The sequence below is a fragment of the Crotalus tigris genome, unplaced genomic scaffold (assembly GCF_016545835.1).
Source record: "Crotalus tigris isolate CLP2741 ecotype Arizona unplaced genomic scaffold, ASM1654583v1 scf7180000024434.2432810, whole genome shotgun sequence".
Classification (NCBI taxonomy): Eukaryota; Metazoa; Chordata; class Lepidosauria; order Squamata; family Viperidae; genus Crotalus; species Crotalus tigris.
In genome coordinates, this window is record NW_024100603.1 from 614,558 (window position 1) to 681,593 (window position 67,036).

At 39.7% G+C, this 67,036-nt stretch overlaps 1 protein-coding gene and 1 long non-coding RNA gene across 4 annotated transcripts; one reads left to right on the forward strand and one right to left on the reverse strand.

The window, feature by feature from the left end:
* Window positions 1–7,276: 7,276 nt before the first annotated feature.
* Window positions 7,277–34,314, reverse strand: TLX1 (T cell leukemia homeobox 1). 3 transcript variants are annotated; one of them, XM_039331191.1, is made up of 4 exons: window positions 33,749–34,314; window positions 28,737–28,974; window positions 9,430–9,644; window positions 7,277–8,979 (listed from the first exon to the last, which is right to left on the reverse strand). In XM_039331191.1, exons 1-4 carry the CDS (start codon window positions 34,230–34,232, stop codon window positions 8,891–8,893), a joined length of 1,026 nt encoding a protein of 341 aa, XP_039187125.1. In that variant the 5' UTR covers window positions 34,233–34,314; the 3' UTR covers window positions 7,277–8,890. The 3 variants fall into 3 exon arrangements, with proteins under 3 accessions (XP_039187125.1, XP_039187126.1, XP_039187127.1); XM_039331192.1 differs by having other exon boundaries at window positions 7,278–9,644; window positions 33,749–34,312; XM_039331193.1 differs by having other exon boundaries at window positions 7,279–9,644; window positions 28,737–28,938; window positions 33,749–34,309.
* Window positions 28,753–33,738, forward strand: LOC120302582. The gene is made up of 3 exons (XR_005555170.1): window positions 28,753–28,889; window positions 30,858–30,941; window positions 31,024–33,738. It is a non-coding gene; the product is annotated as an uncharacterized LOC120302582 (long non-coding RNA).
* Window positions 34,315–67,036: the final 32,722 nt, after the last annotated feature.

Here is a 67,036-nt window from a genome sequence, read left to right on the forward strand (position 1 = left end):
CAAAGCTAGGAGGCTTCTCAGCAGGAAACATAAGGAAAAATGACTGGCTGTAAATAAGATATATGGTAAAAAGACAGAAGGCAGATTTCAATTTTGAAAACTTTTTAACACTTCCTGCATGAAATAGCTATGGACCGCTTCGTTCTGGATTAACTGTTTCCAAGGAAATATTAAAGATAGCTCTAGATACATTTCAGTAATCCTTCTGGATGGTAATGAGGTTGTGAGTCACTATAGACAGGTCCTCCTGCACCAGGTAAGGGCATAATTTGTGCACCAGTTGGGCAAAGGTCTCTATAGCCCCAGCCTCTAGCTGGGGCTGGAACAGAACTGAGAGTCCCGACAGATCCCTAAATCACAAACTTAGTGCTTGCCCATCCATAGAACAGATATTGGTATAGTACAGCAATAAACAAATAGCACCACTATCTTTCTTACTAAGCTGAACTTCAGCCTATTCTATCCCATAAGACTAGGAGAAGACCCAGGAAAAGACTGGGATGACAGCATCCTCCTGCAACTCAGGTTATGATATGTAGATGGGTATCACCAGCACATTGATGATACTGCGGTGCAGGCTGTCAGATGACCTCCCAGAGGGTATGTTTAAATATCCAGCTGTGCCCTATGATTCTTGGCCATTTATCTGGCCTAATGGTTTGGGCTGTGCTGTCTCCACAAAATGGATCCCTCTTTTCTGTTGCTTATCTTTGCAATGTATTGGGCAGTGTTGTTGGTAGGTGCTTGTGGACTGAGAGATGTAGCTTCAGAAAAGTTGACACATATTTTGTTTATAGATGTGTCCCAGTTGTTGACTAATTAGATTATTGTGTTGCATAATTGCAGAATGAGTTAATGAAACCCGATCGTATCTATGACCATAAGCAGGCTGTTGGATCAAGACAGTGTCTCATTTAGCCCAGCATCCATTTGCCAGCAGTGGGCAGATTCAAGTGTGTGAAGGCAGGCACTCCTTCAGCGACTGAAACTCAATTCACCATGACCCACCTTTTGCAGTGGGCCCAAGTGACTCTTCTGTTTATAATTCTGCCATATTTCTTCTTCCCCTCTTTCCTTTGTCTTTCCTGTTGCCCCAAAATGTTCATTAAACCAGAAAAGTTGGAACAATTCCAGAATGATTGTTTGCATAGAAAAACTCAGCATTCAGAAGCCCAGTAAGCTCTGACCCTGGGCAATTTGCATAATGACTGATTCTCGTGTGTGTTGACCTGCCCTCTATGAATTTGTCTAATCTCCTTTTAAAACCAGGAGTCATTGCTATCCCATTGCTCAAGGAAGTAATTAATAAATTAGTATCCCTTAGTCATATCTTTACAAAGTCTGTGGGTGTCTTCAAAGTATGGCCATTTTTTTGCATGTGAGGCATGTAAAAAACAAGCAGAGCTTCAGTCACACATTGTAGCCGCCAACTAAATTTTTTAAAGAAAGAAAGAAAGAAACCTTGTGGACATCCCCAACAGAATTTCTAGATGTTCTTTACAGCTTGCTTAAAAAGTAAGGATCAACGTACAGCATAGAAAAAAAAAAATAAAGCAAGAGAACAGATATACTAACTCACAGGTAAATAAAAACAGCAAATGGAGGAGAAAGGAATCAAGGGAAAAAGAAATGACAAAATTGGCATCGACATAAACAGAAATAAAAACCAAGGATATTCATTATTCTTTTGCTTTTATTAGGTAGGATGTCAGCATACTTTGTGATAACTGTCCTAGCAGGCACTCCCACAGTAATGTTGAATAAATGACTGACAGCATCCCTATAAATGCCGCAATGTGCTACCATTTATCTGATGAGTTTAGCATTGTTTATGTGTAAACTTTATATCCTGTCTTTCCTTTGGGAGCTGGAAACAGCATTCTTTCAATCTCTCCTTACAATCCTGCAAGGTAAGCTAGACTTAACCCACTTAAAATGGTCTTGCATAGGACTCCCTGATCTTATTCCTATACCTTTACCACCACAACATAATGAGAGAATGAAATGAGAGGGACAGTGTGCGTTAGTTTAACTGTGATCTCAAGAATGGCCACTAGAGGGTGCAATAAGCTTACCTGTTTTCTTGCAAGTTTTTCTCAGAGCCGGGACTCTTCTTTCTCTCTTTTGGTTGGCAATCGCCTGGAGAAAACTGTCACTTACAATACAAGGTATAAACATGAACGGCTTCCCTTCAACTCTCTGTAAATAAAATACGGATGAAGAATGGGGGATATTACGGAATGAGCTTTTTCTGCTTGCCTTATTTGTAATGCACCAATGCCTTCCCAAAGACAAGGCCACAACTGAGGATTGGCAGGTAATTCGGGGGCTCCACTCAGCCTTCCATTCTGAACAGATAGACAGCCTGTGTATATTGGCACATACACACAAGCACGAGACCATGAAGAAAACAAATCAAAGAAAGTCATTTTATACTCTAAACCAGTGTTTCCCAAACTTGACAATTTTAAGGCATGAGGACTTCAACTCCCAGAATTCCACAGCCAGCAACGCTGGCTGTGGAATTCTGGGAGTTGAAGTCCTCATGCCTTAAAATTGTCAAGTTTGGGAAACACTGCAACAATGCGAATACTTTGCACAATTGTATTTTCTTGCATTACTGGAAGAAGAAAAGAGAGCAAATTAATGTGTTTTCCATGGCACATACTCAAATACAAAAGTAAACAAATAGAAAAGTTTTAGTCCTCCCTTAAGTATGAAAGCCAGCTAGGTGATTTTGGGTCAGTCACTTTCTCTCAGTCCAACCCATCTCACAGGGTTGCTAAACATAGGAGATTCACCGGCCTAGTTGAATATTTCATTAAGCCATTATTTGATCATAATTACTGATTAAACCAAAACTAAACTAAATCAGAATTAGATGGTTTCATATGATGCCCTAAAAGCCAACATCAAGCACATACTCTGACTCAGTGAGATTTATTAACTCAACGGCCATCTCTAAAAGTGATATCCGCATAGGATGGAAAAAGGGAAGGAAAGAAATGTTACTCCTGCAATTGCAAATGTAGTCGAAAACCTTTCAGTCAAAACCTTGGCCAATCTCTATCTCTTTGCTTCACCTATCTCAGTTGCCAGTTCTGTTTCCTTCTTGTCCTTTCCTCTAAATTTTTTTTGATGCTGTGACATTCCTGAAAGTGTTGCCTTACTGTACTTCTTGCAACATCTCCTCAACATTGGCACATTCACCTTTCTGTGCCCCCCCCCCCCGCTCTCAGCTGCATTCTAACATGGGCAGGGGATAATGTGCTCAAAACAGAACTGGAACTATGTTCGCTGCATGCAACATAATGCAATTGGAAGTTTGGTAGATAAAAAAAAAAGCAGCTACCCCAGGATGTTTTAGTCCAGTGGTTCTCAACCTGTGGGTTGGGACCCCATTTGGGGTCGAACGACCATTTCACAGGGGTCGCCAAACAACGCAGTCCGCCATTTTTTTCCCCCTTTTCCTTAGCTGTGCTACTCCCTTTTATTCTATTGGCTTTTGAAAGCCAATAGAATAGACTCTCTTGAATAGAGTCTAATTCCATTGGCTTTCAAAAGACAATAGGAATTGTCCAGGCTGTCTCTGCCCTGCTGAGCCCACCAAAAGTCCCATTCTGCAAACGGTGCTGCACAGTTGAATAGTCCTCAACTTTCGACCGGTTGAGTAGTCCTCGACTTACGACTGGTTGGGAGTCGCGGCATTAAAAAGGTTGAGAACCACTGTTTTAGTCAATCAATTAGACTGAATGGAAGTTCCCTACATTGCTCACATGCCGGGTTCCATATGCCATGTAAGGATCAACTTTAGAAGTAGATTCTATAGATTCATTTCATGCATATTAATTCTAATTTTAGCCAAATTGCATGCATGACGCATTTAATTACAAATTGGTTTTTCAATTCCTTGAAAAATCTCACCAGTCAAAACCACTCATCTTCTTCCAAACTAAATTTATTTTTGTGTAGCATTACCAAAATCAATAGCAGTTTCCCTTACCAGAAGAATGTTTGTTCTTCATAACAGGATTGGAAAGAACGTGTTATTTTAAATAATAAAAGAAATATGGGTTCAAGGAAATGACAGCTGTTTTTTTTTCATCTGGGCAGAAGACTTTGAGTGCTAAATCTAGAGCTGAATACCTGTATAGCTTTTTCTGAGCAAATCCTATTTAAAACAAAAAAACAAAAACAATAGAAAGATGTCATAGCACTATCCAGGTCGAGAGTCACGGTATCTATTGATTTAGCTGGTGTCAAATGTTAGTCAGCTCACCTAAATAAAAAGCAATCAATAGTTGAAAACGGGTTTGATGTAGTAGTTGAGGGACCAGGCTAGAAACCAGGAAACTGTGAGTTTTAATCCTGCCTTAGGCACAAAGCCAGCTGGGTGACCTTGGCCCAGTCACTCTCTGCCTGAGGAAGCAGGCAGTGGCAAACCACTTCTGGAAATCTTGCCAAGAAAACTTCAAGGATTAGTCTAGGCATTCACCTGGAGTCAACACTGACTCAAAAGGTACCAAACCAAAAAAAAAAAAAATCAACACTGTAGCATAATGTTCACTAATTAGTGAATGGGTGAGAAAATAAAAATCAGTTGATTTGTGCAATCTTATGCTATCGCTTCTATAATTATGCTCCTTCAACTTATCAAACTGCAAATACAGTATTTGTTAGAGCAGTGGTTCTCAACCTTTTTAATGCCGCGACCCCCCAACCGGTCGTAAGTCGAGGACTACTCAACTGGTGCAGCACCGTTTGCAGAATGGGACTTTTGGCGGGCTCAGCAGGGCAGAGACAGCCTGGACAATTCCTATTGGCTTTTGAAAGCCAATAGAATTAGACTCTATTCAAGAGAGTCTATTCTATTGGCTTTCAAAAGCCAATAGAATAAAAGGGAGTAGCACAGCTAAGGAAAAGGGGGAAAAAATGGCGGACTGTGTTGTTTGGCGACCCCCGTGAAATGGTCGTTCGACCCCAAATGGGGTCCTGACCCACAGGTTGAGAACCACTGTGTTAGAGGATCCTATATTGTCATTGCTATCCCCAATTTATACCTTGTCTATAATTTTCTGCACTTTTCCCTGATTTGCTTCCAAAGTGTTGCTACTTTTACTACAAATGAAAAATAAAATATGACAGAGCAGGTTTTCTTGTGTGTACGCACGGGCATCCATTTCTGCATTGATGAAGGTATATGCATAGGAAATTATGTGTATGACAAAAGGTTGGTTTTAATAACTGCATTAAATTAAATTAAATTATTACATGGAAATTAATTTCTTTCATTCAATTAATGCCCATTCCTAATTTATTCCAAATTTGGGAATCAGGGTTCATTGTATGTGTACGTTTTTCTGTTAAATGTTATAGATTATTAAATGAAGTAATCAGTCACTACTTGCCTTCTAAAATCTTTTTTGCCCCACCCTCTTTTACAATCTCTCTCTCTCTCTCTCTCTCTCTCTCACACACACACACACACACACACACACCACACACATTTTTCAGCCTGCCCCCACACCATTTAAGAAGGCTACAGCAATCTAGTTCTCAGCCTGAGGAAACTGCCCTTGAGACACCCAGTGACAAGGATGATCTGCTTACTGAAAGCCTTCACCATAATGGAGGCAAGTCTAAAGGATATATGAAAAACTCACTGTATGATATCCATAAAAAGAAGCACTTTTTAGAAACTCTCGAAATTGTTTACCCTGAGGATATTGCTGCCTTCCCTCTATTTTGACGAATGTCTCTCTTTGACACCATGTGTTTTCACATCTTCAGTCCCATCTTCCTTTCTCCCTCCCTCTCTCGGTCTTTGAAATATTTTGATTCTTATTGTTTTCCATCTGGAACAGCCTCAGAGAGGCAGGCAGAGAAAGCAGCAAAGGTGCTCTGGTGACAAGGAACTGACACATTCTTGGGAGGCCAGTTAGAGCAAGTTGTCTCAAGCTTCAGCTGTTACCTGAGCAAAGCCCAAGCGCTGTGAAGCCTGTGAGATGGAGCTGGCTTTGTCCTCGCTTTTTCATCCTTGGTAGCTTCTCAAAAAGGAGGCTTATATTGAGGCACATCTTCTGAATGGAGATAGGGGTCTCCACAGGGCGTAGCCAAAAAAGTCAAGATGCATTTGCACTGATAAAACAAAGAGAGCCTTAGTCACACTGTTGTGGCACCACTTGACTTTTCTGACCATATCCTCTGGACATCCCTGGGATAATTATACTGTAAACCAAAATATTAAGTGGCAAAGAATAAATCAAGTCACAAAGATAAAATAAATGTCTACAGATCCTGAAAATTTTAGTGCAGGAACTTACCAGCACATCCTATCTTCTCCCAGTAAGGGACTCTTTGGAAGAGGCACTTGGGACCGATGGAGCTTTGCACCCGATGCAGGCTTGTGTTCTTCTTTCTGCTCACAGAATAACAGCACAGCAGCTTGGCCACGTATATAGAAACCGTGGTACTTTAGGTGAACAATGAAAATTCTCTTTCTCTCTTTGCCACAGGGCATACATTGCAAGAGATTACATTGGAGCTGGCACTTTATTAAGGGCAGTTCAAGTTCAAACTAGCCCACTCTGCTTCAGAACATTGAAAATTAAGTTGAAATTATACTCCTTCATCTCAAAATCTGGGATTTAGCCAAATCTGTTGCACATTCTGAATGAAAGAAACAAATGCTGGCTTCTTGAAATATCTTCCTGTCTTATATATTATCACCCTGTTGTACGGTATATACTGTACAAGGCTGGCTGATAACTAAGAATTCATCATTAATCTTCCAAAATTGAGCAATGCCATCCTCTCAAAGCTCTGTCCTCACAACTTTATGAACTGCATTCATATGAATCTAAAACGAGAAATATAACACTGCAGCATTCTGAAGAAGAGCAAAGAAATGACCACAGCCGCCATACATCAGGATGATAATTTTCCCTATTGAGTTAAAGAGCATTCTTGGCTAAATCTAACATAATTTTCCATTATCCTAACTCAATAGAAGAGAATATATGTAACTCAGGGTTGAACTGTAGAGTTGTTGGTGCTCTCTGAGCTTGGTTGTTTGTTTGAAGACATTTCATTACCCAAGTAGGTAACATCATCAGTGTCAATGTGGGGAGCAAACAACTGTAAGCAAAGAACAAAGCTCAGAGAGCACCAATGACTCCACCATTATCTTAATCATTGGACAAGTCTTGTAAGAATCAGTTTAAGATTTTTTCAAAGGACAAAACTGTATTCTTTTTATTCTATGTACATAAATGAACTGGCAGGTATGGGGGGGGAGAGGAAACAAGGCACAAAATTTAAAATGTGATTAATTTTCAAAACAATGTAAGGTATAATACCAGGAAAACAAAAATAATTTAATATGCAGGCAGGAAGCTTATATAAAAACAATACATTTTGGAAATTGATGAGCCTCCCTCTAGGCTTAATTTGCCTGTCACTCATGGGGATAGTTCTTGGAGCATTTTGAGCTGCTGAAATTAGTGCTGTGGTAAATTTTTCAGCTTCTTCATTTATTTACATTAATTTTGTTCATTGTTTATGTGAACACAACAGAATCATCATTCTGTTTCGTGTAAGATTACCTTTTCATTACAAACAACATAAACCACAGTTCTTAAAAATTAGATGTAAAAAGACCAGAGCGTTTAGCATTTAAAGTTTACCTAGTATTTAATATTTAAATATATTTTATAATTCAATTTAGCCAAAACTGAAAATCTCCAAATGTGCTAGAAAAGAGATGATAGTTATAGTTTAGCACTTCTTAAAAGTCCCAGAGTGGGAAAAACTGGTTGGATGGACCATGTGTGTTTATAGCCTTGGTTAATTTTCAAGTTTAATGCTTGAAATTAAGAACATGCTTAAATTCATGGCTGTTAGGGTACAAAATTTAAGTAAACTAAAAAAAGTAGAGATTCCCTCTCTATCATAACTCAAAATAAGTCTTTCGGGCAATGATTGTTTTATCTTTGAAACCACATTCCTCTAGAAAAATCCACACAAAAGTCAGGTGTAGAAATGCCATTTTAAAAAAGTTATTTCTAATAATTGAGACTAATACTTTGCCCCTTTTATTCATTTTTCCACATAAATTACACAAACACTTTAGAAAATGATTACACAAATAAGTGCATAACTTAAAAACAAACCAAAGAATGCATTTCAGAAACTCACTAAAATATTTGTTTTTGATAAATTGGTTGTGTGCACCATCTCATTTTAAATATAAATGATGCATAGGTTAAAAAGTAACTAAAAAAAACCCCTATATATTTTAGATATTTTGTATCATCTTGGAATTTACTGTAAGAAGTGCTTAAATTAATCACAAGCTTTTTCTCAATACAATAAAAAGAAAACTGTAAAATTACTTTTCAAGAAATGGAAAGAGAAGGATGTTCTGTTTGGTTCTCATCCCATTTTGTGGAGCTGACGTCTTGAGCAAAAGTAAATAAAATATTGAAGAATATCATCAACAATACCAAAATAATCTATCAAGTAAAACTGCATTACCCCTGCAAAATGCCACAGATGCCTCAGAGTTATTAAAATATAAGTTGATCAATGCAGAGTCTGTAGGTAGCTGTGATACTGATTTCAGCCTTCACACGAGAGTTTATGAGGCAAGGTTTGCATTCCTCAGTAATTCTGGTATCAACATTCCTTCAGCAGAAAGAAAAAAAATAAATCAAGGAAAACCCAAAGAGTTCATCTTGGAAAAGACAAAAGGAAAAGGAGCGAGATTTTATTTATTTGTAAAATCTAAAATGTCTTTTAAGAAAAGGGCTCCAAGAGGAGATGCAGGAGTTGTTAAAAAAAAGTTCTTATTCTTCATTCAGAACCGCAATTGTGTTTTTTCTTGAAATGATCAGCACGAAATACTTACATGCAGTGGTGGGAAATACATGAACAACCGGTTCTCAGTGTGGATGCCGCTTCTGGAAGTCCGTTCTGGGCCTGGGAAACAAAAAATTAGCTATCGGTTCTGCCGAAGTGGTGTGAACCGGCTGAAACCCACCACTGCTTGCATGGGAGAACAACTCCTGTGCTCTCAGCAGATAAAATGATATAGCAGTTGTGTCTTGAAAGTGGCTCCAAGGAAGAACCTTGGGTTGTTTTCTCTCTGCAAGAGTTTTCGAAGGTTCCAATATCACCCTTTCAAAGAAGGCGGTGATAGTGATGGTGATGACGGTGAAGAAGAAAGAAGGGAAGCGTTGCCTTTGATTAGAACTCCACTAGACCAGCAATGTATGACCTCTGGGAGCCTTAGCTTGCAAGGGGACACTGTCTGGTTGCTGCCACTGGCTCATTCACAGGTAACCGTGTCTTCTGCGGGTGATGCTGAATAAGGCCAGCCACTCTGTAATACAAGAGTCCATGCATAGGCAAAGTTAAGATTTCACTCACAGGAAGAGGCCACAGAAGTAACGCTGGTGATCTTGGAAGAATCATCTGACCATGGCTGAAGGTTCTGCAGGGCAAACAGGGAGGAATTGTGAACACAGATTGGGTCTGCTTGGATGGGCTGATTGATGGTTTTCTGGAAGGCCTCTTGCTGGAGCTGCATGAGGATGCGATTGGCTTGCTGCCGCTCTGCCTCCCGTTCTTCTGCAGTTTGCCGCCTGAGAGAAATGCACAGAGTATGTCATGTTTCAGCAGGAAAACAGATCCCAGCTGAAAGCAGAAATGCCCCTTGTAAAAGTCGACTCCCATTCCATTTCATCACAACATCTTCCCATCTTTTGGAACATTCTTATGCTCAAGGATTTTTTCTTCCGTAATAGCCAAAATGAAAAGTCACATTTCAGGCAATCTGCTGCCCAGTTATATTAAACATATAACTGAGCATAGAGAATACATGGAATAATCAAAGGGAAAACCTCTTGAAAGACCTAGCCCTTCTGTGAAACCATATAAATCAATGACCATCTTAGTGGCAGCCAATGTTAACCATGGGTTGTCTGAAGCAGCACATTCTGTTCTACCTGCATCTATCCATTAACTATTAATGTCATTGGCTGAATTGCTAGATTTTAGGATTATGAGTGATCAGCTGTATATGAATGTGTGGTTGTGTGTATCTGACTACTCTGTCCTTACACATTCGTATGAGTGGAAAATGTAAAAATAAAAAAACAAGCTACAGATTCTAAACATTGCTCCATCTAGTGCAGTGGTTCTCAACCTTTTTAATGCCGTGACCCCCAACCGGTTGTAAGTCGAGGACTACTCAACTGGTGCAGCACCATTTGCAGAATGGGACTTTTGGTGGGCTCAGCAGGGCAGAGACAGCCTGGACAATTCCTATTGGCTTTTGAAAGCCAATAGAATTAGACTCTATTCAAGAGAATCTATTCTATTGGCTTTCAAAAGCCAATAGAATAAAAAGGAGTAGCACAACTAAGGAAAAGGGGGAAAAAAATGGCGGACTGCGTTGTTTGGCGACCCCCGTGAAATGGTCGTTTGACCCCAAATGGGTTGAGAACCACTGATCTAGTGAATGTTTTGCTTCGTATTTATAAAAAGAATGCCTCTTGTTTTAAAACTGCACCACTATTTCACAGAACAAGTATTTCAAATCTTTCTTCCTTTGAAAATTCATACACTAATCTAGTCCACATCCACCACTCATATGCATCACTCATATGCAGAAAAAACAGATTGGTGCAGTAGATAAAAGACAAACATGCTGGGTACCAACCTGGCTTCCTGTGGTTTGAAAGTTTCAAAATTTAGCTATTGTTAAAATAAAGTCCTGTTTTGTTTTCTCTGCTATAGTTTCACACAAATCTGAGAGACAGATAAAGGCTGGTATAGCAGAATGCAAACCTTAAGGTACACTAAACCTTTAAAGCTTTATACATCATTAAGAATACTTGGAATTTTGCATAAAAACAAACTGCTGAATAAAATTAATTTATTTTCGAATTGTTAAACTGATATTCTTCTTTGAAAGTAAATTCAGTTTAATTTTTATACCATACAGTTCAAAACCAAAAAACTGTTTTTAGTAGCAGGAATGGAAAATGAACACCAACAATAAATTGTGAATGTGTAGTATAGCTCACATTTTCTCTCATGGCACTTCAGGTTATAAACAGGCAAGCAACTCTAGCATCTTGTTTTCTCTTTCTTAAAAACTTTCAGCACTGAAGCCCAAGTTTCATTAAGTTAGAAAAATAAGAAGCAATATGCCTTCTGAATGAAGATTCATGCCAGCAAAATACAGATCAAGTCACTTTTGTATGCTCTAGTCTAGTTGGATATGACATGAAATATCTATAAAACAAATGAAAGGAGTTTCAAATTGCACACCAGAAATCAGCCCTGTATATTAGAGGGAAGTTGGTAGTGGTTTGGTCAAGAAAGTAACTGTGTTTAATGAGGGCTTGCTTTTTCCTAAGTAGCCATGGAACTATAATTGTTGTTATTACTAGAAATTCAGTTCAGTCTATCAAATATTCCCCACGAATGTAGTTTTGTATAGAAAAAAAATCCCAACAATTACATATTCCCTCTATATGCACAAACGTAATAATAGTTTATTGATCTGACAATCATCAGAAATTATCATCATTTCTGACAATTGGGCTGTAACAAATTACTTTGTTTCCAAGGGAGATTTTCTACATGGAAAGCTCAAGTGGATTCTGATATGAACCTGGGAATAAGTAGAAAAAGCAAGCATAACCATGTATAAAAGAATATGAAACATTTGCCAACAATGTGTGTTCACCACTATTCTATTTAAATTGTTGGCAAATGTTTCATATTCTTTTATGGTTATGCTTGCTTTTTCTACTTATTCCCAGGTTCATATCAGAATCCACTTGAGCTTTCCATGTAGAAAATTGGTGAAATCAAAAATTCCAAAATGCTGGTCCCAAACACAAATTTCAATGGAATTTATTTTCAATACATATATTGAGACCTGCATTACAAACTGAAGTTATGCAGGCTTACATAGAAATAGGTTCCATAGAATTAAATGAGATTTCAGACTTAAGCTGTATGCACAAGAAGACCCTTACCAGATAAGGACAAAGGTTCACTGGTCCAGTATACTGTGGCTGATCAGATTTATCTGGCAAGTTTGGATACAGAACATGATGGCAATTACCCTCTTAAACTTTGCTATTCAAAAACAGTATGTACTGTACATGCTGCCTTGAATTCTGAAAATGCTGTCTACCCAGGAACACTGATAGCCACTAATAGACTTATCCACAATTGTATCTATCTCCAGTGAAAAACTTCCTTATTGGTGGCCACCATTATATTTGGTGGTAGCAAATAAATAGATATAAAATATGTGCTTTGGAATACTTTTAAATGTTTCATTGCCTTCTAATACAGGTAGTCCTCAACTTACGACCACAACTGAGCCCAAAATGTATGTTGTTAAGTGAGAAATTTGTTAAGTGAGTTTTGCCCCGTTTTAAGATTTTTCTTTCCACGTTTGGTAAGTGAATCACTGCAGTTATAAAATTAGTAACACGATTGTTAAGTGAATCTGGTTTCCCCCCACTGACTTTGCTTATTAGATGGTCGGAAAAGGCGATCACATGACCCCGGGACACTGCAACCGTCATAAATGTGAGTCAGTTGTCAAGCATCTGAATGTAAATCACACGACCATGGGGATGCTACAATAGTCATAAGTATGGAAAATGGTCATAAGTCACGTTTTTCAATACCACTGTAACTTCAAACGGTCACTAAACAAACTGTTGTAAGTTGAGGACTACATGTATCAATAAGTTCTAGGGCACAGGTGTCAAACTCAAACTCAACCCCTGTTCCATGGTATTCCAGAGATCCAGTATCTATACTGAGCATAATATAACTTACTAATAAGAGTATTTCAGTGAATACAATTTGGGATTTCTTTAAATAACGAAAAATGCAAACTTTTGGCAGTATATGTATATCATAATGCGTAATAACCACCTGATGTAAATTTTATGAAGTATCTCATAATCATCAAACTATGAATATCAACAACCTACATCAACTATCTAAGGAGAAGAAAAATAGATTTGCAATAACAACATTGGAAGGTGGAAGTACTGTAAGGTGGCATCCTCTATAAACTAATTCTTTGAAGCAATCAAACTTTATAGAATCTTGTTATTTTTGAATGCAGACAAGGTTGACTTAGAGTAATAGTGATGATCATGGAGGCAGTTAAAACCATGTTTCAAAGGATTTATGCTAGAGTTGTGCAGAACTAAATGAAGGCTGCACTATTATTGTCAAATGAAACACCTTCAATGAGTCCTTAGCCAAACCAGTTTACTTGTGCCAACAGATTCCCAAGTATTATAATAAGGATAATAGGCTAAGTGGTCCCAGTGCTCCAGATGGGTTGAACTACACACCCCATCTTTACTCACTATATGACCATTGGCTGTGGGTGAGAATACAGGTGGTGGGAACCAGACCAAAAGACTCTATCATACAAATACAAGATAATATTTGTCTCTAGGGATTGAACTGTGGGGTTCTGGGTGCTCTCTGAGCTTGGTTGTTGACATTTCATTACTCAAGTAGGTGACATCATGAAAGTCTGCAATAAAACAATCAAGCTCAGAGGGCATCAAAGAACCCACAGAGTCCATTATGAACTAATGTTGGTGGCACTCAGTTCACAAGAACATACAGAAACTCATGCCACTGTATGGCGCCCAAAGAGATACATAACACCTTTCATCTATTTTGCTCCAAATAACTTCCCTTAATTCTAATTTATTTAAGGACTAGGGAAATAATCAAAAGGAGCAAAGAAGTCCGTAAGATGATGGGAGGAGGGGGGGGGCAAGAGAAAAGAAAAGAAGGGACCAAGAAAAAAAAACTGAAAGAGGCAAAAAAATAAACGGGTTTATAAGAAAACGGTCAGAATAGGAAGAAATATGAAAGGTGTTAGCAGTTCTCTTTCCAGCTCTGTCACTTAATATTATGGTCTGGCATGTGCCAGATCCTGCTTTTCTACCAGAAGAATGAACTGAGGTTCCTTTTCAGACAAGTAAGAAATTATTTGCATTCATCTCTCTCACTTCTTTCTTTCACAATCATTTTATCTTAAATCTGATTCATAAGGAATAGATTCTGGATTTTAGAAATTATTTAAGTAGCAACCTTCAAGCAAGATAGGGAAGACTTCAGGCTTGTTGAAAGCTACTGTCATCAGATGTATCAAGTATTCTGCTTTGACAAGCTTACAATAAAACTGTAGTATCTTAAAATTAATCCTACAATACTCTTAGCTGCCTTTTAAAAACAGAAATCCAGAAAAAAATATTATAGATTACCTGTTTATATTAATTATGTGCCATCAAATTGTTGTTGACTCTTAGTGACCATATAGTTCCTTAAAAATAAATACATTTGATATGTTATTTTAAAGTCTGAAAAGTTCACCAAATTTTATAAATTGTTCGTGTTTCTATCTGAAATGCTTTTGAGATTTTGGACAACAATGCCAAATCTCACAAAATTTCAGATGAGAATGTTAACATCAGGAAAGATTTGACTTTTCTCTCTCTTTCATACCATCATCTGTAGTGATACCATATCACACAGTTATCACCACCCCCACCCCCCAATTTCCATAAAACATTTTTGCTTTGACTTAGGCTTAGAAATTTGAGAAGTGAAACAATACACAAAGAAATGAATCAGCATGTCTATTTCTCCCAACATGGTGAGCTAGGCCAGAAACCAGTAATCCAGGGTTTATATTATGTATCAAAGCTGAAGCCAACAAGCTAACTAATAAGACCATTCTTAGAAAAGCATTCCATTGTTCAAATTTCTGGTGAAATTCCCCGAAATGTTAATGTTTCCAAGAATCTAGCCTTTTTTAAAACATAAAAAGTCATTCTGATTGGAATTAGGAGGAAACTGATTTACTGTCCATCAAACTATTAATTTCCTCTTTTCTTTTACTTGATAATAAACTGTTTTGAAAAGCATTTTATAATGAAACTCTAAGAGATTCCTTTTTATTATCTTTATTGATACTGATCTCCTTTCATTGCTGCAGTTCACAAACCATCAGACTTTGGTAATAATATAAAACAATTTCTGCCTCGGATATTGGTTCAGTTGGATTCTGTTGGATCTAGGATGATTACTGAAACCATTATCAAAAAGGAGAGTAGTGAAATGTGGTACATAATGCTGGTTTAACTTCTTAAAGCACAAGGAAATTATAAATCTAAAAACCTCAATACTTTTCAAGAGTGGAGATGGGAGAAAGAAACAGTATTTACTATGTCTTACTCAACTTACAGCAATGCATTTAATGACCATTTGAAGTTACAATGGCACTTTAAAAAGTGACTTATGACCAGTTTTCACACTTACCACCACTGTAGCATTCTCATGGTTGTGTGATTAAAATTTGGCACATGGCAACTGGCACGTATTTGTAACAGTTGTACTGTCCTGAGGTCATATGTGATCACCCTCTGTAACTTTCCCAGCTGGCTTCCAACAAGCAAAATCATGAATAGGGGAAGCCAGATCTGCTTAACAACTACTGGATTCACTTAACATCTGCAGTGATCCACTTACTAAAAAGGACGTAAAATGGAGTGCAACTCACTTGAAAACTTCCTTGCTTAGCAATGGAAATTTTGGGCTTAATTGTGGTTTTAAATCAAGGACCACCTATATTTGAGAAGTTTATTTCTATCTTTCTGAGAATGACTTATGTTTAGATATAAACTGTGCTCCATTTTGCGCAAAAAAAATGCCCTATTAATACCACTGCATCTTACTGGAGATTTAACCTAAGAGGAAATACAGAAAAATATGCAAGGCCTGGACACAAACAGCTTTAATACGGTACAGCATTTAAATCAATCTGATTTCAAGGCAGATATGTAACCTGATCTTATGAATTCATTGTGACCTCAAATACTTGACCTTTGCTAGGTTGTGACCAACATTTCTGTATTAACGGTGGAACCATCAATTGCCTATTAAAAATATTTCAGATCTCATTGGCAGATTTGAAATTGCAATTGAGTTAATGGTACTCAATCTCCCCAAGGCACTGCAGCAGCCAAAATGTGAGAGGAAGAATATACCTACCTCCATGGCTAAGGAAGTACTAGCACTAAAAAAGACTACACACTCAAATAAATGTGCAACAGCTTGGGAACAGATGAGCAATTAGATGCTAAAGATGTGGAATTTTACACACACACACACGTAACTGTAAAAGACTCCTTAGAGTTGATAAACACAAAACTGAAGACATGTGTATTGTGAAAGACTGTACCCTAGGACATAATGTAGGGGGTTTTTTTGTTTTGATTTCTCCTAGGTGCTGAATAGGCATAACTACAGTCATGCTCTAAAAATACCCCATCTTAATGCAATAAAGTGAAAAAACTGCCTATAGATAGATAGATAGATAGATAGATAGATAGATAGATAGATAGATAGATAGATAGATAGATAGTAGCATGCATTTATGCCTTTTTCATCCTATCTGGTACAGTTCTCAGCAGTTGCAATGACTGAGAAGGATGGGACGCTTGATCTAATATTTCTTGAAGGGGATGTTTAGAATAAATACTTTAAATGCTTGTTAATTTTTTATATAAAGCAACATCTTTTAAATTTTTGTATATGTGTGTGTCTACAAATGCACTATGTGAGGGTCTGTGTGTGTACCGGGGAAAGGATTCTAAAGCCATATTCTGCTCATCCTCTAACAAAAAAAAAAGTGCATGAATAAAATACCATTTTCTTTCCACTACAAATTTACTCCTGATGCATATTTAATATTGTTTTGACTCAGAGAAATGTAACCCGCCCTCTTCTGTGGCTGTTTAGCTGTGTTTGTAATTAGTAAAAGCAGATTATTAATTTCAGTATGGAATATTTTTCTCAGTTAGCCAAGTTGTTCGCTTGGCAGAGAAAAGCAGTAATTTGTTAAAAAAACAAAAAACAAAGCCCAGACTTGGGGGGTGGTCGGAGGACGGGGAATAAAGTAAGCACCGTGTCCCACCTTAATTTGTTTCAAGACTGAAACAGAAAACAGCTTAGTTACAGCTCTTCGGCCAGACCTTCATTGCCTTAATTGCAAATATGCAAATTCAAGTAAAGCTTTCCTGGCACTGAGAAGAAATGTCTCATGGGAGACGTTCCATCCAGACTGCACTGGGACCTTGGAAACAATTGTCATAAAAAGAAATATTTGCTTCTGAGTACTATCCGGCATATATTAATTACAAAAGGAATGAAATCCTGTGCACACCTACTCTGAAGTAAACCCCGGTGCGTTAGAATACAGGTAGTCCTTGCTTGGTGGCACTTTATTTCCCATTCAGTTGTTAAGTGAGTCACCACAGTCTTTAAGTAAAACATCATATAACCACAACTTATGATTTTACTTCCGCATTGTCCATTAACTCTGTTTGACACAAGCCGATTGGGAAGCATGCAAATGGCAATCATGTGATCACGGATGCTGTAATGGTCCTAAATGCATGCCAGCTACAAAATGCCTGAATGACAATAATGCAACTACAGGATGCTGAAATAGTCATACATAGATAGATCGATCACAAATCTGAGTTTTTTATATTGGTGTAACTTCAAATGGTTGCTAAACAAGGCAGTCATAAGTGAGGACTACTTGTACTCAACTGATGAGACCCAGCTTCATGTCCTCACTGGACCAATAAGGTCACTGGGTAACTTGGGCCAATCACTCTTTCTCAATCCAACCTGCCTCACTAAGTTATTTTTTTAAAGATAAAATTAGTGTTGCACTTTGAACTCTTCTGATGTCCTGTTATTTCTGTTAACCATGAGCCTTCCCGAGTTTTGCATTTCTAAAGGAGAGTTCACAAGTATCTGAAAAGCTTAAGGCATCCGTTTTATCCCTTAAAATCATCACAAAACCACAAACTGCAAAGAAAAGAACCAAACATTCTAGATCAGGGGTGTCAAACTGCCAGCCCGCGAGCCGGATACATCATAGCAAAACTGCGCCACCCCATTGCCAGCAATGGAAAAAAAGTTGCAATACATCGCAACACGTCACATGGTGTTGCAAGTTTGACCTTCCTGTTCTAGATTACCTGGCAGTCATAGAAGGCATTCTGGTGAGCTGTCTCTGGATCATACTTGTTGTATGCCTGATATCTTTACAAGATAAACACGGTTTGAGAATTGTAAATATATATATTTTCCCAAGTAAATATGGAGGGGGCATTAATTTTCCTAGCATTTGTTGCAATTAACTACAGAGTCTGCTTGTTTTGCACTGTATTCACCTAGTTCTCACAACAAAATTTATCGAAGAGTTTTGTGTATCACCTAACTTGTTGTAAAACCTGACAGTGATAAGAGGAAGAGATTGGCTCCAGCTGCACTCCATGACTAAGATTAGGCTAGAAGTTGAGTTTTCTTGCTCCTAGCCCAACACCTTAACCACTACAACACACTGACTGTCCAAGTAAGTATGAAAAGGGCTGCTCCCCTGAAATGTACACAGAAGTCAGTTGGTTGGTTGGTTGGTTGGTTGGTTGTTATTTATTTACTTGGAAGGCTCTGTTATGGCCAACTCTGAATTGCTCACAATAATAATAAAAACCAAATATTGTAAAACCTGGTGCCTAGCCAACATCTAATCCGTTGAATGGAACAATCTTCAGACACTAATCTTACCTTTTCCAATGCCTTGGGGAGCAGCCAACCCTTTACACTTTTCTGGAAAGATAAAAGGGTGAGGGATGCCAAATCTTCAGGGGAAAGTATTCCATTAGACAGGGGCTGCTATGGAAAAGGCATGCTTCCAAAGTCCCACTAGATGACACCATTTAAGGCAGGGATGTCAAACTCAATTTCATTGAGGGCCACATCAGCATTGAGGTTGCCCTTGGGGGGGCCGGTCTGTGTGGCTAGGGTGGGTGTGGCCTACTGGGTGGGTGTGGATGGAGTGGGTGTGGCCTACTAGGTGGGCATGGCCAGCTCTACATCATTTGCGTCAAGGGGGCCTGTGGGGGTCTGGGCAGGAGTGAGACAGATCTGAGGGTCTCTGGCAGAAGGAGGTGGGACAGGGGCAAGTGCTAAGGCATGGTCCATTTCTTCATTCCTCACAAAGGGTGATACCTCCTCAGCATGCACCCAGGGGGTGGGGTCGACACAGCAGGGGCTGGTTCCTTGCTGTTTCTAGAGGGCCTTATGGAGCTAAGACTGAATGCATTTCAGCGTAGATGGCCACCACAAAATTGTACATTGGCTCCCGGCTGGCCTGGGCCAGGACCAAGGCAGCGGGGGCCATTCCCTGTTTCAGGATGGCTTCATGGGCCACATCTGGCCCCCGGGACTTGTGTTTGACATGTCTGATTTAAGGGAAGGGACCTGGAACATGCCCATCTTATCTAACCTGATGGGCCAGGCAGGTACCTCATGAAGAGGCAATTCCACAAATAACATACCCTTGTGTAAGGTTGAGCCCCACTGGAAAGAAAGAGGGAGGGAATAGCTGCTCATGCAACAGCAGGATGATATGGGCAAACCAAGAGGTGTCCAATACTGCGCATGCAGTGTTAAAGATGTGTTACTCTACAACACATGCAATCCTATCTGAGATTAAAGTCTTTCAAGTTCCGTGTAGCAATTTCTGCAATAATAATTCTGTCTTTCATATAGTACTAATCCACTGACAAAAGTGAATTTATAACCAGAGCTCAAGTAATGCATTCCTGCAGATTCCTATTCTTGGTCTCTGCAGAGCTGCACTGATTATTTAAACCAACCGCGTCCATTGTCTCTTTCCTTGCAATAATTTTCCTGGCATTCTTTTCATTTATCTTGGTTGTGTACAATTTAGGCTTTGCTCTGGTGGCAAGTGTGCAAAGTAAGTTCTTTTTTCTTGCCAGCTTTCAGACAGGCTTTTTGGATGATTCTGTATGGCAAGATATTAGTGGTGACTGACATTTAGCAAGGTCAAGAACAGTTCTAGGCCTATATCTCTTTTAAATGTGGATTACAAGATATTTGTAAAAATCTTAGTAAATAGGCTTATGAGGGTTGTGCACCACCTTGTGCATAAAGATCAATCTGGGTTCATAACTGGAAGGTATATGAAAAATAATGTCAGACAAATTATTAATTTATTAGAATATTTAGACAAAAACAACCAAGTTCCTGAAGGGCTGATATTTTTAGATGCTGAAAAAGCTTTTGATCAATTGAATTGGTATTTTATGTTAAGAGTAATGGAAGAGATGAATTTTGGTGAAAAGATATTGCAAGCTCTTATGGTAATATATCAAAAACAAACGGCACAACTTATCGTTAATGGAGGTTTGTCAGAGGTTTTTACAATAGAGAAAGGTACTAGACAGGGTTGCCCATTATCACCGTTGCTGTTTGTCTTAACACTGGAAATACTGTTGATCAAAATTCGAGAGTCGCAGGAAATTAAAGGAATAGAAGTTAATAAAAAAGAGTATAAGTTAAGAGCTTTTGCGGATGACTTGGTTATCACTTTGTCGCAACCTACTTATTCTGTAGTAAAATTATTACAGTTGATTCATAATTATGGTTTGGTTTCGGGTTTTAAGATTAATGTTAATAAGACAAAAATTTTACCTAAAAATATGACTAGTCGGGAGAAGCAGACTTTGGTTAATTTGACGGGTTTTGAAATTGTTAATAAGGTAAAATATTTGGGGGTGATGCTATCTGTTTCTAATGCAAAATTATTTAAAAATAATTATGAAAGGTTGTGGATTAGGGTACAGAGAGACTTGAAGAATTGGGAAAAGTTGCAATTATCCCTCATGGGAAGAATTGCAGTGATAAAAATGAATATTCTACCCAAGTTTCTCTTTTTGTTCCAAATGATACCGATTTTGAAGAATGAGATCAATTTAACTGAGTGGCAGAAAGGCCTTAATAAATTTATTTGGGCAGGGAAAAAGCCAAGGGTTAAATTTAAAATTATGCAAGATTTCCGTGAGAGGGGAGGACTCAAGGTGCCGAATTTGAAATTATATTATGATGCGGTGGTTTTAACATTAGTTAGTGACTGGGTAAATTTGACAAATTCTGATATACTTCACTTAGAGGGATGGAATTTACTTTTTGGCTGGCATGCCTATTTAATATTTAATAAAAAAATGGATTGGGCTTTTAAATCTCATATCTTAAGAATTTCTTTACTTAGGGTTTGGAGAAAATATTACAAAAGTGATTTCAAAGTACCATTATGGGCCGTACCTTGGCATGCAATAGAAGGAATAAAAAGAGGGGTTAAAATGGATATGGTGTCCTATAGACAGTTACTTAAATGGGATGGACAAAACTGGCAGTTAAAATTACGGGAAGAGTTAGCACAAGAAAATATTATTTATTCTTGGTTCCAATATAGGCAATTATTAGATAGATGGAAGATGGACTGTAAGGTGGGTTTTCACAGAGAAGATGAAAATCTTATTAAGCAAGTGAAGGATCAAAGACAAACCCACATTAAGAGGATCTATGGGGTTTTAGTTGAATTGGATTCAGAAACGGAACTAATTAAAGATTGTATGATTAGATGGGCGCAGAATTTTGGTGAGCCAGTTCCATTGGACACCTGGGAAATTATTTGGGTGAGAAATGTCAAATTTACACAAGCACAGAACTTAAGGGAGAATTTTTATAAAATGTTTTATAGATGGCACCTTGATCCACAAAAAATGTCTTTTATGTACCCTGACTTACAACCTAAATGTTGGAGATGTGGTTGTATGGATGCTACTTATTATCATATTTGGTGGTCGTGCAGAGAGATAAAAGCATTCTGGATTAAGATATGGTGGAATATCCAGAGAATTTTTAAAAGGAGGGTAAAATTTACTCCACAATTATTTTTGTTAGGTATAGTTACTGATTGTGACACAAAGGAGGTTATATTGATGTTAAACTTGATAACAGCTGCGAGGCTGTTAGTAGGACAATATTGGAAGAAGGAATCTTTGCCTACATTGCAGGAATGGTTTCTTAAAGTATCTCATTTGGCGGAAATGGCAAAGATTTCGGCTTTCTTAAAGGGACAAACGCAAGAGAAATTTCTTGCTGTTTGGGATAAATGGATAAAATTCATACAATTTAAATTTGATATAAAAAAATATTATATAGTTTTTTCATAATTTTTAACTTTATATATATATATATTTTCTATTTTATATTCTTTTTTTATAAATTTTTTTAACTTTTTCTTTAATTAAGCCTATATTCTGCTCTGGGAGGTCCTGGGGGGGGGAAGGGGGGGTTTGGGTAGGGGCGGGGGAAGGGGGGTTTTGTTGGGTAATGTTTGTTTTTTATTTGTATATGTTGTTTTTTGTTTTTGTATTGTTTTTTATTTTTTGTAAAATTTATAAAACTCTTTAATTAAAAAAAAAAAAAAAGAACAGTTCCGCTCGGTGACATCATAACACAGAAAGCCAGGAAGCCTTCATAGGTAAAGGCTATGCCCTCTTTCATCATTTCAAAAGGAAGTTTCCAAGACCTACCATTTACATCATCTTTCTCTAATCTAGGTGTTAGAAAATTCCCAGAATTCTCAGCAGTAAACGTGCTATTTGGGGAATTCCGGGAACGGAAACCCACATATAAGGAAGGTATTGGATTCTTGGGCTGAGAAAAAAAAAATGCCTCTGGGGCCTGAATGCCTATTTCAAGTGTTATGAGAAGGCACACTTCAACTCCTATCTCTAAAATTGAGATATAATATAGAGCAGGGGTAGTCAATCTTGGCTCTTTTATGACTCGTGGACTTCAATTCCCAGAATTCCTGGCTCAGGAATTCTGGGAGTTGAAGTCCACGAGTCATAAAAGAGCCAAGGTTGACTACCCCTGATATAGAGAATAAAACCCTGTGAGCCTACAAAACTCAATACCAATTCTGCCCCGAATCTCTACTTACAATAATTAATTTAATTGTTTTATATCCAATTCTGCTTTTCCTCCATCAGTTTACATTCCCGTCTTCCTATTTTCCCAAGAACAGACCAGTGGAGACAGTTGGAATGATGGGCAATAAATGACACAAAGTCATTCAGCGAGCTTTCACACCTGGAGTCAGGCACAAGCCTGGGCCTCTTCTTACTTTAACACCTTTCTTGGCTCTGTTACAATATGCACTTCTCTGTATATATAATTTAAGCTAATTATTATGTTATACATGTTTATTTAGAAATAGGTGTTACTTATTCAGTAGGGCTTATTCCCATGTGCATTGGCATAGGATTGCAGCCTTAATAGCTTTTCAGGACATATTTATACTCTAAGACCAGCGGATCTCAACCTGTGGGTCGCGACCCCATTTGGGGTCGAACGACCATTTCACGGAGGTTGCCAAACAACGCAGTCTGCCATTTTTTCCCCCTTTTCCTTAGCTGTGCTACTCCCTTTTTTTCTATTGGCTTTTGAAAGCCAATAGAATAGACTCTCTTGAATAGAGTCTAATTCTATTGGCTTTCAAAAGCCAATAGGAATTGTCCAGGCTGTCTCTGCCCTGCTGAGCCCACCAAAAGCCCCAGTCTGCAAACAGTGCTGCAAGTTGTCTGCAGCGAAGGCGAGCTGTCTGGAAGCTTCCATCCCTCCCTGCTGAGAAACTACTAAAAATGTAAATAAAAGAGGGCCAGGGGTGGGAGGTGGGAGGCCGGCAGGCGCATGGAGCGTTGCTGGCATGCGTGGGGCCCGGCAGGTGCCTTACCTCCCTTGGGCTGGGCCAGCTGGTGGCCCACCCGGTGGTTGCCCTGCGCCATCGCTGCCCCTTGCCAGCTACGCCTCGGCCGGCGCAGGGGGTGGCACCATGCATGCGTGGGGCTCCCGGGCAGGGAAAGTCCTTGACTTATGACCAGTTGGGTAGTCCTCGACTTACGACCGGTTGGGGTCGCGGCATTAAAAAGGTTGAGAACCACTGGTCTAAGATAGCTTGTAATAAAATTACACATGGACACATCAAATTAAAAGAAAAAACAGAAATGTATTCTTCATTCATGATTGAATGTCAATAACACAGATGCCCCGTTTGTAATGTTCCATTGCTCTTACAAAAACAAATAATGTACCCAGAGAGAGAGAAAAGATTCAATATGTTCTAACTATTAATAAGTCTTCTAACTAAATAGGGGCCAAGAAGTGTAACCCCAGATATCCTATGAAACACTGATTAATAGAAAAGTTTAAAATGCTGTATTTCAAACAGAATTATAACATCTATCTGAGGCCATGAATTCTGCCAATGATCAATTATGGGCATAAATATATTATAATGTCAACCACGAATCCTATCTAAATATTCTCTGTTTTAGACAAATCATCAACTCTCCTTTACACTTCACATTCTTTATTGTAGTATTGGCTGTATTACAGCACAAGGCAGCAGTGCATAGGACATGGCTGAGCTGTGAAAGTTGAATGTCTTTCTGCTGAAAATGGAAAAAAATGAACAGATGATTTATGGATTTGATAATTAGAAAGAGAAAAATATGGGAAGAAGGAAATTATTATATAACTGTAAAGGGGGAGGATAGATAAAAAATTGGTAACCGCTATAAAGAAAGTTGGAAGCCAAACTTTGATGTTTTTTTCCTTTTCTTTCCTCTATTTATGTCTTGTATTCACTTGCTCTGCTTTCTTTATTCTTTTTCTTTTCATTTATAATGTGTCTTGATTTTCATTAGTGTATAAAATCTCTTAATAAAAAAAAGGTATTGTTTCAGTTTGGAATGCATTTTCAAATAGAGTATATATTTTAAAATGCACTGTGTGTGTTTGTTTTCAGTTTGGTGGGTTGTAGCTTTTTTTAAAAAAAGATTCAATTTGTTAATATTTGCATCCCTAGATAACTGATATCCATTTGCATTGACAATATTACAAGCCTTGCCTTAATATGTTAGTGTATAATCACTAGCATTATAGACATAATAATGGCTTCCTACAGGTAGTCCTCTACATACAACCACAATTGACCCCAAAATTTATGTTGCTAAGTAAGAAATTTGTTAAATGAGTTTTGCCCCATTTTACAACTTTTCTTTTCACATTAAGTGAATCACTCCAGTTATTAAATTAGTAACATGGTTGTTAAGTGAATCTAGTTTCTCCATTGACCTTGCTTGTCAGAAGGTTGCAAAAGGTGATCACATGACCCCAGGACATTGCAACCATCATAAAGTCAGTGAGTCAGTTGTTAAGCATCTGAATGTAAATCATGTGACCATGGGGATGCTGCAATGGTCATAAGTGTGAAAAGTTGTGAACGGTCACTAAGCAAACTGTTGTAAGTTGAGGACTACCTGTATTCAGGATATTAGTATTTTATTTATTTTTATTGAACTTCAATATCTCTAGCCCCTCTCAATCCATATCCCTATTCTGAGAAAATATTTCATATTTGTTGACTTTTTGTTCAAAGGTGAAACTGTTTATTTTCCATTCTAATGCCTAGGCCCTAGGCAGATGTAAGAACCAAAATGGTCAGGACTGTAAAAAGTCAGAATTGAGTAATATACTGTATGTCTGTTATAGCATATAACTTTCTTGTGAAATGATTATCCCCTTCTTATGCTGAAAAAAGACCAAGTATACTGCCTATGTTGCTTCCTTAAGACCAGGTAAAGACAAACTATCTACTTAAAATTTTAGATGGATGAGTAGCTTGTTTTGCCTCCCAGAACTGTAGTCATTCTCAAGCAGGATATTAATATCTGGCTTCCTGGTAGGTGTCTGGAAGACTTTTTATAATAAAACCATTAGGAACTTTATAAATTTCAAGGGTATATATTTATGATAGCGTACATGGACAATTGAGTTGTTCAGATTACATTAAAAATTATTGAAATTATTGGCCATATTTGCAAATTCAAACAAGATACAAAAAAGATGCAAAGACAACGGGATTTTATAAAGAACAGATAGAATTTGATCAAATATTGTTAAAAACAGATGAAAACCTGATTAAGAAACTTTACAGATTTCTACTAAACTTGAAGATGGAAGAAGAACAAATAAAAGAAACAATGATAATATGGGCAAAAAACTTTGGATACTCTATAGATTTAGAAGATTGGCAAAAGTTATGGGATAGAAATATTAAATTGACTAAAGCAGTTTCATATAAAGAAAATTTGTATAAAATGTTTTATAGATGGCATGTGACACTAGGAAGATTAGCGAAAATGTTTAAAAATATCTCGAATAATTGTTGGAAATGTAAACAAAGGCCAGGTACTTACTACCATATCAGGTGGGTATGCCCTAAAGCGAAATTTTTTTAGCTTAAGATACATACATGGCTGGAAAAGATGACTAAAATACAGATAAAATTTAAACCAGAACTGTTTTTGTTAGGAATATTAGGAGACAAATATGAGAAGGAGAATGAGTATTTAATATTGCATGTGTTGGCAGCAGCGAGAATAGCATTTGCCCAATACTGGAAAAATGAAGACTTACCAACTGAAGAGATTTTAATTAAGAAAATTTTAGAATGTGCAGAAATGGATAGACTAACCTTAGAGATTAAAGAGAAAGAAGATTCAGTTTACTTTAAAACATGGGATAATTTTTACCAATAGTTGGGAAAACGAACTAGTGAGAAATGAATGTGATATGTTATTCTGAATATATATTAGTAAGAACAATGATATGTATTGACCAACTCATACTGTTTATGATTATCATTTATCATATTCATTACAGCTATTTACTATATTAATTAGTGTTACTGAACATATGTACCCAGACAATAGTCTGTTTGCTAAAGCTTGAAAATGTTACTGGGGGCAACCCCAATGCTGTTCCCAATCCTGATCCCAACCCCACCCCAAACCTTAATACCCATCCTGATCCTATCCTTTCCCCAACCTTATAAAACTCAATAAAACCTTTATTTTAAAAAAATTATTAAAACTGGACTTTCAAGGGAATCTATACAGTCCTACCTAGTTCATCTATCCAAGAAGCTGCTTTAATAAAAGTTAACTCCTAGGCACCTCTAGCTGCCATGAAAATTCTCTCTCTTCTGCTGCCCACATACTTTGTATCAGTCCTAGCAAAAGAAAGCAAGCTCACCTCACTAGTTCTAGATCAGTCCTAAAAATGAAATTTTGCTCTCAATACCTGTGGGCTGCTCGGTACAAACCCTCTTCTATTACTTAAATCCAGGAACAATATTTTAAGCAAGGATAACACAACTTAAAGATCAGAAATAGAACAAAGAACAAAAAATGTAGGAGCAGCTTATCTGATATTTTAAACACAACATTTCTAGAAGTAGAGAACATTTATGGGTTAAGCCACTTCTAGCAAGCTTCCTCCAATCTGTTGCAGAGTCATAGGATAGCAAAGGAAATGGCTTGGGATTCTCCTGAGGGTGATAGTAGCCCCACCTCTATTCTGCTGAGTTCTGGCCTATGAAGATGAGGGAAGAGTCTCCGAGAATGAGAGATGGTACATATAGTAGGGCATCTGAATTTCCTTGCTTATTTCTGAAGACCAAAGACCGGATGCATCAGACCTCACCATGCAAATGTTTTTCTTGGTTTGTTTCTCCTGTAACTCTAGCAATGGAAACTGTCCTTCCACAACAAACCTGGCTGTCTTGATTTTGAATGGCAACTCACAGGAACCAGTCCTTCCCTCCCATTTCCAGTCCATCAGCCAATAAACCAAGACTCAGCTATAACCAATCAGTTTTCAAATCATCTGTTCCAAGCTTTAAATAGATCAGAAGGATTACTGGCTTCCAAAGCAAAACAAATGGGAGAAGCAGCCAATATATGATGACTGAAATATTTCCCACCACAGACAAAAGTCACATGATGGACAGGAAGCTTGTTCTGTACATGTATATCAGTGGTTAAAGAAGATGGACTCCATTCCCAACTGTGTTGTCTAGGAATTATGGGAGTTTATATCTAACCCTGGGCATGTTTTGGGAAAAGATGGCGTAAATAAGACACAGAGATTCCTAATTTAAACATTAGAACAATCTTGACCAATCAGAGATCTCGAGGCAAAGAGCCTTCTTTATCCAGAAATAAGAATGTGCTAACTTGAGGTAGATAACATACATTAATTGGAGGAGAAGAAGCAGGTGAGGCAGGTATATGTAGTAAAAATATCTATGTATTACATATAAAGGGACACATTCAAAAAGAAGTTATGAATACTCAGTGATATATATGAAAATAGATATTAGATATCACATTGGGTGGTAGGATCACAGAAACAGTCAAATACAAAAAATCTGCATTCTGACACAACTCTCAATCCCTTTGACATTAAAACTGCACACCATTCATCAATTTTCCTTCAGATATGCTAAAATTGCAAGACACGTATTTACCACAAACTTCACTACTCCATTGTTAAGTACTTGGAGGGAACATACAAAGAACTTTTAAGCAGGAACCAAACAAGCTCTTTGATTCCTGAATGACTCCCAGTAGGAGCAACCTCTTCCAAGAATGACTGGATCTGTGCCCAGCAGACCAGGTCTAATCATGCTCACCCCAGGAAATCACTCCTGTTCCTGATCAACTCCCACTGAGACATTTGGGGGGAAAAAAACTACTGGATGTTTGTAGAGAGTCTGGCCTTGATGGCCCAGCAGGTGACCCAGCCCAGTGGTGAAAAACATGTTCCAGCACAGCAGCAACAGCTCATTTGCTTGGTGTGCTTACCTCCATTTTGTTCTCCGGTTCTGGAACCAGGTCTTGACTTGGGCATCAGTCATTTTCAGAGCCTTGGCTAAAGCCGCCCTCTCGGCTGAGGCCAGGTACTTCTGTCGGTGGAAGCGTTTTTCCAGTTCACAGATCTGCAGACGGGTGAAAGAGGTGCGTGGTTTCTTCTTCTTGGGGGGCGTCCGGTTCTGATAGGGGTGACCTATACGGCGTGTTACAGTGAACGGTGAGAGGGCCACTGGAGGGGGAGACAGGGCGGGCGGGGGGGGGGCAAAGAAGCAAGCGGTGACATGATCAGGAAGGACTGCACAGAGCAGCAGCAGAGGAGAGACAGAAAGACACACACCAAGAGTCAAACAGAGAAATAGGAAGGCACAGAGAAGGCTTGGTCACAGGGCTCACAATCTCCTCCTTGCTTTTTCAAGAACAAATCTCTGTTTTGGAACCCACCAATATTTCCTTATTCATGTGCTGCTGCGGAGGAGCTTTCCCATACCCCAGGTGGATCCCAATATGGAGGCACCAGACTCTCTGCAAGAAGCAAGTTCTCTGGCAGAGGAGCACATGAAGGGTATATATGAAGCAGGCAGGGGGCCGGAATGGGGAGGGGAGAAATCCTTGTTTGGAGGACCAAATCTACCTTGCAAGCTAGAAGCAGGGTGACCGAAACTGTGTACATTTATAGCCCAATCTCCTTAATGTTATCTGGGAGAAACTATGTAAAAAGAAAGCTTCAGACTGCTGCAGCCTCAATAAGAGCATTACTGAACTACTGTTATTTAAGACTTTGGAACAAAAGAGAGCTTGAAACCCTCCCCTATAAAAATCCAAATCTGGGATTCCAACTCACCCCACTTTTTGTTGTTTTGACAACCTTTTTAAAATTATGAATTTTCATTTCCATGGGTAGTTATGTAACCATCAAAGTACATTTTGATTTTTCATTTTTATGGTTTTTTATTTTTTGAAGATTGTTTTTACTGAAGTCCATAACCCTGGTTAAAGTTAATACTCTCAGAAAAATTGACAGGAGTTAATTCAAAATAAATCTAACTAAACAGGCAGTTCTTTCTGAAGTTTAAGCCATTCTCTCTCTAGATAAAAATATGTGTATTATTTAGCCTGTAAATCACAATACACTTCATATGAGCGAAAACTGCTTTTTAAATATTGGGATTATGTCTAAGTAAATATGCATTGGACTGACTCCGATGTCAAAGATGAGTCCAGTTTGTTCAGAATTAAGTGCTACTGAACTCAGTGGAATTGTACGTCACATAACTCGGCTTGCAATTACAGTGGGCACAGTTATTTGTAAATGTGGAACTGGATGAATCTCTCCCTCTCTCATTAAAATCTGCTTTTGGTATTTGATTTATTCATAAATGTCCACGCAATTACCAATTGAAATAATGCTTATGGAAATATATATTTTGCTATTTGTTTATAACCTTAAATATATTTCCCTCCCAACCTCACTCACTGGAACACATTCCCAAGAAATGTCAAGAGAAAATCCTAAAGCTAAGGAAAATATTTTAACTCATAAAGCTAAAGAAAATGTTAATGAGGGAAGGAGGTAAAAGAACCAGCACAGGAATGCTTTCCAAGAATTATTCTAGGCATAATTGCTCTGAGTTACTTTCACATTCTTTGGAAATCCTTCATTTATGGCTTTAATTTTAAATCTAGGAAATCTGACCTGTTATAAATGTTGTACCATTGTTGGACTGAAACTATCAGGATAATTATAGTGTACACAATTGTAGTGTTTTGTTTTAGTTAGATCGCTTTACATAATGATTCTGCACATGAGGAAATTATTTTTACAATATTAGGTCCTTTGGGCCTTAGATAAATTTCCCCCTCTTGCAATTAAAGAAGGCTCCTTTTAAATTTTTCTAAGAATATGCTGCATGTTATATTTCATTTGTGACAGCTATGATTAACCTATTTTCCAAAATCTTCCTAGCTTAAGTAGATGTTTACAGTTCTATTATGGACACAAAAGTCACCAACAACAGCAACAGAAAGAAATCTGATCTAAGACTCTCTTACGGTCATTTTATTTTGATCCGATGTATTTTGTCTAATGGTATCTACCTGTACCTTCTCTCTAAGGCTGAGCATTTGCTGGAAAGAGGCTAACCTGGTGCCAGAGAGGCATAGAAAAGTTTAGCTGGGAAGCGGCGGAAGAAATAGAAGGTGAGAATACTGTTTAAAATGGAATCACTTCAATCTATCTCCAACTCTCCTGGATACCTGATTTTGTTTATATCTCGTTTAGTGGCAGCAGATCTATTTAAGAACACAGCAAATAATCCCAAAACTGAAATTGGCGACTTTTGATTAATTTATCGGCAACACCCCGTTATCTCACCTGAGATCCCTCTGAGCTCGCCTGATCTGGGTACTGTGCTTCCCGTAATGTTCAGCAGTCTCCCAAACCGAACAAGGAACGGAGGGACATTCTATGAACCTTGTTCGGCGGTGCCGAGGCTGATTTTGCCACAAAGAGCCCTAGCAACTCCGCGCAGCCTTCGCTCTCCACGCCAATATGGCTCGCGTTTTCCCAGCGTAGGCCCTCGGCGGAAGGACGGCGGGAAAGAAAAAAAAAAAGGCCAAGATTAGGCCTCTGTACCAAGAACAAAATCTGTTCTTTCCGAAGAACGAATTGCGACTCGGGATAAAAATTCTCTTATATATATAAAAAATATCTAAAGCCCGATGAGAACGGGCCGGAAGATGATTTGTTCCGAACTAAAACGAGCCAGCCTCTTTTGCGGCAGCCCCCTCGGCAGGGAGGAGAACCAGGAGAGGCCTTTTCGGGCGGCAAGGCCTTAGCCGCATCTGCGCCATTGCGAGTGGAAATGTCGGAAGGCAAAAAATAATCCGGCCTTGCTAATTGGCGGCGAAGGCGATGCAATCCAGCAGGTCTAGAGACCTTCTCCAATCTGGCGGCGGCCAGGCAAAATAAATAAAGCGGCCGCCTGGGTCGTCGCGTCTTCGGGTTAAACTGCTTCAGACATTGCCCGCGATGCCGAAAATCGCTGGTATCCCTTCTCCCCAGCTTCGGTTGCTGTTTACGATTTCTCTCCGCCATTCAAGTAAAAGTAACCAACTCCCATAGAAACTGAGGCGTGGCGGGCAATTCAAAACTCAGTGCAACCAGGATTACAAGCCTCTATGCGCGGACCGGGGCGCGGATGCCTACAACTGAAGGGAAATTTTCCTCCTTCCTGGCCGCGTCTAGTCCGAAATTGGCTCCACTCGTTCAGGGGTAATGACTCTCGGTTGGATCTACAATTACAGGCCGGGAGTTGCTGCCATTGAACTCCGCGGAGCTCCCTTCAGAGCAGAGCGTCAAAGAGCAAGATCGCGCCGCTACAGCCTTGATCTGCCCATCCGTCTTGCTGGGGACATCGCAGCAACCATTACTCTAATCTGCATGTAATAATCTCCCGCCCCGGCTGGAAGCCGGGTAAAGGGCTAGCCCTGGGGAGGTCGTATTCTGCTCCGAAGCAGCAGGTAATGGGACCTTTATTGATGAAGGTCGGGGCTCGCTGTTTAAATTAAAATTGAAATATAATTACCATTATTGTTTGTGGCATCCTGGTTGGGGGGGGGGGATGAGCGTAAATCTGGGCGATTCGGAAAGAACATTGGCTTGCTAAAATTTATCTTCCAATAGATCTGCCATTAAACGATGAATTGACATTTTGCTCTCTTCTCTCCCTCCCCTGCTCTTTTTAAGGCACGTGGAATAATGTAGGTGCCAATTTATGGGTCACACATGCCCCATACTTCTAGGAAAAGATGAACCTGGGGGGGGGAGGCATGAGTTTCTTGGATTCAACTATAGATCATCTTGTGGCACTTTCCCTTTCAGAGCTACCAGTATTAATGTCATTTCTGTACTGCTTGTCTGAAAGATACATTTCTTCTAAATGCTTATTTTTATCCGTATTCCCACGCTCCATCATTTATAACAATAATTGTGAGGGATGCACACAAGTACGCTGAATAAACTTGATCAGGAAACATGTAGATAGAAGCATTATTTGTTCAGTTTATGATTCATAAGTTTTGAAAATTCTAGTTATGGTACATTTTTAAAACCTAGTTATTTTTCAACTATATATTTATATACTACAAAAGTTGGTGAACTATATATATGAAATCGTTTGATAACTCCATGTGTACATAAGTATATGTATACCTACATACACATAAAAATATACAGAGATAATGATGTCGATGATAGTGGTGGCTATAGGGTTATTATAGTATTTATAGTATAGATTCTAGCCATATCTGTAATGTTCCTAAGAGATGCGTTACCATAGGCGGACGCGTTTTACTCGCGGAATTGAGGTGGGCAAACTGTATCAATTCTTGAACGAAGTATAGAAAATTGGAAAAGAACCTACAATGCGGGGAAACTGGTTGAAATAACATTTAATTTTAAAATGTTGAAAGAACCTGCTTAACCCAAGAATGCAAAATTGAACGTTTAAGTGTTTTAAAAGGTTGCCTAAAGGCTAAGGCGACGAAACGATTTGCTCGCCGTTGGAGCTTCTGAGAGAAGCGGTGAGAGTTTCAGAAGATATCTCTTCCGTGGAAGTTTTAATCAAGGTGAAAACTCGTTGCTAGCTACGCTATTAAAATACCGTTAATTTAATAAGGTTAATCAAGCCGCCATGAAAATTACTAGGAAACGCTTGCTACTTGACGTTTCGCCTTCTGAATTTCTGGCATCGCTGCACTTTCGGGCCAAACCGCTAAGGCAAACATCCGTCAAGGCTGTTTATAAATCAAACCCAATCGATTCAATTAAAGCGGTTGCAAATCGAATCGGAGCACGCCCGGGATTCTCTCGCTGGAGGGCAGGAGAGGGAGGCTACGCAGCGGACCGACTTGCGGAGGCGGGAGCGGGGAAGGCAGCGGGGGCAGCGCTGGCAGGCGCCGGCGACTCGCGCGGGGCGGAAAGAGCCCCGGAGCCTCTCACTCACCCGTGAAGCGGTCCTTGGTGTAGCGCCTGTTGCTCTCCATCCAGGGGAAGGTCAGCCCCGTCAGGTTGTTCACGTTGGGCACGGCCGTGGGGAGAGGCTGGGGGACGCCGCCGGCCACGGGCCGGTGTGCCGGCACCCGGATCACGCCCCCGGCCGCGTTGAGGTTATTTCCGTTCATGGCCCCGACCCCGACGTTGAGGTTGTAGGAGCCCGCCAGCGAAGCCATGCTGCAGGCGCCGCCGTTACCGTAGCCCCCGGCGGAGGAGGACCCTCCGCCGCCGGGGGCCGAGCCGTAGTGGCCGCTCATGGGGTTGTAGGTGCTGCTCACCACGCATCCTCCCAGGCCGTAGTCCGCCGCCTCCTGCAGCCGCGCGTTGGAGATCATGCAGCTGCCTTGGTCCGGGTTGTTCAGGATCTGGTCGATTCCAAAGCTAATGGGCTCGGCGTGGCTCGGGTGGAGGTGGTGCGCCCCTAAGTGATCCATGCTGGGCCGAGAGCCACCCCAAAGAGGGTGACTTCCCCCCCCCTCCTCCTCCTCCTCCTCCGCCTCCTCCGCCACCGCCGCCACCACCTCCTCTTCCTCCTCCTGATTCAAAGCTAGAGATTTTTTAAAAATACGCGCAGCTTTTCTGGTCTCGCTTCACTTGCTCCCGAAGAGGTAAAAAAGACGGCCGGAAGCGGAGGAAGGAAAAGCGGGGAGAGGGGGAGGAGGAGGAGGAGGAGGAGGAGGAGGAGGAGAGAGGGTGGGGAGGGGGAACGTGCGCGCCCGTGGGCTCCCTCTCTCGCCTCCTTCCGAGGGCATCAATCATGTTGGCCCAAAGCCTGGCGCTGCTAGGCCCCGCTCCCCCATTGGTGGAGCCCCGGGAAGCGAGGAGGGAGAGAAAGAGACGGAAGCCAAGCAGCTTCTCCCTGCAAAAAAAAAAAACTAACCGGGGAGCCCGGCGGTAGCAAATCAGCCGACCACGCGCGGAGAGAAAGGGGCGGGTGGGCAGTGAAAGTGCAAGGCTCCCGGTCCTCTCCTCTAATTCCCCGCGGAAACTGTTGCCTCCGAAGCGTTTGCTCCTCCGCTGTTTTGAACCTTTGAGCGCCACGTGTGTTCGCTCCTATTAAAATAAAAAATAAAAAAAGAATTCTCTCGTCATAGCTGTCGCCTTGTATCTTCCCTCTTTACCCTCTCTCCGCCCTTTCCTCTGCTTTCCTTTTCTTTTTTTATCTTTTCGACCCGCACAAAGTAGGGGAAACCCTCCAGTCTAAAAGATCATAATCGCCGTCCCTGAACTTAATTTGGGCCAGAACCTCTTATCATTAAGTGTCCTCATATTGTGCAAGAGTAGTGTGTATCCCTCAGGTGAGCTTTCAAGTTACTGTTGACTCCTGGCTGCTGCCTAGACTAGTCCCTGCAGAGTGGAGAACCATTTTCTTTTAATTGATTCTTTCCAAAGCATATATTTTCGGAAAGTTTTCGGGATAAATTTCTGTAGGAATCAGTATGCTTTAAACATCTCAGCACTTTTTGCCCTAACCTCATTCATTAAAGCCCCACTTTTAGATAAAAGAAAAAAGGGGGAAATGCCCACTTAATATTTTGGCTCTTTGGAAGGGAGGAAATAGAAATATAAAAATATTAAGGATGCGTGTTGGAAGAAATTTCACAACGTTGTGCTGACCATGAAAAGTAACATATTGAATGGTTTTTACGTACAAAAGTGTAATGGGCCAAAGATGACTACTACTACTTATAATCCCCATCCTCATCCGCAAGATTGCTGGGGTGGGGAACAAAGAAAGAAGAGGAAAGCAAATTCGTTAGCGATCTCCTATTTACATAATTCTACCAATCTTTTCTGATCTGATTGGGAAAAGTTTGTGTGTCTGTCTACTCAGAGGCACAGAATATAAGCTCTTCATTAATGGCCCCACCTAATTGCTGCATATGATTATGTGTTCAGTGTAAGTAAAATTTCAGCAAGAGTGAGATGGTAGAGTGGATAATCTCCAGAAGTTACTCAGTTCTTCGTTGTATGCATTTGGTTCTCTCTCCCCATAACAGGTCCAAAAGATGGAAAATCCGAGGAAAATCTTTTTGATCTCCTTTGGAATCAGGAAAAAGAAATCCTTTGGGGCTGGCTGCAGATTCAGGAATCCTCCCTTACCTCCATCCTTCCATTTTGCAAACAATCTGGCCCTCAGCATTTGCTACTCGAGTCCCGCCCCCCCCAGCCCCCTTTGCTTATTAGCTGGGTGCAGTTCTATTAATAGACAGTGCTTTCCATGGAGAGGGATGGGAGTGAGCCCTGAGGTGGACTCCCAGCCTGAATTGTTTGTATGGGGAGGCAAGACTTATTCTACCACTCTTGAAAGGAGCAGAAGATGCTCATGGGAAAGGGGTGAAAGCTAGAAAGCAGGTGGGAGGAGGAGCTGGGCCTTGGTGTTCACTTTCCTAGTTGCTTCACTACAATCGATGTGCAGTTTCTTTCAATATGTGGCAAGTTGTGCTGGAGGCAGAAAAGACCTAATAAAGTCAAGGGCAAATGAAGATCCTTGGTACAAATTATGGATACGATAATTATCAAGGATCTTCTGAAAGTGTTTCCAATACTAAAAGTAAATTAGAATCCTCGTCTCCCAGAGCTGGGAATCTACACTGTTTAATGGTGCTGCCCCTTCTACAATCAATCGCTCATAGGAAGCTTGGGGAAACAATTTGCATTTTAATTTTAATTTTGGGTTAAAAACATTTAAAATAGTACCCAGGAGGGCTCTTTCCTTTAGCTCAGTGTTTCTCAACCTTGACAATTTTAAGGCATGTGGACTTCAACTCCCAGAATTCCACAGCCAGCATTGCTGGCTGTGGAATTCTGGGAGTTGAAGTCCACATGCCTTAAAATTGTCAAGGTTGAGAAACACTGCTTTAGCTCTTATGGAAATTTGGTCTATGTTCAACAGCTGCTATGACTACCAGAAATCATTTGACACATTTGATTTTGGGATGTTCACACACACATTCACACACATCAATTACCCTGACATTTTATACAGATCGAATGATAGATTATCAAACAATTTCAAAATCAACAAAGTAGGTCCTTCCGTAAGTATTCACCTATGTTTGTTCAAGTTTCCCCCACCGGTTTCAACCACTCATGAACCTTCAAGTGAGTGAACACAAGCCAAAATTACTGACATTGTAATTTGAAATGACATAAGCATAATATTTGCTTTTAAAATGAAGGAGAGCAAAGTAGATGTGTTTTATTTTCAAAAATCAGTCGAGACATACACAGTATATAGGCATTGAAATCATTTTCTTTAGTTGAATGAGGGAAAGCCTTTTTTGGGCTTACTAACTTTCAGGGTTCATAGCAATTTTTTAGCTGGGTGGTGGGTTCATTGCAACCGGAACTCTTTTCCTGTGGCTATTTTTTTGTCACTTCTATTTTTACTTTTTTAATATCTTTTTATATGCTTCCTTTTGCATTTGTTTGGAATCACTTTCCCTTAGGAAATTGGTGGCATGTTTTTGAAATCTATAAATTGGTATGCAACTTTGTGACATTAATTAATTGGTTTGGGGGGTACGGGAGTTAAGCAGGACAGAAAATAGGCTAATTTGAATCAAAACATTTTTGACTCCATCTTTCTCAATCCTGTAGATCTGTGCCATGCCTAAATATTGTTTAGAATAACAACAATAGCACTAATTATAATCAAAGCAAGTAAGATGTAATAGAGTTGTCAAAGTAGTTTAAAATGACTTAAAAAAACCCTCTAGTGGATCCAAAATTCTATATTCAGAGACATCTGCAATTGCTGGAACCTAATTGGCACCAAATTCCCAAGTGGAGTGGCTCAACTTTAGCACTACTTCAGCAAGAGCAGACCAGACGGAAGGAACAGATTTGACTTGAGCCCAAGAGATTCCTCCTTCACTCACATGGGTTCATTAGTGCCTTTGCAGAACTGTATGTATAAAATTAAAAAGTATTTGTAGTCTGGAGGAATTTTCACTATCTTTAACAGAGTTTACACTAGGTTTGATATTGGCAGGATTGGGATTCAAATGTCTGAAAAACTTCTCATCTTTTCAATCCAACCAATTTTTAAAAACAAGTCATGCCTTCCTCTCCAACTATAATTATATTACTGTGTTTGTTATGTTTGTTATGGAAATCAAGGGCAAAATTCACGGTAAATTTAATTCCAAATGTTTCTTCCAAACTAAAACTGAATGCCTTTTTTTGTGGTGATGGTAGTAAAAATACAACTTTCATTGCAAATATATTCCCAGGGTTCTCATAGAAAGTCTTACTATTTTTCAGCAGGGTTATCAGCATCAGTATGCTCTTCAATACCAGTATCTAGTAGCCCTCTGCTTCCAAAACTGTTCTTTTTCTGCAGCAACTTTAAAGCAAACCATAGATATTTCTAAAATGAATACACACAACTGAATTAAATTTTAATTTTTTCCTTTTGGTAGGGGGGGGGGGTAAACGATGCGTTCAGCATTAGCCAGAAGGGGGGAAATGGAGGAAGTTTCAGTTCAACACATCAATACATGAAGTTTTGTTTTGAGTGCATGCATGCTTGCTCTCAGCTCCTTCCTTCTCCCCATCTTTCTTGCCAAGAACTTTTGGCTGTCTTAAAATTGACCAGATGCTGCGGTAGTTTCCAAAAAATTCAGATTAAAATGATTTTATCAAACAGTGTGCTACGTCTGCTAAACTAGCATGTCCAGAAGTTTGCGATGGAAAAGATTAAATTGCTTTAATACTCAGGATATTAGAGTGGCACAAGCAAAGCCTTTCTGATTAGAACTGCGGACAGAACAATGTTTTTTTTCTCTTCTGCAAAACTGGGAGGGGAGGGGAGGGGAGAAGCATATTGTAAGTTTGAAAAGCATAAAGTAATTAGAAGATCATCTCAGCAACCAGGAGCAAGGCTGAGTGCCATATATATGACATTCTTTTGGCACTCAAATAATCTTTCATTATACAACTGTGCTTGTATTTGATATACTTGTGTAAATAATCCCAAATATGATAGCATTTTCTCCTGTGCTGGGAAGATGCCCGGTTTACAAGGGCTGCTTTCATTCCATTTCTATTTTATCTTCAGTTAAGATCCCAGGAGTGGGAAAAGTTGCTTGGAAAGAGTCTCCCACCTGGACTTTGGTTTTCAAAAGTCTGAAAAACAGTGACTTGAGATCGTGAACTCTTTTATTTTTGAAGAATGATTATAGTAGTTCATTTTTCAAACTATTTTGAAACCGGCTAGAGAACACAGATGGGCATAAATCCCTTGCAGTGATTCTTAATAATATTAAAACCAGGCACATTTATTTATTCGTTTTCTGCTGGGGAAGCATAACTTTTCCATGGCTTCATTTGCTCAGAGCCCTCTGTCCAAGGGCCATGAGTTCAAGGTTCAGTCATTGGCCCAGACTGAAACTTTATAATACTGTTCACCCAGTAAGCGAGCAAGCGCTCACCCAAAAGAAGGCTCTTCCAAAAAGAATTCAGTGGCATTTTCTTCCGAGGACACAAGTTCAGGGTGGTGAAGTATCACGCTGCTCCCGAGGATTGTATCGCACGTGGGAAAACACAAAGTGGTTCAATCCATTGCATATTGCTTTTCTCCTGAACTCTTGCACAGCGACTGTCTCACTAGGTCAGTGTTTCCCAAACTTGACAATTTTAAGGCATGTGGACTTCAACTCCCAGAATTCCACAGCCAGCAATGCTGGCTGTGGAATTCTGGGAGTTGAAGTCCACATGCCTTAAAATTGTCAAGTTTGGGAAACACTGCACTAGGTTACAACAGACTTTTTTTGACGGGGGGGGGGGTCTAGATTTTGAACCGGTGCTTCTAAGACTTCTTCCTAAGACCTATTTCGGAATGCTGCCATTTTTTAATTTTTTATTATTTATTTATTTTGGTGACTTTAGCCTCCTGCAGCCTCCTCCAACCCCTACCCCAGCTACATTCACTGGGCCCAACTCCCAGCACTCCTCTTCCCCAAGATCAGAGGCAGGGCAGGCTGAGGTGATGGGAATTGGAGTCGAAAACGGCCGGAGGTCTTCGGGTTGGGGGGGAAGCTGTTCCCTGGAGGCCAGAAAGGTGAGCGCCGCCGTCTCCTGGCTTCTTTTTTTTCCCCCGGTGGTGCTAGGAAGCCGGCTGGCCGCTGTTGCCCCGGGGCTCTCCTGCGGTCCAGAGTTGGCCACGGGCTTCGCTCTTGGCGTTGGGTTTGTCCGGAGCGGAGCGGTTCCCTCGCTTGCTCCCTTCGACGAAGCCCTTTCCTCCTCTCGCGAGCACTAACTGGCCAGGGCGACTGACAGAAGTTAATAACGGCGTAAGAACAAACGTCTCCGAGCCGGTGGCCGAACGAGTAGAGCAGTGGTTCTCAACCTGTGGGTCGGGACCCCAATTTGGGGTCAAATGACCATTTCGCGGGGGTCACCAAACCATGCTGTCCGCCATTTTTTCCCCTTTTCCCTAGCTGTCCTACTCCCTCTTATTGGTGGCCACACCCACTTGGGGGTCACCACAACATGGGGAACTGTATTATGGGGTCACGGCATTAGAAAGGTTAAGAATCACTGGAGTAGAGCCTTCTGGCGAATTGATTTAGGGCCCTCGGGGGCCTGGCTTATTTCACTGCAAGCATTAAAGTATTAATATTTTAGATGGGACCCGAGTCTATATATATATATATTTTTTATGTCAGGCAATTGACGGACATTAAATTTTAATGAAATGATCTGCTGGCCAGATTTAGAAGGCTCGTCGGCCCAAAGGAACAGAACCATTAGCTCCCCTCCAGGAGGTGGAGGGGAGAGCTTGAAAAAAATAAGGGGGGGGGATGTAGCCCTCTCACTAACAGGTAAATGATTAAAATGAAAGGTTCCCCCACCAGGTCGGGAAGATCCTTTAGAGAAGATTCGTGGGCGAACTGGGCAGGCCGCGGAAGGACGAAGGGAATGAGCCAAACCATGTCCCGACCGGGTCTAAACGCCGCGTAACTTCCCGGGGCGGCTGGTGGCCGAACCAGCGAAGAGGCTACTGTCCGCTTTTCGCTTCAGTGTTATTTTGGAGTGTTTTTAATCGTTTGTGGGAGATGCTGCGATAAAATCAAGGAACCAAAAATTTGGAGGGAAGAACAAGAAATGAGCGGCCAGTGATATCTTTTGGATGAAAATCGCTGGGGAAGGAAAATCAATTTAACCCTTCGTCTGAGAAATAGTTGGTGCTGAGGCGACACCTGTATGAAGCGGGCTCCGTTTGTCCGGCAGCATCCTTGGAAGTTCCGACTTGAAGCCATTTCATCACCTGACTCAGAGGGATCCAGTTTTTAGAAGGAAGGGTACGAATTTAGACAATGGGTTTAAAATGATCCCCTCCGTGGGCAAATTAGCGGTACAATTATATTGCTAAACTATATAAATCTATCCACTGTATAGTTTGATATGTCGCAGAATTAATAGACTTTTCAGTTAAAAATGCTGGAAGGATCCCTCAGTTAATCAGTGAGGTAATCCATCAACTGTTCATGGCATTGAATGTGAATTATAAACGTAATTGTAATACATCCGATTTGTCCTTTCTGATGAAAGCCTATGAGCACTTCATCCAAAACCTTTTCCTATGTGTAAAGGAAACTGTAATGTATGTGTTTTTCATTGTTTTCTTTAGTGGAATGTTTTCTTTAGTGAAATATTCTCAAATATGCAGTGAGTTGAAGTTGTCGAAAATATATGAAAACAAGATAATCATCCTCTTCCCTAGAGGCCTCTGGCCTCCTAACTGCTTTCCCTAACTGGACCGATAATCCCCGTATTATTTGCCAACATGGCCAAAAATAGGAATGATGGGAACTGTAGAGCAATTTATCTACAGGCCATCACGTTGGACAAGGTTACTATAAAGACGAATACCCAATTTTAAGTTTTCTAGTTGTAGTAGCAGAAAACATCCAATAAGTGCTATGAGAGAGATGTTTTTGCTCTGGGGGCACAAAATGTAATGGCGGTGACTAACCACGAACCCGAGTATGGCAGGAAGAGATTCACACGCAATACATTCTTTTGTGATTGTGAGAATATTTGCGATTCCTTCAGAAAGAATTTAAAATTAGCATTATTCCTCCCTCCCGACGTGCGCTTCATAGATACATGCATCCAGTGCTTCTGTTATAACAACGCTTCAATTCCCAGTTGGTCCCGGGACCTCCAAATATAGCCCTTCCCCGCTATAGAATAACAGGCCAGATGGCCTTTGCCTTGCCTTGCCGCCGCCGCTAAGTGATCGGGAGACGATCTTATTGGGAAGAGCATCTGTTCAGCCCCCCCCCTTCCCCCGCCTCTTCACTTAGGGCGCGGAGCCCCACCGCCTCCCCTGCTGCCCGCAGCTTTCTTCGGGGTGAGCTCAAATGTCCCAGGGAACCCAAGCCGCGGCTTCTCAGGAGCTCCGAATAAATATTTGCCAGGTTGTTTTTGTTCGATGTCAGATTCAATTTAAACCAAAGATCGCGCCCAGTCTGCGTCGCCCAATGCACAGGTTCCTCCGCCCCCGAAAGAAGGGGAGGGGGGTGCAGAAGGTGGAAAAAGAAGAGGGGAAAAAATACCCATTAAGATCCTGCCATGTTGAATTTGTTTCCCCCCCACCACCAACAACAACCGTACACACTTTCCCTATTTTATTCCATACCGAAAGTTTTCCACTTGTGGCAACTACATTTATAATTGTTAACGCAGTCTGAGGGAGGGGGCTTTTACTACACGCCTCATGGATGCGCTCTTTGGTAATACGGGCTCGCTCCCACAGTAGAAGTGTAAATCCTTCCACCTTCTCGATGCTTTTTTTAATGGGAGCCAAAAGCTGTGAGTAGCGGATAGAGGAAAAGTTAAAATCTTAAGAGTATCGTTAAATACACTATTTTTGCTACGATGAAAACTATGTTAACTTTCGAATTCTTCTAAGCTCTTGTTCAAAACTTCCCCTGCTGTCCGGACGTAGGAGCAGGTATGCAGGTTAGCTCCTACCGTGTCAGTTTCCAGATATTTATTTATTTGTTCCTTGGTTGGTTGGTTGGTTGATTTGAAATAAAGTTCCCCTGGGAAGCTGAAGCCTTGCTCGCTATCGAATCTCGCGTGTTTCTGGAAGGGCCGTTCATACGCGGCGTTAGAAGAATGCCCTGCCTCGCGAGACGCCAAAGGAGGCAAGCAGGCCTCTCGCGCCCAAAAGAGGAACCGTCTGCGCCGGGGCTATGGCGTAGGGTGGCGGCTGCCCCACACACTCCAAATCGGGGCATTCCCAGCAGGCTCAAAGTCAGGCTTAAGATCCCCGCTCCTTCCGCAGAACTCCGCTCCTCCGACTCCACCATTAGGCAGGGCGAGAGTGAGGCTGCTGGAAGGACAGCCAATCATGAGTTGTGCTTTCGCTACAGTGTGTTAGGGGAGCGTCGGGGACGGCGGATTTTCTTCATGCGCACACGGCCGCTGTGGGTTCCTCCGAGGACCATCTAAGGGTCCACTCTGCCTTTACCCTATGTTGCCTTCAACTTGACCTTTGACCGCTGTACATTCCCGAAACTCCTGAAAAAAGGAAGTCCAGTTGCCTCGGGAAAAAGCACCTTTGGGACATTCCTGAAACTCCAATCCACTTTATGTACTTGGGGCTGCACCAGACAACGCTGGCCTAAGAGCAGGGGTCGCCTGCTTTCTCCTCTTGGCTGGCCCAGCGCTGCGCCATCGCCGTCAGCTGCGGTTACTTTTCGCAGTGATTTGACAGCAGAAGTTCAACCGGGTCAGCTTTTTACAAGGTTTCCCTGACCACGCCTGTTGAACTTTTACGAAGCGCGGCGCGGCGGCGCAGCGCTGCTCTCTGCGGGGCGCCGGGAAAGAGGCCGGGACCCTGCCAGAATCCAGAGAGGATCCCACTCAGCCTTTTTCCCGGCTGCCTTCCCTGGTCTCCCGGGATTTCTTCTTCCTGGGGCGCGCCTTGTCTGCAGGTGATCGGATTTCCCCCGCTGTTCCCCCCCCACCTCCCTAAAGTTCTTCTGAGCTCTTTGGGGAATGTGCCGGCGCCAGCTCCATCATCCAAAGTCCTTGTGGTTTGTTTGGGAGAGCAGGCGCTTTTCGGAAGGCGCTGATGACTGCTTCAAGAAGGAGAGCCCTCTAATGGCCCTCCCAAGGGCTGCTGCGGGGAGAGGAGGGGGATGGGCACGAGGCAAAGAAATACTATTGCTCTTCCACAAAAGAGGCACTCCGGGTTGTGTTTGGCGTGGCAGGTTGGCTGCCTCACTCAACCTCTTTCAGTATTGCATAGGACTTCTAAGAGTTAATTATTTTATTTAATAGTTTATATTTTGAATAATACCATGGGGGGTGGGGGTGGGTGTAAAATAACGACTTGAAGTTTCATTGCATTAGGAATTCAATTCCTTTAAGTAGGATTAGGTTTAGCACAGTGTTTTTTCAAACTTGGGAACTTTAAGATGTGGAGAGTTCCATTCCCAAAACTGGCTAGTGAATGGGCAAAGGGAATTCTGCAAACTGAAGTCCATACATCTTACATTTATCAACTTTGAAAACACTGGTCTAGTACCACAAGTCTACTAAAGAGAAATAATAATATTCCCGATCTGAATCTGGTTAGCAATTTGAATATATCAGGTGACCTGATAACAGAATGACAGAGTTGGAAGGGACCTTGGAGGTCTTCTAGTCCAACCCCCTGCTCAGGCAGGAAATCCTATACCATTTCAGACAAATGCTTGTCCAATCCCTTTTTAAAAACCTCCAGTGTTGGAGCACCCTCAACTCCTGGAGGCAAGTTGTTCCACTGATTAATTGTTCTAACTGTCAGAAAATTCCTCCTTAGTTCTAGGATGGTTCTCTCCTTGATTAGTTTCTTGTCTTGCCTTCAGGTGTTTTGAAGAATAGGTTGACCCCCCCCCCTCTTGTGGCAGCCCCTGAGATATTGGAACACGGCTTTTATGGCACTCCTAGTCCTTCTTTTCATTGAACTAGACCAGGGGTAGGCAACCTTGGCTCTTTTATGACTCATGGACTTCAACTCCCAGGATTCCTGAGCCAGCTATGCTATGCTATGCTGGCTCTGGAATTCTGGGAGTTGAAATCCATGAGTCATAAAAGAGCCAAGGTTGCATACCCCTGAACTAGACATACCCATTTCCTGCAACCATTCTTCATTTAGTTTAGCTTCCAGTCCCCTAATCATTGTTGCTCTTCTCTGCAATCTTTCTAGACTCTCAGCATCTTTTTTTTTAATCATGATGACCAAAACTGGATGCAATATTCCAAGTGGCACTAACACTTCACATGATTCTATCCCTCTGTTAATGCAGCCTAGGACTGCATTGGCTTTTTTGGCAGCTGCAGCACACTGCTGGCTCATATTTAAAAGTCCACTTGGACTCCAAGATCCCTCTCGCAGCTATTACTGTTGAGCCTGGTATCACCTATTCTATACTTGTGCATTTGGTTTTTCTTTTCTGAATATAGAACCTTATTTTTCTTACCCTTGAATTTCATTTTCAGACAGAGCCCAGCGTTCAAGTCTTTCTGTATATTGAGCGAGCTTCAGAAGTGTTGGCTACTCCTGCCAACTTGCTGTCATCTCCAAATGTTTAAGTCTCCATGTATATGAAGGTCCATTAAGGACTACATGTAGGGTACGGTTGGTCAGCCAGTTAGGAATCCATCTGGTGGTGATGCTGTCTAACTCACATATTTCTATCTTGTCAAATAGTAGCTTGTGGTCTACTTTATCAAATGCCTTACTGAAGACCAAGTTAACAAGCTTCTCCCTCTGACTCAGTCCCAGCTTCCAATCTGCTAATAAGATTAAATTCCTGTGTGGTGCTTTGTAAAGTTTACAACAATAGCTATGCATGAGGAGAGTCTTTTTGTAGGTGCATCTTTTACTCTCATCTTAAAAATAGGTAAAAGAGTCCCTGCAGATTTTACCCAGCTGTTATTGCTGACTGTAGGGGGCAGTGCTTATCTCCATATCCAGGGCAGTTGAACCAGCATTGTCTGAAGATGTTTCCGTGTTCATGTGGCCAGCATGACATCACGGAGTGCTGTTACCTTTACCACTGAAATAGTACATATTTATCAACTAGCATTTACATGATTTCAAACTGCTAGGTTGGCAGGAGGTGGAGCTAGAACAGAAAATGACTCTGTCACGGGGCATTCGGGTCCAAACTTGAGCTGTCAGTTTTCCAGCCAACAAACCAGCATCTTAGCCATGGAGCCATTGCACTGCCCCTGAGCCATGGTATGCTTAGGAGAGTGATCACTTTTCGATCCTGCCTTATCTAAGTTTATTGGGAAAATAAATGGAAAAATACCATTGAGGGGCAAATCCACTTAGGGTTGGTGTTAGGGCTCCATGAATTCAGACAACAAAATAAATATAGACAAAGGATTCATAGTGCATCGGTGTGCTTAGGAGGGCACCGACTTTTGGAAACTGCAATAAAATAAAATACATACTGGTAAGATACATGGGAAAATTCCATTGCAGGGAAAATCCACTTAGGGTTATAGTTAGGGCTCCATGAATTCAGAGAGCAAAATGGACATGGCCAACGGATTCATAGCACATCAATATATTTAGAAAGGTGCTGACTTTTTGAGCCTGCCTTATCTATGTTTCCTGGGAAAATATATAGGAAACCCTCATTGGGCAGGGTTAGAGTTAGGTCTCCATGAATTCAGTGACTAAAATGGATATCGCCAACATACATGTAGGCATTTCTATCCTTACAAGGACCCTGACTTTTCAAGCCTGCCTTATTTATTTTTTTCTAGGAAAACAAATGACAAAATCCATTGAGGGGCAAATCCATTTAGGATTAGGGCTAAGTCTCCATGAATTTTCACAGCAAAATGAACATCACCAATGTTTCAGGGTAAAATATTTGGGAAAATCACATTAGGGGTGCAAACCCAATTAAGGTTAGGGTTAGGACTCCATGAATTCGTAGAACAAAATGGACATTGCCAACAGATTCATAATGCATCAATAAGCTTAGGTGGGCACTAACTTTTCCATCCTACCTTATCTAGGTTTCCAGGTTAAATACATGAGAAAATCCCTTTGAGGGGGAAAATCCATTTAGGATTAGAGTTAGGTGTCCATGAATTCAGAGAGAAAAATGGATATCGCCAATGCATTTATAGCACATTGGTATGTTTAGGAAGATTCTCACTTTTTGATTCTTTCTTATATATATTTCCTGGAAAAGTACATGGAAAAACCCCCTAGGTGAACAAATCCACTTAGAGTTAGGGCTGCATCTCCATGAGTTCAGAGAGCAAAATAGATATTGTCAATAGATTCATAGCACATCAATATTCTTAGGAAGGAACTGACTTTTCTATCTTGCCTTATCTGTTTCCCGGTAAAATACATTTGCCATTGGGTGGCAAATCCATTTAGGGTTAGGGTTTTGTCTTCATGGATTTGGACAGCAAAGTCAACAATGCCAGTGAATTCATAGCTCATTATGATCTTTAGGAGGTTGTTGACTTCCACCATGCCTTATCTATGTTTCCTGGTAAAATCAAGTTGGAAAAGTAAATGACATTGTAAGAATATTGATGTGCTATGACATTGTTAGGGATCTCCATTTTACTATCTGAATTCTTGGAGAGCTAACCCAAACCTTATATGGATTTCCTGCCAAACTGATTATCCCATGTATTTGATCAGGCAACGTAGATAAGGTAGGTTGGAAAAGTCACTAAGCAAACGGATGTGCTATGAATGCATTGCAAATGTGCATTTTGCTCTCCGAACTCACAGAGACCTAATCCTAACCCTAAGTGGATTTGCCCCACAATGGGATTTTCCAGTGTATTTTACCAGAAAAATGAAGATAAGGTAGGCTAAGAAATCCAGAAACCCTAAGCATACCCATGTGCTCCAAATCCGTCAGCGATGTCCATTTTGCCCCCTGAATTCATGGAGACTTAATCCTAGCCCTAAGTGGATTTGTCCCCCAATGGGATTTTCCCATGTATTTTACCAGGAAACCTAGATAAGGCAAGCATAAAAAGTCAGCACCCTCCTAAGTGTACCCATACACTGCGAATATGTTGGCAATGTCTATTTTCCTCTCCAAATTCATAGAGTTGTAAATTTAACGCTAAGTGGATTTGACTCCCAATGGGATTATCCCATGTACTTTTACCAGGAATCGTTGATAAGATAGGCACAACAAGTCTGTGCCCTCCTAAGCATATCTATGCATTCCGAATTCATTGGCAAGGTCCACTTTTCTCTCCAAATTTATAGAGATCTAATCCTAATCCTAACCCTAACCCTAAATTGTATAAAACTTTATTTGTGTAAGTTGTTGTTTCTCTCTAAATTAAGGATGTACAGTTCCATAATGTGTGATTAGGGCCCAGCTTGGTTGATTTTAGAACAATGAAACTCACTGAATATGTTCACTGAATAAGGATTTGAGTGTTAGACACTTCTGTCACAGAAAGAAAACTAACATGATTGTTGACAACTTTATGCCAGTGTGATTGACCTCTCCTAACAACACAATTATCTCATTGGAGTACACAGCTTTTTAGAATGGCTGCATACTGCTTGGTTTATAATGGCCAGGCTTCCGGAGAAACATTTCCTGATTATTATTTATATTTTCATCTTCTTATCAAGGAGCAGGAAAGTTTGGATAATCTTTTTATAAAGTCACCACAAGTGTTCTGACCAAACACCATACATACTTTATGACGTGCAACAGTTTTTCTCATTTCTCTGATTTTTTTTTTTTTTTTTTTTTTTTATAAAAACTGCAAGCATCCTCCAGAGGCTGCAAGTTTCAGTAGAAAAAGCAAAGGTGATTGATAACAAAGGACAATTTATTCTTCTAGGTAGAAAATTCAGCTTAATACCTTCTTGGTAGAACAGGAAAAAGAATGGTTGCCCTTTCCTCTGTTGAATATTTCTGAAAGGAAACAGTGTAGAAGTGAAAAACAGATAGAGGGGAAACACACATTCTACAATTTTACCACTGAAATATCAGCCTTCAAAAGATGGATTTTTTTTAATGTAAAAACATTGTATGAAATATTCCTTTTTTCCTTGCACTTCAAAATAACATACATAATCCTTCATTGTTTTCCCCATCTTAATTAAGCCTGTAAGGTTGGTGGAAGGAAGGAAGGAAGGAAGGAAGGAAGGAAGGAAGGAAGGAAGGAAGGAAGGAAGGAAGGAAGGAAGGAAGGAAGGAAGGAAGGAAAATTGGCTCCAGATACCTGACTGTGGTAGGAGTCTGGTGAGTTTGGGTCTGTTGAACCTATTTATGTTATATATAAATTGGTCTTCAGTGATAAGAAAATGAAATTTAGCCTTGCTGATGCTAAGGTTGGTTTTAGATGTACCCATTGCTTTCAACATTTGAAAAAAAATAGCATTTAGGGGATCACACATATATGATCAAAGAGTGTGAAGTCAAAACCATAAGAAACAAATTACCAGCAATGACTTTTCAAAACCTAAGCAATTTTAGACAAGGAGGACTAGTTTTGCATTATTCTGCAATAATCTCGTAATATCAATGAGTAACTGGACTAGTATAAATATATACTCTATTCCTTCATTCAAAAAAAAGGTCTAGAGGAGTTGGGCAACAATTTGTAAAATTTTCCAGTCAATATAGTGGTCAAGATGACTGAGACATTCCAGAAGTTATTGTCTTTGAGGAAATCAGATAGAAAAAGCCTCTGTCTTTGTGGGATGTGTCTAATCTTGCCATCTTAACTTTGTGCCAGTAATTTCTCAAATACCAATGCTTTTCTAGTAAGGAAAAGAAATCACAAATATTTTCAGTTGAAACTAGCTAGCTAGCCAGGGAGTCTGCTCACAAACATACATTTCTTTAAAACTTCAAAGAGGAGTTTAGCCAAGTCAGGGACTCCAAGCCTAAAAGCAAAGCATTGAGAATCAGTTTGAAGGAGGAGGCAGATCAGAAATAGAAATATTCTGATTTGATTGTTATTCTCATATAGCTCACATAGCATTTAGAAAATGCACTTACAGTATTGACCTTTAGAGCATAAATTCCATAGCTGCTATTCATTTGAACAGATCTTTACATTTCCAAAAAATATTTCAGTTTTAATCTCAAGAGTAATAAACTCTAGAAATATAATTCAGAGAGAGAGAAAGAGGGAAGGATGGGAGGGGGGGAGGAAGATGGCAGACAGACGCTTGTCTGATAGACAAACACCAAGATCAAGATCTCTTGAAAAGTCTACTTTGGATCTGAAATAGCAATGTGATAAACAGATAACAAAATAATGGCATTTAATATAAAACTACAATATTTGGATTGCAAAAAGACCCACTAAATGACAAGAAAGAGACACTGGGCTATTACTTAGTAATCATCTGGATTTCTAGAGTCCAAGTAGCCCTAATTCAATACTTGTCTGAAAATCATTGTCTTTTTAATACAATTGATATGTATCTAAATATGTTCCTCATAGAGTATGTAAAGTTAGGAATTCTGATGATAAAACCACATTTAGATGGAATATTCTTACTCTGTTCATTAATGGCAGATCTAGAAGACAGAAAAATAGTTGAGATAGGATTGTTTTTTTCTGGTTTTATAATTATTTGTGGACTGTTTAATTTTGTTGTATAGTGTATCTTGGTATTTTGCTTATAGTTGTGTTCTTTTAAAATAAAGAATAAATTTAATGTAAACACTGTGATTCTACATAGTAGTAATTCTAATGATTAAATCACTGGAACCAGTTCTTATGACTAAATAATTTATTTTTAGCAGATGATTTGGAAAAGAGAATTTAAAAGACCATTAAAAATACAGCCATGACTCAGTCGGTTCACCTAATACTTGCACTTCACCAGTCCAAGTTCAACTCCAAAGCCTTGTCTGTTCTCACCTTGTTAAGTCTGACTGCATTGGGGGGGGTCATTTAATAAGCCTATACACCTATTGAAAAACAGCATGACTGGCAAGGCTGTTGCCAATAGCCCATCCCTCATATCTTCTACAAAAATAACTTGGTAGTTAATTGGAAGTCTCTGAAGGGAAGCTCAGAAGTAGCAGGTAAAGGAGATGTTGGCAACCTATGGCCTGCGCGACAGACATGGCCAACCTCCTGAAATCATCTAGCCTACGATCCCAAAAATAAAGATAATTATCTGGCACAAAAGGAGGAGGGAGAGAGCAATGGCCTCGACAACTCCTCTGGAAATGGCAGCAGTCCAGAATGACTGAGCCAGAAGTGGCTCAGGCAGATGCCTCCCTAACTCACTGGATTATAAGTAGAAGGTTGTACAGTACAATCAGACTGGCAAGATTCTGTTATTATAGCCAAACTCAATAAAAAATAGCTTTAGCCTTCCTGTGGAATTGATATCCTGGTCTGGCACCTCGTAGAGGTAATATATGGCCTCTGATATCTATGTAGAAAAAGGTTGCTGACTCCAGATGTAAATGTTCCTACCAGAGGAAATACAACCCTGGTGTAGCATGAGATTGATTATCAGTATGGGTGATAGGTATGAAGTACTGACCCTTAGGAGTACCTTCAATTACAGTAATCACCAGGAGCTACAACATGAGTGGTTTCTCCTTATTGGGACTCTCAAACATGGGTAAGTCAGATGTTATTCTATGGAGTTCCAACCCTCTGCTAGGAATTGAACTCACAGATCTTCGCACTTAAACAGAGTGATACATAGATTAGCTTTTGATTACAGGCAAGGATGTATATACGTTTTGTCAGAATGGTAGCTACAGTACAGCCACCTTAAGTTCTCAGGCAAAGAGTCATGTAAAACCCCATACATTTGGGCCATGACACAATATAACATCTGCATCTGCCACGGGCTTAAGGAAAGATATTCTATGTATACTGGACCATTCTGATAGAGCTTATGATCATTCAAAAGAGTCCCTGAGCATCTTAATTAACTATTTAATTAGAAAGATATGTTTATTAAAATATAATCCTAGATTGGTATTCAGCGGGACTCGATTAAGGATGCACACTACCTTTGAGTAATAAGGTAAGTGGACAAGGCCAGGGTAGTATTCAAATTAACTTAATTTGAATGGAATTAACATTAAGTTAAACAGCTATCTGTAAAATTACAATTTATTTACAATGTTTGGAACTACTCTGGGGAGCATTTGGGGGGATGAGTTGCAGACATGGAAACCCCAGATTATTCTCTGCTGAGCTAGACATTGAGTTGATAGGCCTGAGTAGAGTAATATTTCTCTAGCATCACCCTCTCAAAACAGATATTTACTCTCAATAAGCTGGGACATCTTCATAGTCTAATTATATTTTGTGGAGGTGGCAGATTTTTAAAAATATTAGACATACTTGTAGATACAGCATATCAGTATATAGGTAATTGACACAGCACAACTGAATAAGGCCAGGGGTTTTTGATTTCTGAGATTTTTCTTGGTTTTCTTGGTTTATTGCTCTCTTTTGGGGAAGGGGGATATGATTTTCAGCCAATTACTATTTCTCAGGAAAGCCTACCATACAGACTTATTAGAGAGAGAGTAGAGAACAGAGTACCATGCCTTGAGTTCCTGGAGAAAAGGTGCTATATAAAACAAATCAAACATTTTTTAATTCCATCACATAGCTGGGAATTATTTATAGCAGCTAATGTAATAAGATAGCTGAGGATTATTTATACAGCAATCTACTTGGTGCAAATATTTATTCAGAAGTGCTAATAATATCCCTGGATGAGCACACCAGCATGGAAAAAAAAATCTCTATTTATAATGGTATTATATTTTCTTGAGGCTAAATCAAGGAAATTTATCTCTTTCTCTCTGGACTGTCCTGAGATAGTTGACTTTTCTAGTGTTAACACCTACAACTTTCCCCAGCAGAACTGGAAAAACAAAACCAGAAGAGGTGATAGGATCTAATTGCCCATTGGCATTTTGCCTGGTTGGAAGCCAGGACAACGATTTCACTGGACAGATTGGCTCTGTCTCCCTATTGTTTGATTGGAACATGTTTAATGAAAGTGAAGTTGGGTTTCAGAATAGAACTCAAATGTTCATTAACTCATCATGGATGCTCCCTTGGAAACCCTTAGTGGGCATTATGTTCACAGAAGGGTTGCTCAAACAATCAAAGCAACCTGCATATTTATAGAAACAAACAATGGGCCATTAGGAAAAGTAATTGACATCTACTGTCACTGGCAGGTAGGTCAGCTATCATTGGATTATAAACCACCCATTAGTAATCTATTTCTACCAAATATGAAATAAGACGATCTACAGGCAATTTTGCATAATTGGGGACTTGAGTATTAAAGAGCCAGAGGGCAATAGGCAATCTGAGTGGGACAAGTATTTGAAACTCTAGTAATGGTGTGCCTTACTGCTTCTAATAAATGACTATGTCAGGCAGAGTCTCACATCAGCATAGTACCTTTGTTGAAAGTGTGCCTATTGCAAAGAGCTAGCAATTCATTCCTGGCCTCTTTATTTATTAGTTCCTATCGGCTCTTGTGGAAGTCAATCATCGGCTAAGGTCCTGGCTCCCCTTTCTTCTCACCCCCCCCCGCCTCAAGCTCCTAAGGGGCCGTTTAGAGTCCCTCCTTCAATCTGGATTAATAAAGACACTGGAGAGAAATCCATCAGTTTGATTAAGGCTACCCTGAAAGGGCTTCTCCATGAATTTTCCACTGCAGATGAAGAATGTTGCAAAGTAGGGTCAATTTATTTTGCCAAAATGCTAAAGATGTCTTGGACAAACCACTCTCCTTGAATTACTTACACTACACAAAGCATAACATTTCTGCATAATGGCATTTGTGTGACTGCAAGCAGCTTTATAACAGTTGCTTTGCAGAGGCTGTACAAATCCTCTCCCTTCCCCCCACAACGTGGCTTTTTCACACCTTAAGCATCTAAGCAGGGAGCATTCCAAAATACAAGCATTGTCTTAGGGCTCTGCTTTCCTAAGATTAGGTATTGGATGTTTTATTTACATATATACAAGTCAAACATTCACAATATTAAAATTCCTTTTGTTCCTATTCAATTAAATTATAATTGTAAGTAATTGTAATTTTTATCCTGTTCTTCTGGTATCTAAATATCACTCAAGTTCCACAGGGCTCTTGTCTCCTGAAGAGGCTTTGTGCATGAGAGAGTCTTAAAGTCAGTGTTGACTCCTGATGACTGTCTGGAGAAATCCCTCAGTTTTCCTATGCAATGTTTCAGAATTGGTTTGCTGTTGCTTCCTTCCTAGGGCTGGGAGAAAGTGATTGGCCCAAGGTCACCCAGCTGGTTTTGTGCCTAAGGTGGGACTAAAATTCCCGTCTCCTGCTTTCCAGCCTGATGCCTTAAATACTACACCAAACTGGCTTTCTGAAGATATTCCAGCCCTTTAATAGTAGCCATTTCTCACTAGTTATTTATAGCTTCCTTTAGCATTTCCTACCCATTATTAGAGTGATATAAAGTTTTATTGCCATCTATTTTTATTTTTTCTTTTATTTTTAAGGCTATCTACTCTCCAATTTGATTAGTGCAGTGATGCTTGGATGCCCCCCCCCCGACTTTTGATGGTTAACTTTTAACCTTCAATAACTTTTCTGTTAGGCAGAGCAAACCATTTTGTGAATTAATTGCAAAGTCTTCATATTCCTTTCATCAACAAAACTTATGTTTACCAAAATACTTAATGTCTGAAGATCCATTCTGTTTTTCTAAACTGTGTTGCTTAAGGATGATGGTGTTGTGGTTGAGTGTATTTGGAGGATAAAATGTGGGGTAGATTGCCTAAAATCTTAAATTGAAATCCATAAGCATATAGATCTGTAATGAGAGAGGAGCCTTCTCTCTGTGCTGCTGGCTATGTCAACCACAACTAACGCAACTTTTACTTGTATATGGATATGAAGAGAATGTATGTTTCATTTTTCATCCAGTAAATTCCCAAGATTGCTTATAAATTAAAAAACATTAGTAAAATAGCATTAAAAATCACAATGTAAATAAAACAATGCATGTTTTTTTCCTTGTCTTCATTACTCTTTCACATTTCAGTGTTGTTTTCCTATACCTCTTTTGGGGTCACATACCTATCAAACCTGCTGTCTGTAAGCTGTTTTCTACACATGCATTGTGTTAAATGAGTGACAAATGGTTTACCAAAACCTTTCAGGCTAAGCCCCTAAAAAAAAATTAAAATCTGAAAATTAAGAATGTTTAACATGTTTAGAGAGAAATTATTGCAGCATCAATAATTTCCCAAGAAAAATGGTCTGTAATAATCATCTGGAGCAAAACACAGGAGCAACAGAGCAGGCCTCCCAAAGATCCTAATATTGGCAGCAGGTGATTTTTTTTTTAAATAGCCACATGTATGGCTATTGATTGTATGGAAACTCATAGGAAGTTAATAGAAATCATTAAATCCTGGTATGCTACTCATCACTGGTTATAGTTAATAATCTTGCTGCCAAGTGTGTATCAACTGATGTTTCTCAATTGTCTTCAAATACAGTATATTGAGGCTATCTAATTGGGATGATATCAGAACATAGAGAGTTGGCAACCAGTGTACAATTGTGTTTCATACATTTATTTTCATCAATGGAAGCTCCTCCTTTCTTAATTCCTATTTATAAGGAAGTAATCCTTGTAGGTTTGGGCACAGTGTATAGGGATTTTTGCTAATACCAACAGTGAATTGTTGCTAATCTGAAAAAGTGGTTTGAAGAAAACTGTGATTTGCCAAAGCCAAAAGTGTGGATTTTGTTTGGAAGATTGAATATGTACAATTTGTTTCAATCATCCATACAAGTATGCATATATTCACAAAAGAAGAAAAGGGTTACAAAGAGATTCTAAAGACCAAAGTTTAACTTGGAAAGGTATAGAAAGAAACGCTTCCTTAACAACAAAACAGCCAGGGCTTAGTGACTGACAAAGAAGAGAAAAAGGTGTTGCTTGCATGAATGATAGTGGTATAGGAACATTATTGATGTGGACAATCTGGGCCAGTCTTTCATTCTCATTTGGATTTAAGACAAACACTGCAAAAACATTTTTTTAAGAACATATGAAGGGGGAGATTATTGAAGTTGTGTGAGTTTGAAGTGATTTATTGTTGATGTGGAACATGACATAGTCTCTTCCAATGAGGCCAGCAAGAAATGACCTTAAAAGGTTTGGGACTATCTAATGAGTAGAGGATGAATAAAATCAACCTACAGTTCCAGTGGGGGACACGACCGAAGCTTATACTAAATTGTGAACTGGAATACAACTTTCAGAAATCATGGCTTTCAGAATTTTGTGAGTAAGCATGAAAATACTAAGCCAGTTCTGAATCAAATTAAAGATAACTTGTCCATCAATTAATCTAGTCAAGTAGAAATTATGCTCTGAAATATTCACACCTGCTGAGATATTCATATCTGCTGCCAAGTTTTGCTTTGGCTTGTTGGTTAATTTCCATCCAGAAAACAAAACTAAGATTTGGTGATTTCAGATTTTTTTTATCAGTATATGAAATCCACATTTCCATTTCTATTTGTCAGTAGAAATGACATTGAGTGAAATTGTTTATTCCATATAGTCTGCCCATATTTTCCAATAATTTCTTTTATCCTTTTTTCATATTAGGGAAAAAACTGTAAGGAAAGACAAAACAGAGGAACTTGCAGTGGTGAAGCCTTTTTTTCCTTTTAGAAATCTAAATTATTTCTGATATTGAATTTTAACAATATACTGTCAAGCTTTACATTTGCCTTATATGGTGAAATGGCTGAGGAGTACATGTTAAATTAATAGTTGTTTTCCACAGGTGTTAAAGATAAATTTTGAACTTTATTGCATGGAGTATCCTTCCAATTCTATAGCTCTGTATTCCTATAAACTGTAATTTCAATTGGATATGTTAATTACTTTGATGAATCTGCTTGAATGAGAAAATCCAGATGAAGGTGGATTCAGAACAGCAATCTTGTTTTAACAAGCACCAATGACACAGTTGCTTAAAATGACAGAAATTATAAGAGCTAGTAGTTTAGAAAGTCATATTTTCTTTTCAAAAATAAACAGTCTAAAAGAAAAACATTTCTGCAGTACATCCTCTTGGAGCTCAGACAGAGCTTTCTGCACATTAAAAGCAATTAACACCATTCAGGGAATTTTTAATTGCTCTATAAAGCATGCTGTAAATAATTATTCCCAGCTCTGTGGATCCCTTGAACACTGTTCCTGACAGTTGTAATTTATGGAGCCTGAAGCATGGCTCCTTTTATTCAGCATATATCCTTATTATAATAATGACTTAGCACTCTGGAGCTCTTAATGAGTATAAAGAGCCTTGTGCTCAAGGGATGGGAATAAATGCATGATTTTAAGAACCTGACCAAACACCATTTTTCCCTAGTTATAGTTACAAATTGTTAATTGGTTCTCCACATTACTAAATGATCAAAACTTTATGGGGATGGAGTCCAAGAAAACATTATCTTGCAAGTGGGGATGGAGTCCAAGAAAACATTATCTTGCAAGAAAATGATTAGTAATTACAAATACTTGTTAGATAAATAAGAATGGAGGTAATTTTGGATACTATTCCCCTGTGGTTAAACAACTGGATGGGAAATGCAAAGGCTGGGCCTTCTTCTATAGCAGGGCTGTCAAACTGCTGGGCTATGGGTCGGCTTCGGTATCAAAGCCACGCCCACCCTATTGCCAGCAATGCAAAAAGAGTTGTGATACACCGCGACACATCACATGACGTGGCAAGTTTGACACCCGTGTTCTATAGTATATAATGACCGAATCAAAAGCAAAGTGCAGAACTCTCTAACTACTTAGTTTCAGAATGGATGCTTAATTAATGTTTGACTGAGTATATATATAAAACTTACTGTACATTATTGTTGATATATATACCATTGGCATGTGTACCTCCCAAAATCTAAAGGATAGGCTACAGTATATCTTCGCCTCTTCAATAGAATGAAGATCATGTATTCAGTGTTCATGTACTTTGATTCTCTATGCATAGAATGATGCTTATAGATTAATAAAGCAAACCATCCTGAGCTGAAACCACTAGCAAAAAATGATTGACCTTTGGCTTCTTTTCCCCCTCTTCTTTGGGGAGATTTGAAACACAACTTGATCAAGTGTCAACAAACTAAAATTGGGTTGATAGATGTTAATCGAAAAACTGATTTTTAATCAAGCAAAGTCATCTTAGTATGGTCTAATCAAAACTTCAGCAAAACATAGATTATCATATACTATTGTGGAGTCTTAAAGTAAATCTAAATACCAACATTTGTGAGGTAAGATAGTTAATGAATGGCATATAAATAAACAGACGGCAGGGGTGGGCAATTAATTTCCTAAGGGGACATATGAAAAACTAGGACCATTGTGACCATTGTGGGGGGGCCTCTGCTACACTGCCCTGGCCCCCCCAATGCTGTTGCTCCACCACGGCTGCTACCACCAACCCTGCCGATGCCACAAACAGCCTATGGGCTCACTCACAGGCCATAAAATGCCCAGATAGAGTAAATTAAGACAAAGTTTCCTAAGTTAGGGAATGTCCTTCAAAATTTGTTAGGTTGCAATTTTGCATGATCCCTACAGCTGTGCAAATGGGAAATAAGGGCTCATGAAGTTTGATGCAAAAAGACAGAACAAAAAATGGGCAATGCTGGGTAATTGGAAAAATGCAGGTTTTAAATCGATGCCCCATTACATAACTCACTAACTCTCTTGGGCCAGTCAGTCTAATCTCCACTCCAGAACAGTAAAGAACAATGTTGGGCTATGTGAGTTTTTAAAATTTATCTAAAATTTTATCTAAAAACACAATGGACAATAATCTCCAATTGTCTGTGATTAAAAAAACAACAGAGTAATTTACTTATACAGAATGTTAAAGGAATTCAGGATGCACTGTAGCATAACTATTGTTTTCAAAATAGAAAGTTAGCAGATAACTTGCTTTTTGGTAGTAACCTCACTTTTACTGGCAATTGTGCTTTTCCTAACAGTTAATCTGATCTATGAATTCATTTCAATAGTAGAATTAGTATTAGTTTTCACTTAGATAGATCTTACAAAAAACAAAAGCTGTTTTTACAAGATTTACTATGTACTTGACCAGAATCAACTGATAAAGGAGTTTATTTTCAATACTTCCAATCGCCATGGACAAGAGACATTTTAATTTAAAAACAATGTCTGAGAGTTAGATACTTGATTTTGACTTGTTTTTAAGAAGATGATCTAGCCATCCCTAATCATGCAAATATGCCTCCTAAGCAACAGATGTGAAGGTAAAACATTCAAAGTAGAAGCACAAACAGTCTTGTATCATCTTAAACTTTAATCTATTTATTATGACAGAGTCCAAGAACACAAATGGTGTAATGAATGTGTTCATCTTTACAGCCCCCCCAGGACCTTATATCTTTTTTTTGTTGCAATAAATATAGGTATACCCCAATGGGCGTATCATGGGACTGTAATTCTTGTATTATTCTGGACCAGATCTATGCGGTTTGGAATCTAAGTAATTAAATTAAAGTCAGGGATTTTATTAGTGTCATCTGACTATTAGGATATTGCACACACAATAAAGCTCACTGCATCTGCCCACTGTAACCTCTCACAAATTTTCTGTGAGGAAAAACAGGAAATTTCTCCCTATGTCTAAGGTGAATATATTTTAAAATCAATGAAATTTTTGAAAACTAATATTGTTTTATCATTTTTTAAAACACTTTATTCCAAATAGCAAATATTTATTTATTTATGAAATTTATATGCCACTCAGTATTAGGTGATTCTGGGCAGCTTATAATGTCAAAAATAACCATATAAAAATTTAAGAGGTTAACTACATGAAAAATATTGGGTATTAACATTTAAAACATTAAAATTAATAACAAAGTGAATAAAAAGAACAAATGTGTAAACAGGGTGGAGGTAAGATATTCTATAATAAAATATAAATAATACAATATAAAATAGTTACTTTTGAGGGCTGATGAAACTTTGGCATAATACTAAGTTTCAAAACCAGCATTAACACATAAGGAAGAGTTAAATATTAAAAGGCAACCATAATGGTGCAGCTTTATGGACTTTTACCAAGGAAATCCTGTGGAACTCATTTCTGAGAATACATGTATAGAATTGCATTGCTAATGGTAATTGAAAAGCTCCATCTATTCCCAAAGTATGGCTGTATACTTCTATTCAACCTCCCCCACCTGCTGCCCTTCAACGGCCAGCATCCTCATAGGCATGCTGATGACGGGATGGTGAAGGTTGTAGCCCACACATCTGGAGGGCACCAGACTGGGGCAGGAAGGCCATTTTAGCTGTTGAGCTTTTTAATAAATATTAATTGCTCCTCTGCTTCCGAAGAGCATCTGCCTCCAAAGTTATTGTCTTTTGGCAAAAGCTGCCTACTTGCAGGATGAAAAAAGAACCAATTTGGTTTAATTTAATCAGTTTGGTTCTTGTGCCACCTTTATCTGCACCAGCCAGCCACCATTAAGGAACAATACATCCACCTGACACTGTTTATAGCAATGGTGGCCCCAGGCAAAGCTCAGCTCGCCCCTCCTTTGCCTGTAACAAATTAAATTTGTGCTATCAGCTCTGAGGCAAGTTAAACATCAGGGGAAGCCAGAACGGACAGTGACAGTGTGATGAATGGAGGCACCGAGGAGAATGACATAGAGAAAGAAGGGGAGGGAGAATCAACCAGCTTTCAGCTGCTGCCCTACATCAGGTGCCGAATTTTTATTTGCCTCTTCACGCTGTTTCAGAGAAACAGAGATTGATTATTCTTGACTCCTGATATTAACTTCCTGCTTAAACTGCTCCACGTCTTCTCCTCAGTCTTGTGCCTAGGAGTTCTTAGCTGTTTGTCTTCCCATATTTAGGGTGAAAGTTGTTCTACGTTTCTCCTTTTTCTCCTCTTCTAAAGAAATGGCAGAAACAGTTCTGGCTTAAGCATGCCTGATTGGTTTATTCCCACCTCTATATTATAAATCTACAACTAATTCACAGAGGCACAAACCACAGTAGCTGGACTATATTTATAGCTTTCTGCATAATGTTTAGACTCAACCCCTATGTTTGGACCGATTTGCAGAGCTCTTCTAGATATCTATTTATAAGTTGGGATGAAGGGGAAGTATAGTATAGTACTGTATGAATATGCATAGTATAGCTATACTTTTGTGACAGAGCTGAGATGGGCTGGAGTGCCCTGATGAACAAATAATAAGTCTGGTTTTACTAAACTGTAAGATGACCAAGAAAACTCGCCAGGTAGAATTTTCAGCTACTACAATTTATTTACTAAGGGATGGAAAGAGGGCAGCTTTCCCCAACTAGATGATCTTCTCATCTATTATCCCCACTCAATTTAACCAGCAACTCTGATAGGAAATGTGGTTAAACATTCTAGAAGGACCCAAAGTTATGAGGAAATGGAATCAATTTTTCTTTTACATGTTTGCAGTGATGAGGAAAATAAACAGTGATATATTGGACTTCCAGGATTATGAGAGATGTCTCTCAATAGGTATTTTCATTTAACTAGTCATTTTAACAGAGATGAATATTGATGGACACCAAAATCTTTTTAGAGATGTTATTATCCTTGACCATTAGTTGAGGATAGCTGCATCAGAGGGATGTATAGAAGGGCACTGCTTTTCTACTTCCACACATTATTGGTAAAATGCTGAAGGCCAGTTGAATCATTAATATTCAAATGTATTTTTATTTACTTTCAAATTCATAGCTTTCAAATCATGCTGAAAATTTTATCAGACTACATGTTCCACTTCTAATTTTGAACAAGGAGCAAAATAATTTGTTTCCTAGTAAATGGCTAGTATAAAATTTTCTGGGTCATTTTTTTTGTTTTTTTCTTCTGTGCATTGACCTAAAAAAATACAACAAAATAAAGTTATAGGATTTGTTCAGTAGCAAGAAAACCAATGAATTCTATATAAACAAAAAGGCCTCCATCACGTATCAAGTAAAATTGCTCCCATGATAGGTATCTACTTGACTGTTTTGTATTTCTCTCATTACATCTTTGCTTTGAATGTCAACATCTTTATCTAATTCTAGTTTTATTTTTAATCAGAAACTTCACTGTAACTAATAGATGAAGATAAATGGGGATACACTGTATATCTTTAGATCAGAAATGGTTTCCAATTTATGTAGTTCAACTGCACTTCAACAAACAAGATTCTAAATATTTCCCCACCACCCTTATCTCATCCTATTTTATTTGTTCCTATCTCTGCATCTATTTCTGAACCATTTGCTTTAACCATATCTTTCTAAAGTGTTACTCATCATTTTTTACATTTGCACTGGATTAAATCTGTAGATTTCTACTCAGATGTAAGATAGAACTGTGATATGCCTCATTTCCTGCAGACTCTTAGCTTCTCTTTGCTGACAAGAGTTGTTCTAGATTACAACCTGCAATCACAGCAAAGGACCACTACAGATTGCATTGCTGTAGAGTTCTCCTCAGCTGGTCCAGGAAGACCAATCATACATAAGTTGAGGCTGAGCCTCAACCACTTTCTTTGCATCACTTAATCAAGAGAGCCAGCTTGATCTAGTGGTTAAGGCACCAAGTTAGAAAATGAGAGACCATGAGTTCAAGTCCTGCCTTAACCATGAAAGCCAGCTGGTGACTTTGGGCTAGTCACTCTTAGCCCAAGCATCTCACAGGGTTATTGTTATGAGGAAAATAAGAGAAAGAAGTGTTAGATATGTTAGCTGCTATGAGTTATTTGTAAAATTCATAAAGATGAAATATAAATAAATAGCTTAATTGCTTAAATCCAATATTATTTCATATTTGCTATGCTTTAACCTGGCTCACCAAAACATCTTACATATCCCAACTACACTCTGACAATCAACAAGCCAATCTTCCACAATTCCACCATCCTGTATGTACCAAAATGGTCAATCATCATGGTCGACACTCGTGGAGTTTCAGGCAGTACTTTGTTAAAAGAAACTTAGTGGCCTGTTGTCTTTCGGCCTTCAATTCCTATTAACCACAGCCAGCACGGCCAATAACATGGAAACGCTAGTCCAAAACATTAAGGGGCTGCTGTCTTGCTTTGCTATTCCTATCTTTGGAAGCGCATTTCACGGAAAACGGCGGACCGTGAACAAGGCCCGGAAGGGTATCCGAGTCGAGCGCGCCTCCGCTTTTCCCCGGGACCAACGCCGCATTCGTTTCTCTCATACCGGGATATCGGGTGTGTTTGCTCCGACAGGGGAATCGCTTAAAAGTGCCGCGCCCCGGACTGTCCCCTTCAGGCCGGCACACAGGTAGGAAGATAAGTCACCGGCCCTTTTCGAGGTCAAGGCGGGCGGAATGCCTGATAGCGGTAGAAGACTCGCTTCGCTGCCCGCCATCCGTCACTGCCGCGAGGTTTAGCGAAACGCGCAATGAAGTTCAGCCTCTCCCCTCCTTCCTTGTTCGTGATAAGTTGCGCTGACTGCCGGCGGCCCGAAAGAGTTTAAAATGCCGCGACAAATATTAATATTCCCCTGGCAATCGCTTCTTTTCAACATTGCAAGATGCGGGCTTAATTATTATTATTAAGAGAGATGGATAAGACGCAGCCTCGCTCGAAATCCGTCTTTCCTGCCAGGAGAGTCGCGTGTTTAATGGATGTCCGGGCTTTCTTTTATGAAGATAGTTTATTGCCCAGCCCAAGCTTCAATTCCACGGAGGCTGAGCACCCTCCGCGGAAGTTATGTTTCCGATTCCGGGTTGCATTTGCTCTAGGGACAAATCTTTCATTGATCGATGCAGCCCCCTTTCCACTACAGTGCCCCCCAGTTACGTGGGGCTCTCAGCAAACATAGTCATCGGCTGGGCATAGCCATCGGCTGAGTGGGGGGGGGGGATTCGCTTGGAGGAACGTTTCTTCAATAAAGTCAGTAGCTTCAGGGATAGCAGAGCAGCAAGTGCAGAGGAAACCTTGCTGAATTCCTATTATCTTGGAACCTGTCAATTAATTGCTGATCTCAAAAAACCTAAGATGGATGGGAGACCTCCAGGTAACTCAGGTCTGCAGATTAGAGTGGGAAGTCAAATAAATAAGCAGCCAGGAAGAAGACTGATGCCGCCCAACAGCTTCTGCAGCAGTCCTGAGTTAGCTCCACTCAAAGGAGATCATTTTTAATGGATAAAGAGATTCCAATTTTTATGCAACTGAAACTGGGTTTCCTAGGTCTATTTATTCAGGAGTCCCAACATGTTCATAGGGATTTCCAAATCAGGTGACATAGAATTTTATTCTGAGTGTCATGATTATTGAAATATAGTTTGGCAAACCATGATGAAGAGAGGTAGAACAAGTCATCGTGCTTTTTTTTTTTTTCAACCCATCATGAAGTCACAATAAGGCTTAAACAAAAAACCTCTTGGGCCTCATGATAACTTAGCTGGTGGTGACAGTCACTAAACTAATGAGAAAGATCATAAAGCCCTGGATATGGAAGAGGTCTGGAAGTCTTTCTCTGGAGGTTCATTGCCAGATCTGCAACTTGCATTGGGCACGTTTGTAATTCATGAAAGCTCACAGCACAATGACTTAAAGCAGCTCTGGAACTCTTTGCCTTCCTGCACAGTTTCTAACCCTTGTAGTTTTCATATTATTCGATGTACTCCTCAGCTGTCTCCATGCACATTTGGAAATCAAACAATGTATTCATGGAGGACTTTCCCTTCAGGTTCAGTTGAAAATGTTCTCAAACAACAGCCTATGGCTTCAAGCAGTGGTATTTTTCAGTCTGGATACCGTGAAAAAAAAAAATGTAATCGGGTTTTTTTGTTGTTTGAAAGTCATTAATTATTTCTAGATACGATACCAGTACATTAAAAAAAACAAAAGCATCTGCCCTCATTTTAGCCAGAAAATTAATAGTTCAGATTCAGGAAACGGATCAAGTCAGCATTTACACCCAAAAACCAGGCCAGGCAGGAGATAGAAAGAAACTCAAGCTTGCTTGAATTCAATAAAATTTATTTTAGAGTAAGTGTACTTACCTTAGAGCAGGGGTAGGCAACCTTGGCTCTTTTATGACTCGTGGACTTCAACTCCCAGAATTCCTGAGCCAGCATGGCTGGCTCAGGAATTCTGGGAGTTGAAGTCCACGAGTCATAAAAGAGCCAAGGTTGCCTACCCCTGCCTTAGAGTAAGTACACTTTTGCAGACCAACAATTGGGCTACAGAGAAAGCCACTCTGTGGTGACAAGAGTTTCCACAAGTAGCACTCTGCAGCAGAGGAGTTGTCATCCAGACTGCCTGGAGAGAAGTCAGAGGCAGGAAGTTCAAAGACTGGCCCAGAAAACACAGAACATTGGAATATTTTAAGCCCAGACTTTCCCCTTGGAATTGAAAGGCATTCACAGGCTTTCCAAGAATCTTCCACTGCCCACCTTTTCTTCAACCAATGTTAGCTGGTTACTATCACTAAACGGAATAAGAGTCTTGGCTGTTCTCCAGGACCCATGAGATCTAGCAAATTCAGATCTCTCTTCAACCCTTCCTTATCTTTTACTAACAAAATATTATTATTTGTTCAACTGATATCCTCTCTTTCTACCTAGAGGGCCCTCAAGGAAGCTCATAAATTAAGACATGATAAAATGAGGAAACCACTGCTAAATCATCCATTTTTGGCAGAATATAAATTGCCCAAACACTTTATTAATTGAAACTCTTAATTCTCACCATCATATTAACAAAAGAATAATATGAGTCTCGATGCTGCACAATAGTATTAGTCCTGAACTGGAATGTGTAAGACTGCATTAACGGCTGAGATGCTTTTTCTATCTAACATCTGGAGTACTCTGTATGAATTTCTCATTCACCTAATTCCAGAAGTGGCAAGATGAAAGATTTGAGGTGTCCTTCACGTCATCCGCCAACAATGCATGTTTAGACTAAATCTGAAAAGAAAGGCCACAGTGTCTGCTTTCCTGGATTATCATCCTCCCCCGGGATTTGCTGCTGAAATGAATGGGAGATGTCAAGGGCCTGAGAACTACTTTCCTAAATGCAAAAGGGCTTCCAGGTTGGCACTTCAAGTAAAAGTCGATGAGTAGCCAAAACATTTCAACTCAAATGCTGCTGCAATTGGTCCACCCTTCCCCCCCCCCCTCCCATGCATTCACACACAAACATCCTGCCTTCCTTTCTTCAGTTCCCAACCCTACTGGATACCAAAGAAGATATTCGGTCCCCGAATTTCTGCATAGGTCAGTTTAAACGTAGGTTTGCTGCTCAGCAGGGCAGTCTGACAATGAAGGAGGCAGCAAAGAGTGTACTTTCTTGAGTTCTCCAAGCACTTTCTCCATTTGACCAGTATTGGCTGGAAATTTGAATACAAATGGACGCCTTTATATTTTTCATACAAATATAATACTCTGCAATTCATGATACAAATATCACCCCAGGGCCTGTGCTAGTGATTTTGGCCATCAGGTTAGTGTTGAGTCTTGGTGACTACGTGAAGAAATCCATGCAGTTTTCTGGGCAGCATTTTCAGAAGTGGTTTGCCATAACCTGCTTCCTAAGGCTGAGGAGCCAGGAGGTCTGTGTCAAAGACAGGACTAGGGTTCAGGTTTCTCCACTCCTGGTCCTCTAGTCTATCACCTTTGATCTCTTCTTTCTAGCTTTCTTTCAGAAGATATTCAGTTAACAGTCCTTTAATACAATACATCCACAATCTTGTTTTCATGGCCTTCTAAGCAATGTCCAGGGCAACATCTTATTTCTTAATGTTATTTACCTTCTTGCAATAGATAAGTTCAAAGTATTGCAATAGATAGGTTTTAAGATTCAATTACAATTTGTTTTAGTACTGTTAGTAACCTTGCATGATATATTTTTGGACTGGAAGAGCAGAATACATATCTAACTAAGCAAGGCTCCAGAAATGCCAGAAGTTAACTTGCCCTTGTCTGATGGGATAAATAACAAATATATGAGTTAAAATCCTGAAAGTATTGGAACAGGATAAATGACTAATATAGAAATGAATTTTCCAAAGGTTCAGAAGGGAGTTGCCTCAGACTTCCACTCAATCATGGAAATTAGCTCTCTTACACAGGCAAACTGGTTGCAAACTTCCATAACCTGCCT

Bases quoted from the DNA above. Each gene is read 5' to 3' on its own strand.
- TLX1 (XM_039331191.1), bottom strand. From the start codon at position 34,232: ATGGATCACTTAGGGGCGCACCACCTCCACCCGAGCCACGCCGAGCCC. The intron at 9,645-28,736 runs GTAAGCACACCA...CATTTCTCTCAG, and splicing joins AACCGGAGAACAAAATGGAG to GCGGCAAACTGCAGAAGAAC. The intron at 8,980-9,429 runs GTGAGTGAAATC...TTTGTTTCCCAG, and splicing joins TACTTCTGTGGCCTCTTCCT to GCCCAGAACGGACTTCCAGA.